The following is a 72,089-nucleotide window of genomic DNA, read 5'->3' as shown; positions in this document are numbered from 1 at the left end:
GCTCAGCTTTAGATGATGATATATTCAGGATTTCAATTTTGTCATTTTAATTTGTAAAGACAAATTGGATTAATTTCGTAGGCAAATTTGCCTTCCTCTCCAATCTCTAGGATAAAAGTGCATATCATCACTTATAGAAATATCTATATACTACTCCATGGAGCTGAAAAAACAGCCTAATAATATAATAAATATTCATCAATTTCTAACTTTGATTTATTTTTATTGGGTTAATATCTAACAAAAATTACTCTATCAGTTTTCTAGGTAATTTTTCTGTGGTCTCTTTTTTGGTGGAGATAAATAATTACAGTCATCCATAAGTTATATAGCCCAACTAAGGTGGGTGCCAGAGATAGAGAGGTGGTAGAGAAAATTTATACACTTGGACGAAGGGACTGGGTTTGATATCATAGTCTGAAAGGAACTGTTTAAAGTGGGGATTTAAATTTCCGAAATGCTATTTGTTGATGATTAATTTCAGCTTCAACAATATGCTGAGAAAAGGGACACAAGAAGTTCAGGCATCATTTAAAACAAGGGTGAGCAAACTTTGTAAAAAAGAATGATGAAGAAATCTACACACTGGATTAGATCCTTAATTGTTTTTAAATTAATTTTATTGGAGTATAGTTGATTTACAATGTTGTGTTAGTTTCAGGTCTACAGCAAAGTGAGTCAGTTATACATATACATATATTCACTCTTTTTTAGATTCTTTTCCCATATAGGTCATTATGGAGTATTGAGTAGAGTTCCCTATGCTATACAGTAGGTTCATATTAGTTATTTTTGGACTTGCCATGTCTTAAATAAGATTGGGAGAGAAGAGGAAACTGTGTGTAGTCATCCTGCCACTTAGGCTATCTCCCTTGACATAATTAATCATACAGAGAACAAACAGGTATCCTTCATTTTGACAGAATTGAATTGTACCAAGGAGCAGATGCTTCCAGGGGATAATATCTCAAAGATCTAGGCACAAACTCAAGGCTTAAGGTTGAAAAGGATTGACTGATAGTAATAATGGGTGCAAATGTCTGTGAATATGTAACTGTGCAACTCTTTTGATTAAGATATATTTCCTAATAAAAAGAGTGCATATATATATGTATTTTTATATGTGTATATATTTATCTATAAATATTTTATATGTTTGTATATGTATACATATGTGTATGTATATCTATATGATTTGATTATGAAGCTTTATCTTTTACTGAGTTTTATTAAGATTTGTTTATAATTCTTTTCTCACTAGCCCTGTTATTTTTAGTACAAGATTTTGCAGAATATTTTCTATAAATAAATACTTTTTATGGTATTATAGGAAAAATGCCTATATCTGGAAATCTTCTGGAATGTTATCTAAAGACAACAGGATAGAGCAGTGCTTATTATCATGAGTCCTATAATTCTGAATGAAAATATATGTAATTATTAAAATGCCAATGATTGATTATTTTGCTAGTAGACAGCCAATATGCCAAGAAAAATTTAGCTATATGGCTGTAAGTCTCTACAAAACAACAGTGTTTTAAATGTATCTGTAGTGCTACTTCTTTCCAAGTGGATCAGTCCATTCAAATCTAATGTCCCCATATTACTTAGTATATTATATTTTAACAATATTTAGATTCCCTTTGGATTCATTTTTATCCTCCCTTTACATAGATCATATACAGTAATTAAAATTATAGCCAAGAAATAATTTTGCATTTAGCTTATAATATTGATAGCCATAGAATACATTTGGGTTGTATTTTGCATGGGAAAGGAGCCAATGAAATATGAACTCATGCATACAAATCTGTTTCTCTCCCCAGTAGCATATTGCATCTGATGTTTCATGAAAGTGGCTTCAGGAGAGAAATATAATAGTTTGGGGTTTTTTGGCTATGAGGGCAATATACTCTTTTGAAAATGTCCTTTTTCCATTTTAAAAATAAAATTAATCTTTGTTATAAAATGCAAGCTGTGCTTAAGTCCTTAATGAGTAGTTATGATAAAAATATGTTACAAAATATTTTTTCTTTATTTGTACTTGGGAAAGTGAAAACAAACTACAGAATAGTCTAGTCTTCCTGTATGTGTCATACTATCTCCCAAGGTCAAGCTCAAGCTTCATTTAGTTTTGGTGGTTCTAAACTAGAGTTTGTAACCTTCATTGACCTTTTTAGCTATTATAATCTTGATTAGATGTCTAGATAATTTATTTGGTAATTAATTCTATTTGACCTTGCTCTGATACTTGTTTATTTGTTTGTTTTTCCATCTCTGCTTTTTCATATGTAAAATCCTTGGGATAGGCAGCATGTCAATATTTCTTTTCCATGCTTTCCAGTATCTGGTAGTGTCATACACATGGTATATTATAGTTCATAAAGACTTACCATATAAATAGATGAATGAATACAATAAAGTTATAGGGTATGGTTCTATCATATAAATTTAAAAGTCCAAATAAAATAGTTATGAAAGTAGAGATCCCAAAGGATTTTAATAATATAGATACTAACTGGCAAAAAAAAAAAAAAAAAAAGAGGGAAAAAGTTAATACACTGGAGCATCCAATTAGCTCAGAATTTAAAAGCATGCTATTACATTAAACCTGAGTGAAACACAGAAGAGTAATGATGAAACCATTACAATGTCCTTGGAACTATATTTGCTGATAGTAAAGATGCAAAGCTGAACCTGCAGCTCTTTTTGATGTTTCTGGATCATTACTCTGTTTCATTTTCTCAACTACCTGTATTATCTTTCTGAAGTCTACATTTTATACCCAATTTCTGGTGGTTCATTAACAAGGAATATGCTACTTAATTTTATCCCTTTCCCTCTTACTCTCTTCTCTGGGTTTCACTTGAAACGCTGTCCTTCTCTTAAGGAAAAAAAATGTGTTCTGGTCAAAGTTGTTACATAAAATCCCTGTGTTTCCAAATTAAGTAGCTAATTTGAAGAAATAATTTTTGTTGTAAAGTATTTTTCTTCAAGTATAAATTTAAATCAAATGATAGTTTGACTAATAACTACTGATTGTGATTATTTTATTTTCTAGGAATACCATAAGTTAATAAACTTGCTCTACATTCTTTCAATAAATCAAAAAATTTGTGGTATAATTTACATATAAAAATGCACTGTTTTCAGTGCCCACATAAATGAGTATTGGCAAGTGTATATGTTCATCTAACCACCACCCCAGTGAAAATATACATTTTCAATACTCCCCAAAGATCTGTCATATCACTTTGTAGTTACCCCAATTCTACCCAATCAGACAACCATTGCTCTACTCCTGGTGACAAACATTTTTAAAAATTGATTAGTGATGTACATCTGATTTAGTGACGGCTTTTTAAACCACTATAGTATAATGACTTCCTATTGAACATTAGTCATTTTATACATGTTTCAAAATCATTTATTACATAAAACTTTTTATAGTTTTGTAATCAGGTAACAATGTGTAAATATGTAACAATGGATAATATCACATCATCTTGAGGTCAATTTTTATTGTTTATTTTTTTTCTCTTGGGAATGAATCATGTTTTCCTATTTCTTTGTAAGACAAATAACTTTGGATTGTATCCTAGACATTGAATATTTTCAAGTATTAAGGCAATAAGTGATACCACAAAATAGCCAGCCAGCACAAATTCTTATAGAAGATCTCATTCTAACTTTTGTTCACATTCTTTCCTCACTGGAAAAGATTAAATGCTTGAAAGTTCTCATGAATGGTACCCTTTGAATTAAAATTAGAGAGTTAATTGGCAGATTTTTTTATTTCCATTGCTTCTGTATCATCCAGATAGCACTGACAGAGTCATCATGCAAACATCCTAAATTAAATGTTTATTATTTTCTTAATTATATCTTTTTATATTGGTTTTTAGTGATAGCTCAAAGGATCCTACCATACATTCTTAATTTTTCTGGACCACATCTTCTTAAACATAGAAATCTTGCAATAACATAGGTCCAATTACGATATCTAGCTCCATTTTTTTATGCTATAGTTGTTATAGTATTACACCTATATATGTTATAAATTCACAATAAGATATTATAATTTGTGCTTTAGTTAAATATATTTCATAAAATGTAACAAAAAATAGTCTTTTATGTTTATATATTTCTTGAACCTCTTAGGTTTCCTGTAAATTCCTTTCCTTTCAATCTGAATAACTTTCTGTAACATTTATTATAGTGCAACTCTGCTAATGATGGATTTTCGTGGTGTTATTTTATCAGAAAATGTCTATATTTCACCTCCATTGTTGAAGGATATTTTCACTTTGTATAGAATTACGGCTTGAATTCTCCTTCAGCACTTTATTGTTCTACTTTCTTCTGGCCTCCATGGATTTTGATGAGAAGTCAGTCAACATTCAAGTTGTTGTTTTCCTATATATGACACATGATTTCACTCTCACTTGTGAAAAATTTTTTCTTTTTCCAAACAGCTTTCAGCAGTTTGACAATAATGTCCCTAGCTGGGATTTTCTTGGCATTTACACTGCTGGGGGTTGAATGAACTTTTTGAAACTGTAAATTTATATCTTTCAATAATTATCAGAAGGTTTTTAAAATAATTTTTTTTTCAAATGCTTTTCTTGTTTCATTCTCTCTCTCTTGGAATAAAATTACATGAATTTAGAGATATGTCCATTTTGTTTCCCAAGTTACTGAGGAACTACTCTTTTTTTTTTTTTAACATCTTTATTGGAGTATAATTGCTTTACAATGGTGTGTTAGTTTCTGCTTTATAACAAAGTGAATCAGCTACACATATACATATATTCCCATATCCCCTCCCTCTTATGTCTCCCTCCTATCCTCCCTATCCCACCCCTCTATGTGGTCACAAAGCACCAAAGCTGCTCTCTCTGTGCTATGCGGCTGCTTCCAACTAGCTATCTGTTTTACATTTAATAGTGTATATATGTCCATGCCACTCTCTCCCTTCATCCCAGCTTACCCTTCCCCTCTCCCCATACCCTCAAGTCTATTCTCTAGGTCTGCGTCTTTATTCCTGTCCTGCCCCTAGGTTCTTCAGAACCATTTTTTTTCTAGATTCCATATATGTGTGTTAGCATATGATATTTGCTTTTCTCTTTCTGACTTATGTCACTCTGTATGACAGACTCTAGGTCCATTGACCTCATTACAAATAACTCAATTTCCTTTCTTTTTATGGCTGAGTAATATTCCATTGTACATATGTGCCACATCTTCTTTATCCATTCATCTGTCAATGGACACTTAGGTTGCGTCCATGTCCTGGCTATTGTAAATAGAGCTTGAATGAACATTGTGGTACATGTCTCCTTTTGAATTATGGTTTCCTCAGGGTATATGCCCAGGAGTGGGATTGCTGGGTCGTATGGTAGTTCTATTCTTAGTTTTTTAAGGAACCTCCATACTGTTCTCCATAGTGGCTGTATCAATTTACATTCCCACCATCAGTGCAAGAGGGGTCCCTTTTCTCCACACCCTCTCCAACATTTATTGTTTGTAGATTTTTTTGCTTGATAGCCACTCAGTGTGAGGTGATACCTAATTGTAGTTTTGATTTGCATTTCTCAAATGATTAGTAATGTTGCACATCCTATCGTGTTTGTTGGCAGTCTGTATATCTTCTTAGGAGAAATGTCTGTTTAGGTCTTCTGCCCATTTTTGAATTGGGTTGTTTACTTTTTAATATTGAGCTGCATGAGCTGCTTGTAAGTTTTGGAGGTTAATCCTTTGTCATTGCTTCATTTGCAAATATTTTCTCCCATTCTGAGGATTGTCTTTTCTTCTTGTTTATGGTTTTCTTTGCTGTGCAAAAGCTTTTAAGTTTCATTAGGTCCCATTTGTTTATTTTTGTTTTTATTTCCATTTCTCTAGGAGGTGGGTCAAAAAGGATCTTGCTGTGATTTATGTCATAGAATTTTCTGCCTATGTTTTCCTCTAAGAGTTTTATAGTGCCTGGCCTTACATTTAGGTCTTTAATACATTTTGAGTTTATTTTTGTGTATGGTGCTAGGGAGTGTTCTAATTTCATTCTTTTACATGTAGCTATCCAGTTTTCCCAGCACCACTTATTGAAGAGGCTGTCTTTTCTTCATTGCATATTCTTGCCTCCTTTATCAAAAATAAGGTAACCATATGTGCATGGGCTTATCTCTGGGCTTTCTATCCTGTTCCATTGATCTATATTTCTGTTTTTGTGCCAGTACCATGCTGTCTTGATTACCATAGCTTTGTAGTATAGTCTGAAGTACGGGAGCCCGATTCCTCCAGCTCCATTTTTCTTTCTCAAGATTGCTTTGGCTATTCGGGGTCTTTTGTGTTTCCATAAAAATTGTGAAATTTTCTGTTTTAGTTCCGTGAAAAATGCCATTGGTAGTTTGATAGGGATTGCATTGAACCTGTAGATTGCTTTGGGTAGTGTAGTCATTTTCATAGGGTTGATTTTTCCAGTCCAAGAACATGGTATATCTTTCCAACTGTTTGTATCATCTTTAATTTCTTTCGTCAGTGTCTTATAGTTTTCTGCATACAGGTCTTTTGTCTCCTTAGGTAGGTTTATTCCTAGGTATTTTATTATTTTTGTTGAAATGGTAAATGTGAGTGTTTCCTTAATTTCCCTTTCAGATTTTCCATCATTAGTGTATAGGAATGCAAGAGATTTCTGTGCATTAATTTTGTATCCTGCTACTTTACCGAATTCATTGATTAGCTCTAGTAGTTTTCTGGTAGCATCTTTAGTATTCTCTATGTATAGTATCATGTCATCTGCAAACAGTGACAACTTTACTTCTTCTTTTCCAATTTGGATTCCTTTTCTTCTCTGATTTCTGTGGCTAAAGCTTCCAAAAGTATGTTGAATAATACTGGTGAGACTAGGCAACCTTGTCTTGTTCCTGTTCTTAGGGGAAATGATTTCAGTTTTTCACCATTGAGAACAAAGTTGGCTGTGGGTTTCTCATATATCACCTTTATTATGTTGAGGTAAGTTCCCTCTATGCCTACTTTCTGGAGGGTTTTTATCATAAATGGGTGTTGAATTTTGTTGAAAGATTTTTCTGCCTCTATTGAGATGATCATATGGTTTTTGAGACTTGATATCAATTACAGAAAAAAATCTCTAAAAAATACAAACACATGGAGGCTATACAGTACACTACTAAATAACCAAGAGATCAGAGAAGAGATCAAAGAAGAAATCAGAAATACCTAGAAACAAATGATATTGAAAACATGACGACCCAAAACCAATTGGATGCAGCAAAAGCAGTTCTAAGAGTGAAGTTTATAGCAATACAATCCTACCTCAAGAAAGAAGAAACATCTCAAATAAACAACCTAACCTTACACCTAAATCAGTTAGAGAAAGAACAAAAAAACCCCAAAGTTAGCAGAAGGAAAGAAATCATAAAAATCAGATCAGAAGAAATAAATGAAAAAGAAATGAAGGCAACAGTAGCAAATATCAACAATAGCAAAGAACTAAAAGCTGGTTCTTTGAAAAGATAAAATTGATCAACCATTAGCCAGACTCCTCAAGAAAAAAAGGGAGAAGGCTCAAATCAATAGAATTAGAAGTGAAAAAGGAGAAGTAGCAACTGACACTGCAGAAATACAAAGGATCATGAGAGATTACTACAAGCAACTATATGCCAATAAAATGGACAACCTAGAAGAAATGGACAAATTCTTAGAAAAGCACAACCTTTTGAGACTGAACCAGGAAGAAATAGAAAATATAAACAGACCAATCACAAGCACTGAAATTGAGACTGTGATTAAAAATCTTCCAGCAAACAAAAGCCCAGGACCAGATGGCTTCACAGGCAAATTCTATCAAACATTTAGAGAAGAGCTAACACCTATCCTTCTCAGACTTTTCCAAAATACAGCAGAGGGAGGAACACTCCCCAACGCATTCTACGAGGCCACCATCACCCTGATACCCAAACCAAAGATGTCACAAAGAAAGAAAACTACAGGCCAATATCACTGATCAACATAGATGCAAAAATCCTCAACAAAATACTAGCAAACAGAATCCAACAGCACATTAAAAAGATCATACACCATGATCAAGTGAGTTTTATCCCAGGAATGCAAGGATACTTCAATATATACAAATCAATCAATGTGATAAATCATATTAACAAATTGTAGGAGAAAAACCATACTCTATTTTTTTAAAATTTTTTCTCAGTGTTTTCTGTTTTTCAGATTGGTAGAAGTGGAGGCACTTAAGCTGGAGAAGCCAATTAGATATCCAAGATATATGTCTGATGAGATCTTTTAGAATAGAAGGAGTACTGTACTCTTTAGTGAATAGGTGCTAACTAAGTATTCAACACCAGTCTCTGCTTCTGGAAGGTTAAGCATTGTGCAGTGGAAGTGGCTATAGTAGCCTAGGCAAGAGGGGACACCCACAATTGGGTACATGCATAACCACAACCCCTGCCATCACAGTCACTCCATTCAGATGTCCACAGTACAGACACTAGAGTGGTCAAAGGAAATGTCTGGTCACTTCCACATATCCTTTTTACAGATTAGCTTGTTCCTTATATTCTAGAGTCTTTCTAGACTCTAACTGTAACTAAGCCATTTACCACTGCCCATGGGTTCATGTGCATCTGTACTTTAGGCCACTTCTCCTTCTATTTCTACTATTTCTTGTAAATGTACTGGAACTCCAAATCATGTGGGAGGGTTTTTTTCAAACGAAGAGTGATTACTTCAGAAGTAAGTAAGGCCTTGGGTCTGGACCTTAGGGATCTGCACTGTGACTTTTGTTTCAGAAATTGACAAAGACAGTCCACAAGTTTTGTTATCTACTACAGATATCTTAAGCATCATTGGTTCTGTTAGATCACATATTCTGAATGACCATAGGGCATCTTACTTTGTAACCTAAACCTGCTGCATAGTTTCATCATGTTGTAGGCCAGACTTGAAACTGGGAATCTTTGAGTTGACCAATAAATGAATTAGAATATCTTTTCATATATGTTGCCTCTCATATCCAAATAGGTTTACCAGGGGCTGCAGGTCTTTCTTAGTGATAGAGGAATAAGATGCAATACTTGAAATTTTCTTTAGAGAGGATTCTGTGACATGCTGTATACCACTGGGCACCTAAAAACATTACTGACATGATTATTTCCAATATTCTTTCAGACATGTATCTTACTAGGAGACATCACCATCACACTAGCAATTGAATCCATAGAACTATTAAAGAAATGAGTGACACAGTTCCCAAATCCTATTTTTCAGGCTTTCTTTTTAGGGTCAATTTGGTAACAAACATCCTCAACATGATTCCCCAAAAAGGAGAGCCTGAGGTAAAAACTTAAATGATGCTACTTTATTTGGGACTATAAACATAGGAAACAGGAGTAAGGGAAAATGCAAGTGAGCAAGGGAATGAGAGACAAAATAACATAGTTACATTAATAATCTGGCTATCACAAAGAAACCTGAATAGCCCATGCAATCTTGAGAAAAAAGAGCAAAGCTGGAGGTATCATGCTCCCTGACTTTAGAGTATACTGCAAATCTACAGTAATCAAAACAACATGATACTGGCACAAAAAGACATAAGACTATACAATGGGGAAAAATTCTGTTCAATAAGTGGTGCTAGGAAAAGTGGACAGCTACATGGAAAAGAATGAAATTAGAACATTTTCTCACACCATATACAAAAATAAACTCAAAATGGATTCAAGACCTAAATATAAGACTAGAAACCATAAAAGTCCTGGAAGAAAACATGGGCAGAAGACTCTTTGACATAAATTGCAGCAATATTTTTTTGGATCTGTCTCCTAAGGCAAAGGAAACAAAAGCAAAAATAAACAAATTGAACCTAATTCAAATTAAAAGCTTTTTCACAGCAAAGGAAATCATCATCAAAACAAAAAGACAATCTACCGAGCAGGAGAAAATATTTGCAAATGATGACCGATGACGGGTTAATATCCAAAACATCTAAACAGCTCAATATCAAAAAACAAACAACATGATTTTAAAAATCAATATCAAAAAACAAACAACATGATTTTAAAAATGGACAGAAGACCTGGATAGACATTTTTCAAAAGAAAATATACAGATGGCTAACAGGCATGTGAAGAGATGCTCAACTTTGCTAATCATCAGGGAAAGGCAAATCAAAACCACAAAGATATCACCTCACATCTGTCAGAATGACTATCATCAAAATGTTTACAAATAACAAATGTTGGCAAGGAAGTGGAGAAAAGGTAACCCTATATGCTGTTGGTAGGAATGTAAATCGGTGGAGTCACGATGGAAAATAGTATGAAATATCCTCAGAAAACTAAAAATAGAACTATGATTTGATCCGGCAATTCCACTCCTGGGTATATATCCAAAGAAAGTGAAAACATTAATTCAAAAAGATAAGTGCACTCCAATGCTCCTAGTAGCATTATTTACAAAGTCAAAATATGGAAGCAACCTAAGTATCCACCAACAGATGAATGGATAAAGAAGATGTGGGGTGTGTGTGTGTGTGTGTGTATATATATATATACACACACACACACACACACACACACACACACACACACACACACACACATACACAATGGAGTATTACTCAGCCATAGAATGAATTTCTGCTATTTGCAACAACATGGATGGACCTAGGGGGTATTATGCTTAGTAAAATAAGTCAGACAGAGAAAGACAAATACTGTTTGTTATCACTTACATATGGAATCTAAAAAATAAAGCAAACTAGTGAATATAACAAAACAGAAGCAGACTCACAGATACAGAAACAAACTAGTCTCTTAGAGGAAAATTTAGGCAGAACACTCTATGACATAATTCACAGCAAGATCCTTTTTGACCCACCTCCTAGAGAAATGGAAATAAAAACAAAAATAAACAAATGGGACCTAATGAAACTTAAAAGCTTTTGCACAGCAAAGGGAACAATAAACAAGAAGAAAAGACAACCCTCAGAATGGGAGAAAATATTTGCAAATGAAGCAACTGACAAAGGATTAATCTCCAAAACATACAAGCAACTCTTGCAGCTCAATATCACAAAAACAAACAACCTAATCCAAAAATGGGCAGGAGACCTAAATAGACATTTCTCCAAAGAAGATATACAGATTGCCAACAGACAAATGAAAGAATGCTCAACATTATTAATCATTAGAGAAATGCAAATCGAAACTACAATGAGATGTCATCTCACATCGGTCAGAAATGCCATCATCAAAAAAATCTACAAACAGGGCTTCCCTGGTGGCGCGGTGGTTGAGAGTCCACCTGCCCATGCAGGGGACACGGGTTCGTGCCCTGGTCCGGGAAGATCCCACATGCCGCGGGGCGGCGGGGCCTGTGAGCCATGGCCGCTGAGCCTGCACGTCCGGAGCCTGTGCTCCGCAACAGGAGAGGCCACAGCAGTGAGAGGCCCACGTACCGCAAAAAAAAAAAAAAAAAAAAAAAAATCTACAAACAATAAATGCTGGAGAGGGTGTGGAGAAAAGGGAACCCTCTTGCACTGTTGGTGGGAATGTAAATTGATACAACCACTATGGAGAACAGTATGGAGGTTCCTTAAAAATCTAAAAATAGAACTACCATACGACCCAGCAATCCCACTACTGGGCATATACCCTGAGAAAACCATAATTCAAAAAGAGTCATGTACCAAAATATTCACTGCAGCTCTATTTACAACAGCCAGGACATGGAAGCAACCGAAGTTTCCAACAAGAAATGAATGGATAAAGAAGATGTGGCACATATATACAATGGAATATTACTCAGCCATAAAAAGGAATGAAACTGAGTTATTTGTAGTGAAGTGGATGGACCTATAGACTGTCATACAGAGTGAAGTAAGTCAGAAAGAGAAAAACAAGTACCGTATGCTAACACATATATATGGAATCAAAAAAAAAGAAAATGGTCAGAAGAACCTAGGGGCAAGACGGGAATAAAGATGCAGACCTACTAGAGAATGGACTTGAGGATATGGGGAGGGGGTAGGGTAAACTGGGACAAAGTGAGAGAGTGGCATGGACATATATACACTACCAAAAGTAAAATAGATAGCTAGTGGGAAGTAGCCGCATAGCACAGGGAGATCAGCTTGGTGCTTTGTGAGCACCTAGAGGGGTGGGAGAGGGAGGGTGGGAGGGAGGGAGACGCAAGAGGGAAGAGATATGGGAACATATGGATATGTATAACTGATTCACTTTGTTATAAAGCAGAAACTAACACACCATTGTAAAGCAATTATACTCTAATAAAGATGTTTAAAAAAATTAAAAAATTTAAGAAAAAAACGAATCAGTGGTTACCAGTGGGGAGAGAGAAAGGGGGAGGAGCAAGATAAGAGTAGGGGATTATGAGGCACAAACTACTATGAACAAAATAAATAAGCTACAAGGATATATTGAACAGTACAGGGAATATAGTCAGTATTTTATAATATTAAATGGAGTATAATCTATAAAAATATTGAATCATCTTATACACCCCAAAATAATATTATATTTTAAACCAACTCTACTTCAATTAAGAAATAATAATCTGGCTGCAACCTAGTGTCAAGTGTGACCAATTGGTGGTCTTGTGACTTATGAGAAATATATATATTTTTTCAGATGACTAAAATATATTTCTCATATATACTTGGTGTTTGTTCACAATTCCTGGCACACAGATCCCAAGATCCTTGGAATTTTCTGAGCAACTAGAGCTATGGGACTATCTTTTTTGTACTATTTGGTCTCTTGACTTCCGTTCTTAAGTTGCTTCAGAGCCATAAAGTTGAAATGGGTGTCTTCTTTTTCATAACAAGCCCCTTTTCACCACAACCGGGTTTGTGTTATTGAGGTGACTTTTCACCTAAGGATGGGAGCTTGTTGCCAAGGGAACCAACCATGAATAGAGGGTTGGAAATTTCAGTCACACACCCCTGACTTCCAGGTAGGGGAAAGGGGATAGAGGTTGAATTGATCACCCATGGCCAATGATTTAATCAACGATGCCTGTGTAAAGAAGCCCCTATAAAAACCCAAAAGGTGAGCATTCAGAAACCTTCCAGGTTGGTGAACACACGAAGATTTGAGGAGAGTGGCATACTGAGAGAGAGCACGGAAGCTCTGTGCCCTTTCCCCATACCTTGCCCTATGCACCCCTTCTATCTAGCTGTTGCTGAGTTATATCCTTTTATAATAAACCAGAAGTCCAGTAAGTAAAATGTTTCTGTGAGTACTGTGAGCTGCTCTAGCAAATTAAGCAAATCCAAGGAGGGCTTCTTTGGAACCGCCAATCTATTGTCAGTCTATCAGAAGCACAGGTGAAAACCTGGACTTGGAACTGGCAGCTGCAGTGAGGGAGGAGCAGTCTTGTAGGAGTGACCCCTTAACTAATGGAATCTGATGCTATCTTCTTATAGAAAGTGTCAAAATTGAGTTGAATTGTAGGACACTCAGCTGGTGTTCGAGAATAGCTTAGTGATGGGAAAACACCCTCCTCCTCCAACATTAAAATTGGATCCAGAACCATTACTGCCTAATCTTGGGACAATCTTCTGATGTCTTCTAAAAATGAAAGGCTTATAAATGCTTGCTTCTGAGGACCATTCACTGAAGGAAGGGAAAGGATAAACAAAGCAAAACAAACAAAACAATTCACTGGATTCTATATCTTACTGGTTGAAAGTTCGCCTTACAAGGTCTTAACCTCACTGAGTTTCTGGTTTGCACATGAGTGGGCACTGAGTGAGTGTACATGGCAGCTCATGTCTCAACATCGGCAGGGAAGCCCCAGGGCTGGAGGTGAGGAGTTGTGCAGTGCGGACATCAAGCAAGGCGCTCTGGGCTTGTGTCTGCGCGAAGTCTGTCAGGACCTACACACAGCTGGTCAACCCAGTAGCAGCTGCAAGAGAGATGAGGCTGAATGGACTTGAGGTGGTGCATAAAAAGTTTCTTATATACACACTAAGGAATGAATAAGCCTTCTTTTCTGCTAGCATGTTTGCAACAGTTTTTGAGCATGATTACACCAATCTTGCCACCCCCTAATATGTGGGAGACTAAAATATAAATACTCCTAACATAGCAGTCTCTCACTTACTGTGACTGCAAAATTAAAACAATGAGATCAGTTAGAACTAGCCTGGGTCATTTACATAACTGATCCTGCAGCTGATTTGTGTGCTGGGTGTGATGCTGAACCACTGTAGGGAAACTGCCCCTGTGCTGACAGATGACAGGAAGGTGTTTGTTGTGGGCAGTCATGCAAACAGCTCCCTTGGTGGGAACTTGATGTCTTTCTAAATTTCTAGCCCAGAAATTCTTTTTTTATTTTTATTTTTTTGCACAATACACCTTCTCCAGAATTTCCAGAACATGCTTCACTTACCTCTTTCCTTGACAATCTCTTCTCCAGGCAACTTTTCCCTCAACTCTTCCTGAAAACTCCATCATGATTTCCTGCCTACAAAAAAAGATATAATTATTTTCTTCCTCCCCTCAGCTTTGGACAAAATTCTGCTGTCATGTTCTTCATGTAAGTTTTACTTACACGTACTTACTTTTAATACTTTCATCATAAATCAGTCCAGACTTATCATATGACTCTTCATAATCTGACCAAATAAGGACATCCACAGACCCCAAAATGTATTTAGAAGAGGCAAATTCACTTTCCGTCTGCCATTACTCCTGCATATCTCAGTGTACGTGCTGCAGATTGCTCTCCTATCACTCACTAACCTAGAATCCCTTCACAGTTAAAAATTTTAAAACCCACTATAAAAATTTGGCTTTCTGAGCCACCTATCTTCATTTCTTCCTATTTTTATTGAAGAAGCTAGTTCTCAAAACGTAATTAATTTTTCTACTCCCATAGAATTTTTAAAAATATTCCTGACCTGCTGCAATTCTGAACTCCCTATTAATCAACACACTCACAAGTTTTAATAAACTGTGTTCTTGTACTTTCACTTATGACCGCTTTCTTAGCTACTTCTTTTATATCGCTAGCTCATATTAGACCTTCTGCCTACCACACCTCTCTCACTTTGCCAGGGCCAGCACTGTGACTTTGATCTTACCTTTTCAGAGTTTTTAACCCCTCATTCCACAATGGAATTAATTTCCTTCCAACTACCATGGGAGTGGGTGTTTGTTCTGATTAGTATAACATATTTAATATATGTCTGGGATTGTTCTAATTTCTTTCAGTGTATTAACTCATTTAATTCTCAATGTTATTCTAATGGTTGAGAACTATTTTAGTCACATTTTACCAAATGAGGAGATGGACTGTTTACACAGTGAATAAGTGACAGAGGTAGAATACCAACCTAAGTAGCTTGCCTCCAGGCTGTTCATAATCTCCGCAGAAACTAGATGACTGAGGCCAGGGTAGAAAGGGGTGGGATTAAGCACAGTAACCCTAGCAGAGGGTTTAGACAAGGAGACTGGCCACTTGGTCTTAGGGGTGAGGTCATGTAAAGTGCAAGATGTCTGGCTCTTACTGACCCACAGTCTGGTCAAAGTAAAGCTAGTTTGAGAAAGTGTTGGTATTAGCTGATGAATAAATCCTCTTTCAGAAAGAAGAAATCCATTTTATAAAGTAGCTATAACGATATGAAAAAGAAACATTTCACAATTTGTAAAGGTTAAAGGTCATGACATGTAGAATGTATGAAAGATAGAAATGATAATTTTTATACTATATTTATACTACATTTAATGGCTGTCGCTGTGACTGAGGAATTAGTGGCAGTGACTTCCCAAACAGTGGCTCTGGGAGTGGGGACCAGGGATGATCAAACAGTTTAAGGTGAGAATGGCAGCTGGCAGTAGTAGCCCTGCTAGTGAAGGATGTGCCTATCTCGAAGGGGGCCAAGATAGGGACAGCTGTAATGGTAACAAAGGCAGTAATGGAGAGGCCATCAGGATTTGTGGACAAGGCAGAAATTCTTGTTTTTTCTAAGTCAGTTTGTCGTGGGGAAAATTGTTGACAATGAAGTATGTCCTTAAAAAAATTCTCATTATAAAAAAGAAGCAGCATTCAATTTCAGTTTATATTTTGTTTACCTTTCCTGAAACCTAAATGACCTTCGGTTTTGTTACGACACTTGTTCAAGTGGTTACATATGTAGGATTCCAAATTGTACAGGACAATAATGTCTGCGTAATTTCTTCACTCCTGTCTCGGAAAAAATTCTGTTGAACTTCATTCTATCTCATTCTCCAGCATCTAGCATAAGGGCATTATTTATTATTTTCCTCTCATAAAATAAAGGCTGCCCTAGAAGGCTTTCAATATAAAACCATGGCTGTTTTCAGGAAATTGCAAGTAAAAGATTCTAAATGGGTTTCCTAACGATTAAGGCATTCCTTATGAGACTAGCTAAGAGAAAAAATACCCTTCCTTCAAGTCTGCAATACTTCCCAGAAAAACAATCTTAAATCATTCTTCCATGGCTTGACAGAAAATGCCAATACTGTTGCAAATGGTAAGTTTTCTAGGGTTATTACAAATCTCTTAATTTTAAACAAAAAGCTGTTTCTACCACACTTTTGGGAAGCACTGAAAACAGTAACACTTGCTCAGGCCTGATAAAGACGGATGATTATAATTGTGTATTCAGATGATGGCATTTGCCATGAAAGCATTGATCATTGTTCAATGCATGCACACTCTATTTTAAAGTTCAATTTTAGAGGCAAAGACTTTTCAGCACACCAAGTTTTTATGGCTTGTTTTGACTGATTACTCTATTTCTCATTTAATGCCTGTTGGTTACTAGCATGCTTTCTTTCTATCAATGTATATGACTTACTGAATTTTACTTTCATTGGCCTAATAATTTGATGTATACCTGTCTTTCCTGGCCAAAATAATAACAATGAGAATAATGCTTTGGCTCTCTTTAGGGTTATAGAGTTTAACGTGGGAACAGAATGCTTTTCAGTTTGAAATCCAATGATTCTGTGTAGGGCTTCAGCTTGGGCGAAGGTGCTGAAAGTTATTTGTTAGAATCACTTAGAGAGGCTTTGCAAACCACATATATCAGTTTACTCCTTCCTTGTTCCCCTTTAGAGAATTCCTTTTGTAGAGGACTACCATTAATATATCCTTACAGGTACTGAATTGAAAAAAAGTGTTAACAGCCAAGAATCAATATGGAAACAGAAAAATGACTTAAGCAATTTCCCAAAGAAGAAGCAAGTTTTGAACATTTTTGTTTTTAATCTAAATGATAAAAAATGGTTCTTCACTGAGAACTTGAACCCATCCTCCCTGTAGAAAAAAATAATAGACTGTTCATTGATTTCACAGAGACTACCCAATTTAATTAATGATGGGACTGAGCAAGTCTATGTTGGTATGGTGAAAAACCAGCAATGTCTGGAGAGCTGCTCTGTCCTTATATTTTTGTTCATAAAGAAGTTAGTTTACATAAAAAAAAGACTTTTATGCATGAACTACAGACTTACCCCAGGTTTCAATTATAACAGAACTAAGAGAGATGATTAAATTCTGACCCTTTACCTGTAATTATGGAGATCTCATCTTTAAAAGTTCTTTTTTTCCTTCAATGATGCTTGCCAAGCAGCTTGATAGTTTGTTTAAGGAGTTATCACAATATTCTAGGAAATGATCCATTTAAGATATAGTCCTTATCTTTAGTCACAGCTAAAAAAACTTATTGACAATATAAATTATGAAACTTCATTCCATTACTGAGTATCTATTTGTGCCAGACTCCACTTTAGCCATATGAAGACCAATATAGGAATGATGATATGGGCTGAATGTTTGTGTTCCACCCCCCTCAAATTCATATGCTAAAGCCCTAATTCCCATTATGATGGTGTTTGGGGGTGGGGCCTTTGGGAGGCAATTAGGTTTAGATTAAGTCGTGAAGGTGGTGCCCTTATGGAGGTAGTGCCCTTATAAGAAGGTGAGGAGATAGGAGAGCTATCTCTTTCTGCACATGTGCACCAAGGAAAGGCCATGTGAGTGCACAGAGAGATGCCAGCCATCTGCAAGCCAGGAGGAGGCCCCTCATCAAGAACAGAATCTGCTGGCACCTTGATCTTGGAATTTTCAGCTTCCAGAACTATGATAAGTAAATGTTTCTCTTTAAGGCACCCAGTCTATGGAATTTTGTTATAGCAGCCCGAGTTGACTAAGACAAATGGTTTCTGCTCTGAAGAAACAATCTAATGATTAACCAACCTTGTGTAAGCATATTATGCTTAAAAATCTGTAAGATTCAAGAGGGCACAGTGTCCGAAGCATTTGTGGTAATCTTGATCATGAATATTTTGTCCTTTTAAGACAGAAATGATGGAAAAAAAATCTATAAATCATGTCATGGATCATGTTGTAGAAGATTCAGTGGAATATATTAGGACCGCAAGGACATGTGACTAAAGGAGAAAAATGAAGTACCTCTTCAAGAGTTAGGAAGGCTCTCAAATGGAGCAAAGAAGAGGTTGATTTATGCTCAAGTGCTAAACTAGGATCAATAAGTGGAAATTCCTGGAAGATGATTTTACTTTCATAATCAAAAAGAATTTTCCAATAAATAGAAGTGTCCACTATTGGAAAGTACTGCCTGTACAATAATTTACTGGTTACTGAAAAAGACATTTTGAAGGTTATTCATGCCTTAATTGAGGAAATTGGGTTACAGTGCCTCTAAGTTCTCCTCAAATTCTAAATTGTAAAATTTAATTCTAGGATTTTGCAGTTTGATTTTAAAGCATGGTATCGGACACAAGTTGTATTTTTATAGAATGAGCACCTATAAATCATGGGCAATGATGTTAAAATAACAAAAGATGATAACTCGATAAACGAAGTTTAAAAATCATTTTCATGTTTTATTTTTTTAATGAAACTGTTGGATTCTGTTGAAGTCTGTGTGTGTGTTGGGGGGTGTGGATGTATGTGGGGAGGTGGTATTTAAGTACACTGTTGTTTTATGGCTACCCATTTGTGATATAGTTTGCTGATAGACTATAAAAAAGACCAAAAGAAAGTCAACCTCACCTTGAAAAAAGTGCATGCTTCTTTTTTTCTAGAGAGTTTGTTAGTATTATTTTGCTGTATCTGTTTGCCATTTAAAACATGATATTCATATAAAGTTTTATTGCTAGTGGCCTACTGTCAGCTATCACAAAACTGGATGTATTGTGCTATTGCAAGCTTTGTATAGGTGAGAACTTTACAAAAGTAATTAACAGCACATTGAGTATAATAATCAATGCTAACAACAGTCATGTAGATAAAATTAATTGCATAAACAGAATATCCTAATTAGTATGAATTCTTTCTTGATGAATCATGAGAACTATAGATGATAACCTTTTCAATATCTTTAATTCTCCGAAGCACTTCTAGTTCTGGTAATAGTTTCAGAAATCTGTCATAGCAACTACTTTGGGAGATTAACATCTCTAATGCCTTCTTTGTACTGGTAATATTAAGCTTTCAATAACCATCTTTTGGATGGTTGCCACTTAACTCTATACTGCATGTAAATTTTAGTCAATGTCTTTTAGATAACTAATTCATTCAAAAAATACATATAGCATTAGCATACTATATGTATCTACACATCAAAGATATAGCAGTTTTTAAAAATAGAATTCTTTACCTTTATTAAACTTATATGACCATATTGGTCAATTGTCAAAATACTTTATCAAGTTGTTAAGTGATAATAATTTTCTTCATTTCATTTTTTGAGTTCTGCTGGTTATCTTCATCATGAGAGGAGTGTATACGTCATGGAAAAAACTACAAACTACTTCTCCAAGTATTTAAACAAAAATGAATTTAATAACAATATTAATCTGTACAAAATTATTAACAGAATCATAGAAGAGGTTAAAAATGATTGTTGATTGCTAACTAATTACCAGTGCAGATTACAATAGCATATATAAATATATATATATATATCTCTCTCTCTCACAATTACTAAGTTACTAAATATTAGTATATTAAAGAAGCTGACAATTGCTTACCTCCTCAGACTCCTTTGTCAGAGAATGTCCTTCTCATCATTGATAGCATCATGTGACTTTGACACTTCTGGGCATAGCATTTGGACCAGAACTGGACATTTGACCAAAGGTGAACCAACTGATAGACTGGAATAAACCAATTATATTTGATTCATTCTTTTTTTCTTCCAACTTTATTGAGATATAATTTATTTATAGCCAAATAAGTTTAAGGTATACAGCATAATTATTTACATATATTGCGAAATGATTATCACAATAAGTTTAGTAAACATCCATCATCTCATATAGATAAAAAATTAAAGAAACAGAAAAATATTTTTCCTCATAACCATTGGATTGGCCAAAAAGTTTGTTTGGGTTTTCACAAGCTCTTACAGAAAGACCCAAACAAAATTTTTGGCCCAACCGTGGAATGCTTAGGGTTTACTCTCTTGACAACTTTCACCTATAACACACAGCAGGGTTCATTACGGTCATCACGTGGTACATGACATCCCTAGTGCTTCTTCATCATATAACTGGAAGTTTATACCTTTGACTGCCTTCATCCAGTTCCCCCTCCCCCCACCTGCCCCTGCCTCTGGGAACAACAAATCTGACCTCTTTTTCTATGAGTTTGTTTGTTTTTGAAGTATAACTGACCTACAACACTATGTTAGTTCCTGTTACACAACAGAGTGATTCGATATTTCTATACATTTCAAAATGATGATGTATCTGATTCATTCTTTTGGTAGTTTGAACCATGAGATACCATATCCTGAGTTATTTCATTAGGGAATATCTTTTTGGAACCACTGCTGTTGACAACTTGGTTCATACACTTACAGGATTCTGTTTGTTTGGCTTGTTTTGTTTTACCCTTGAAATTTTAAAAACTTTTTTGTGTGTTCTTAGATATTTATAATCTTACAGGACCTTCCCTCCTCCTCCCTCCTGCTTTGAACAAATTTAAATCAATTTCTCTTCCTTGAAATAACATTTGTTCTGATTAATAAAATAAGTCCTAAAATTGCATTTTTGAATTACATGTTTGACCTTCACAAGTGCTAAATCATCGAGTTCCTATGATTCAACATATACCTGTATGGATATATATAGATTTACAGACATACTTTTATATAGCTTAAGAAACTTTATTTGTTCAAACTTGTTTAAAATTTCCAAGTAATTTTGACTGTGAAATGAGTTCTTGTTTGTATGAGACTAAGGTCTTCCATTGATATATCCATCTATCTGGTAGATAGATGGATAGATATATCAGTATCTATATACTATCTGTAAAGATATTGATATCTATCTTTCTATCTACATACACTTCTGAAAACACTACATTTCTGAAAAAGTGATAACTGATACAGTACAGGTTACTGTCTGTCATGCCTTACTTAAATAATCACTGAAACATTTCAAAAAATATATATAGTTAGCCTGTCCTAAAAAACGCAGATAAGTGGATTTTGGTGGTCATTTCAGAAAGTTCAGAGGTTACGTTGGAAGAACAAAGTACAGAGCTACTTAAAAGGGATTCTCTTTTAATGTCTGAAAAAGACATCTGGGAAAGAACTTTGGAATAGGAAGCTGAATAATTCTATTTACGTATTTAAATGTTCTTTTAATGATAAAATCATAGATCTTTAAATTACGGAACTTGTTAGATATAACCCATTTCAACGTCCTCAGAAAATTAAAGTCAAGATTATGTAGTTTGTGCAAGAACACAAATAATGGTCAACATTTATTGACTTTTTATTGATATTATGTACCAGGAAACCCTTTAAATATGTTATTGCATTTGATCTTCACAACAATTCTATGAAATTGATACTTATATTATCTCTTTTTAGAGATGATGAAACTGGTGAACAGAGAGGAAAAGTACATTGCCATGTTCACAGGGCCATAAGGATTCTGAGATAGACCTTGAATCCTGCAACAGGATTCAAAGCCCTCATTCGTGACCACCAAACATGGTTTCAGTCATTCGTTAGTACAAAGAACAGTCCCAGACTTAAAGCTTGGAAATTATCATTTTAAATCTGGCTCCTTCTTCTGCTGCCCAGTGTGACCTCGCCTCATCAGGGCATTTGGAGTTCCACCTGCTTGTGCCTCTGGCCTATCTCTCCTACTTCTAACGTCACCCTCCAGGAATTCCTAGAGCTATTCTTCAACTTTTCAGGCTCCACTCTGACTGTTGACCCTTAAGGTTACCCCGAATAACTTTTCTGAAACTCTGGCTCTCTACAGCATTTCTCTCTTCTGCAAACTTTATTGCCTGTGTTAAAAACAAGACAACAGGCTCAAAACAGTGTTGCTTATGTTATGCCCCATGTCAACAAACTGAGACTTAATTTAATTAGTTCTGGCTGTCCCTAAAATAGAATCTTAAACCGGTCAATCAGCAATTGCCTAATCAGTATTAGTTAGATAATCTGCCTGATAGACCCCTGCCAGCCCCTAAAGGAAACTAACCTTGCAGTAACCAGCTCACATTTTTGCATTGTATAATTTCCTTGTGCCTGCTCCCTTTTGCTTGTAAGTCTTTCATTTTGTACAGTTCCTTCAGTTCCTTTCTATCTGCTAGACTGGACGTTGCCCGATTCAAATTGATTTTTGCTCAAAGAAACTCAAAATTTTTAATATGCTTCAGTTTATCTTTTAACACCTGTAACCTCAAAACTCCCCTTTTCTCAAACCTTTTCCTAATCCCTTACTTTCAGGCTCTCACCACTCTTCTTCCACATTCCATCCTCATCCCCTTATAGTGGTTTGTCCCCTGCCAATGTCATTGGCATCAACCCTTACTCTCTATCCTCAACTTTGTTAAGAGTCAAGCTGGTCTTGCAGGTCCTGCAGAGCAAAATGATTCTATCCCACCAGGGCCTTCAGGCTTGTTATTCCCTCTTATGAACTATTCTCCATCCCTCTCCATTCGTCAATTAAATCCAGCCTACAGCATTGGCACCACTTGGAAGTTTGCTGGAAATACAGAACCTCAGGCCTCTGTCCCAGGTAAACTGTACCAGAATCTGCATTTTAATAAGATTCCCAAATGATTCAAATGTGCATTAAAGATTAAGCAGCCCTATCCTTTCAGAGCACTCCCCATAATTATAATGACATGATTGGAATCTATTGTTTATATAGATCTTCCTCTTACGAAGGTGAGCCCCAGGAGGGCAAAGGCCTCATCTTTCATTTTCACTGCTTTATTCACACTTCCTGGTATGGTGCCTTGCACAAAATAAACTCAAAAATAATTATTGAACAGTCAACAAATTTCATATATTTTGTATTGAGCAAAAAACTCTCATATACCTAAATGATCAGAACAGCCTAGTGAAGATGACCTACAGCCATAAAATTGCTTAAATTTGTATTCTCTCCAAAGAATAAAATAGTGTATTATAGCACCTTAGATAGAGCATAATATTTTAAGCTATATTCAATTCCATATAAAAAAAATAAATCTAAACTTTGGCATGTATTAAAGTTTTAAGAGTTTGCCAAAATACCCAATAAATGTACTATCAAATGACTATAGTTAAAAAATAAATGGATTCTAGCTAGTGCTCAAAAGACAATAGAGAATACATTTTTCAATATGCTGTTTGTTAGCTATAAGATTGAAATCAAATAATCTTTTTTGGGGGGGCAGTGAGAGGAAATGCTACTTTTTTCTACCTCGCAAAATATATTTACAGGAGTGAGACTTAAACCTGTATTTGAAAGTCTGATATCCTACTAAAAACACTGTAAGAAACTCAAAGTTTATTTTTCCCACTAATTATAATGGAAACTACTAGTTCCTAATTGCTACTAATACCATAAAACATAAAATTAAGTGATAACTATTTCGGATACTGTTAAAAGCATATCTAGTGGACAAGATGAATTTCCTCTTTAAGGTTATTGTCACTATTAAATCAAAGCTTCTTGAACAGCAAGAAAGTTGGGGTTGGTATTTCTTGCATGTTCTCTCCAGCTGGGTGTGATACGGATTTTTAAAGGTTCTGTGTTAGTGATACAACTATCCAATCCACTTTGATCTAATAAGAAACTGTGGGCATGAGCCCATAGTTTGTCTTTGCTTCTGTTTTTCTGAGCAAATCTTGATGATTTTCTCTTTCACCTTATACTTACGTTTCAGATGATTGGGTGGTTCAGTCTCTGAATCACTGGACTGGAATGTTGTTTAGAATCCTGTTGTTAACTGCTTGACTGAAAAAGTCGTTCTCAATTTATAAGAGAAGCTTAGAAATGAGAAGTCCTCAGTGAAACATGTTTAGTAATTGAAGTTTCTGGCAAATTGCAGTCAAGCTCTCAGGCTTCCACAGGCCTCCTGAAGCTTACAGAGTTTCTGATGGAATAGCTTCTTTCTCAAGGGAAAATTAGGGGCCAGGAAAGGCACAGCTTATCAGGGATACAGGTACCAAGCCTCTAGGTCAACACCTGTGATTTCAAGGGAAGTAAATGTGAAGTTCTGGGCTTCCCTGCTAACTGGAAATTTTGCATTTCTTTTAAAAATGGAATCTACTATGTCAACATCTTTACATAATTGTTCTACAAAAGTTTAAGTGGAATCATTTTACACTGTGCTTTTTGTTGTCATTTGTAGCTCCTCAGAATAACATGAAATGTGCCTTATAAATACTGGAAGTCAGAGATTTCTTAGTCATTTCATATTTTGTCTTATACATCATTTTTCTCTTACAGGCAGCCACCCTAATATTGAGTTTATTATCTGCACCAGCAAAGTATTTTCTCCATCCATTATTTACTTGTCTGTTGCTTGAAATACTTAATTTACCTTGGCAATCTCTACAGAAAATTGAAATATTGATGTGAATTACTTTAGTACTCTGCAGCCTCAAGGAATTAGCTACAGAAGAAAAAAATATATATGTAATTACATCAAAGGTGTGACTCCCACATTTTATCAAGCCCACTCCTTGGTTTCTTTCATTGTGGTCCTTGATCTGGTTAGTTGTTCTGCAATGTTTCATCTTTATGACTTAGAAATTTAACAAATATGGCTACGACAGCCATCAGACAGATTAATTTTGCTAAAGCGAAATGATTGTTATCTTGTTTGACATGTGCTGCTGTGAAATAGAGATGATTTGAATGGTCTGCTGAAACCCTCAAGGAATGCAGTGGTGGAACTCCAGTTCATGTTCAACCAATATGGTGAACGGCTTCAATCAGTTCAACTCTGCTATTGAAACACTCCTTTAAAAATAATTAAAATGATATCTGTATTTTATTAGAAAAAGAAAGCATTTATTCTTATAAATAGGACACCTAAAAATGCACTGACTGGCGGCAATGCTGCCCTCAGGTGTAATAAAGTTGATGAGCCCATGTAATAAAATTTATGGAACCAGAGCGAATTCAATTTATTTAAATATGCTCAGTTATGTTTTTGTTTATTCCCATAGCAGATGTTTAATTTACAAACCAGGCAATTACGACAGCTCTTCCAAACAAATAAGAGCAGATTAGTCAAACGTTCACATCAATTTTTATGTTTATCATTAGTTTTATGAGGTGTCATGAATATTCAGTGGTAAGAAAACCTATAATTATGGTACCTGGAAAACCTCAAAATGACGTTTTGCTTCTCTAAATGCTATTTCCCCCTTTTAGATAAAGCTTTTAGTGTGTGTTGTCTCTTATTAGTTGGGTTAGTTGGGTTTACAGGCTGCAGTGAAAAAAGCACTCATGCTCTCCAGGGATCTTGTACATTCTAGTCAAAGTGCTGATGGCATTTTTGTGAAAAGCATGTGACAATGTATAGGTGATCATGTTTTGATTTTTAGTATGGAGATAAAGACATATTTGTGCATTCTGTAACATTACCATGCAGATTTTATAAAATTTTAATTTTACTTAAAAATAACTCACCATACTTTTATTTATAAGGTTAATTTGCTTCCTCTTCTTTGCAACCCCTTTTGTTATACCAAGGGAAAGTTTTACTTTTCCAGATATCAGACCTGTTGAGGCTCTTAATGTTGAATCTGTAGATAGGAAGTCTTAATGTGAAGCCATTTATAAGGGAGGTCTTCACACAGCAGTTTTAGTTTTCTTTTATGTGCTTAAACTGTCAGAAGAAAAAGGCTGCAGCTCCATTATGAATCAGTACAACTATACAGCATGATCCATGAACAAGGACGCGATATTTCCAGGCCGGCTGCCTTTGAATGGATTGTATGTACTTGGACAAGCTCTGCCCTAAAAGCAGTGATACATCCTCAATATCCTAAACCTGATTCCCACAATGCATTTTTCCCCAATCTACTGTAATGGCAGGTTACCTGTCATTAGTCAGCATTCAGTCAGAAAAGAAAATTAGGAGATCAATGTGTTAAAATAGCTCTAGAGAGAATAGCTTCATTAGAAATATTTTCAATGTAAGTTATACCAAATGTTGAAATAGAAACTGGAGGAAAACATGATTTTACTGTTAAAGCTGCTTTGAACTGAACTATAATGTCATAATTTTGTGGGCTTTTTAAAATTCTCACTAGCATACCTTTTTTGACAGCAACCAAAATATCATGTTTCTTTGTCATTAGTTATAGTATAAATCTCCCAGGAGTGTTAACTTTATCATACACTTGTGATAATTATATGTTTTGAATTTGAATGTAGGCCACATCAGAATACTGTTTAGCATATAGTCACCTCTTGGATTCTTGCTGAAACTTCTAAAAGCATTAGTCATTTTGAATTCAAAACAGTCAGAATTGATTTACATATTCCTATGATGTTTATCTGCAACGTAATTTTTTTTAACATCTTTATTGGGGTATCATTGCTTTACAATGGTGTGTTAGTTTCTGCTTTATAACAAAGTGGATCAGTTATACATATACATATGTTCCCATATGTCTTCCCTCTTGCGTCTCCCTCCCTCCCACCCTCCCTATCCCACCCCTCCAGGCAGTCACAAAGCACCGAGCTGATCTCCCTGTGCTATGCGGCTGCTTCCCACTAGCTATCTACCTTACGTTTGGTAGTGTATATATGTCCATGCCTCTCTTTCGTTTTGTCACAGCTCACCCTTCCCCCTCCCCATATCCTCAAGTCCGTTCTCTAGTAGGTCTGTGTCTTTATTCCTGTCTTAGCCCTACGTTCTTCATGACATTTTTTTTTCTTAAATTCCATATATATGTGTTAGCATACGGCATTTGTCTTTTTCTTTCTGACTTACTTCACTCTGTATGACAGACTCTAGGTCTATCCACCTCATTACAAATAGCTCAATTACGTTTCTTTTTATGGCTGAGTAATATTCCATTGTATATATGTGCCACATCTTCTTTATCCATTCATCCGATGATGGGCACTTAGGTTGTTTCCATCTCCGGGCTATTGTAAATAGAGCTGCAATGAACATTGTGGTACATGACTCTTTTTGAATTATGATTTTCTCAGGGTATATGCCCAGTAGTGGGATTGCTGGGTCATATGGTAGTTCTATTTGTAGTTTTTTAAGGAACCTCCATACTGTTCTCCATAGTGGCTGTACCAATTCACATTTCCACCAGCAGTGCAAGAGTGTTCCCTTTTCTCCACACCCTCTCCAGCATTTGTTGTTTCTAGATTTTTTGATGATGGCTATTCTGACTGGTGTGAGATGATATCTCATTGTAGTTTTGATTTGCATTTCTCTAATGATTAATGATGTTGAGCATTCTTTCATGTGTTTGTTGGCAGTCTGTATATCTTCTTTGGAGAAATGTCTATTTAGGTCTTCTGCCCATTTTTGGATTGGGTTGTTTTTTCCTTTGTTATTGAGCTGCATGAGCTGCTTGTAAATTTTGGAGGTTAATCCTTTGTCAGTCGCTTCACTTGCAAATATTTTCTCCCATTCTGACAATATGGTACTGGCACAAAAACAGAAAGATAGATCAATGGAACAGGATAGAAAGCCCAGAGATAAACCCACGCACATATGGTCACCTTATCTTTGATAAAGGAGACAGGAATGTACAGTGGAGAAAGGACAGCCTCTTCAATAAGTGGTGCTGGGAAAACTGGACAGGTACATGTAAAAGTATGAGATTAGATCACTCCCTAACACCATACACAAAAATAAGCTCAAAATGGATTAAAGACCTAAATGTAAGGCCAGACACTCTAAAACTCTTAGAGGAAAGCATAGGCAGAACACTCTATGACATAAATCACAGCAAGATCCTTTTTGACCCACCTCCTAGAGAAATGGAAATAAAAACAAAAATAAACAAATGGGACCTAATGAAACTTCAAAGCTTTTGCACAGCAAAGGAAACCATAAACAAGACCAAAAGACAACCCTCAGAATGCAACGTAATTTTTAACACACACACACGCACCTTTTGACTTGGCTTGCTTTATTCCATTTCTGTCAGGTGGAGGATAATAGACTTAAAGCTGATTTATAAGATGTTCCTTTTTAATCTTGCTTTTTAGATCCACTAATAACAATAATCTGAAGGAGATGATGGGGATGAGTGTAGGACACAAAAAGAAACATAAACCTTAAGCAAGAAAGCATGCAGAAATAGACTTCTTACAGCTCTGAGTCTACTGTTCAGCAAAGGCGATGCCATTCTATGGAAATAATGAACAACTTTTTGGGGGGAGGAAAAGCAGACACTGGGGCATGTAAACAGAAAGGGCCACTGATAAATAAATGCACACAGTATATTGCTGTGCAGTATTCTCCTGGGAATCCAGGAGATGCAGAAAATGGTATGCCACTGTCTATCTGTAGATAGGAAGTCTTGGTATGTTTAGATTATAAAGTTCTTAGAGTGTGAATTACTAGTGGGATTTGCTTTCTCTTAACAGGAATAAATCCTTTTAGATTGAAGGCTGGTAAGACTAGTAATCTTGCACACCAGTCTGTTATAAAGAACATAATGACCTCTGTAAATGATAGAATGATATTTTTTGTAAAATGCAAACCAAGCAGTTCACATTTACAGTTGCTAAACTAATAATAGTCTTCTGAATGGATTTCATAGTTTGCTTCTAACATAATTTGCTTTGGACCTTTATAGTTCATCATTGTTCTGCAGTGGCAAACATTATAAGTCTTTCTTTCCTGTGAGACAAAAACTTTTGACTTCCATGATACAAAGAAAAATTTCACAGTTTTAAGGGTCTTCATAATAACTATAGGTCAAAATTATTAAATATATTTCAAAAGCTGTCAATTTATACTAATAAACACTAAAGTTCTTATGGATGAAATGTGGGGAATTTGTTCTTGTAATGCATTTACCACAAAATCCAAGTTATTTAGATTTCCCAATTGTTAGATTTTTGGTAGTTTCAAACTATTAAAATTATATAGTATAATTTATTTCCTTTTTTTATGACAATAAATGTGCTTAAGTAAAATAATGCAAATATAGAAAGAATGGAGTATATAAAACCTTTTGCATATTGGTGAATATCAATATTTTTTTACTTTATCAAAGGTTGAATTGTTTTATGTACAACAGTTTTTTTTAATAAAATATTTTAGTCCATTATCTTACATATATGTCGTAAGAAAAAGACTTACATTACATCTTTTCATGTATATAACATTAACTTACAAAAATTTACTCATTAATATATTTTTAAGATTAAGACAGTTACTTTTTGTTTTATTAATTCCTGAAAATAGACACAGCAACAACCTGAGAGATTAAAAAATTGTATGAAAAAATGTCAATCAGGTTACATAATTTATCATTCTTTCATGCATTCACTTATGCAACATTGAATTGATGATTATTCAGTTAATCCTTTACTTCACACTTACTATTTTTTAGTTAATAGAATATAAATATAAATACTCACCCTCCCTTCACTTGATGAGATCAAAGTATAGTGTGGGAAATAGACTTACCATGTGAAAACTGGGGGAGCAAGTGTGTGAGCTTCAGTTTCCTTAGATGTGGAGTGAGAGGCGATACTGGATGTCTCTAAAACCTTTGTCTCTTTTTACATTCTTTAATTTGTCCACTTTGAATGGTTATTTTTCAAAACTTAAAATAATCAATAAACTAATATTATATTTAGTATTTATATAAACTTATTATATATATATGTTAAGCCCATTTTCAATGAAATGTATTTATAATTCTCTCCAAATGATGTCTTCAATGATCAATCCTTAATGATTCGAGGGTTCTTTCATTGACATATAATTGACGTATAAGATTATATTAGTTTCAGGTGTACATCCCTAGGATTTATTTATCTTTCAACTGAAAGTTTGTACTTTTTGACCACCTTTACTAGTGGTAACCACCAATCTGTTCTCTTTATCTATGAATTATTAGATGTTACAAATTAACATATTTACATTTTCAAATTATGAAAATTAAAAGAAAAAACACACAACATTCAAAATGAGATTTTTCTACTTACTCATATATATTAGTATTCAGTTACTGCTTTCCTCTAATGATATTTTGGACTACGTCTGCTCAGTGGTTGAAAACATTACGGTAAAATAAAAAAAAACATGTTTGCTGTCAACAATAGTTTTGAAATATGGAATTGGTCTTTTTTTTTCTTTTGTAAATAATCTTTCAGCTTTATGTCAACTTCTTTATTGACCCTCTATGAATTTGTTTCTCACGCTGCCTTTCTTTTAACGCTTGCTCCAGTTTTATGTAAATAATGTACACAGTTTTAAAGTATTATTTAAACTAGTTCATTAAAGTTGCTTTCTTCAGCTTGACTCTTTAAAGGTCAAATGGCCACATGATATTGAAGTTGTAAAGGAGCTCAGAGATCATCTGGAGTCATTCTTTTCTAAACTGGCAGACAGCAATCTTGTTTTTTCTGAAATAACTCTGGGGGGTGGGGGGAAGAGTATAGCCTTTTCACCCCTGGTCAGCTCTAATTGCTAGAAAATATTTCTTTGGCTTTACTAAAATCTGCTTTAGGAGAGAAAAAGACAATAAGTCTTGGTCCCTACTTCCAAATGTTAAAGTTAATGAGGGGCGTATTTTTGCAAACACTTATCGACAGTAGCAGACAGTGAAAAAAGCCATCTCTACCTAAGGCAGAATGCCATAAGAGCCCACGGGAGGAAGGGATGGCCCCTTCCACCTGAGGGAGAGGAGGTTCCCTGGATAGCCTGTCATGTAATAAAGACCTTGAAGAGAATGGGCAGAACTTAGAAAAGTGATGTTTAAGGAAAAATCATTCCAGTCACAGGGAATAAAAGGAATATAACTTAGCTATTGTTAGCAGCATTATTAGTAGTAGTAATAGTATTACTTAAATAAATTATCATTAAATTTATAAAACAAAATTTAAAATGTAAATTAAAAGACCATAGGTTTAAAACAAACAAAAATTAAACCCCTACAACTCTAGAAACTAGCAAAAGTCATTAAAGGTTCGGAGTAAATGAATAACATGTTTTATTACATCATTCTCTTCCTTACTTTGTCTTTGAGACAAAAGAACACCCCATCCCTAAACTTGTCATTTACAGCATAAGATTGACTTATGCTGGCAATGTTACTTACCAGCCCAACTAGCTTTTAGCAGTTTTGAAACCCAAAGGAACAGTTCTGGACGTGTTCTGTTTGATTTCCAAATAATCTGAGTCGGTTTTCCTCTAAGTCAGCTTTGAAGAGTTGACGCTACTCAAACAAAACTGGGTTACTTATGAATTGCCTTGGGTAAGGGACATGTTCAGTTTTATTATTTGCTGGGAACTGAAAAGACCAATTCATGGAAGTGGCCTACATACAGGAATTAATTTGCTTTAAGTAAAGAAAAATTCTTAATATGAAAGAAAAATATGTAAGTAAATATAAAATAAATCAAGCTGCGGTAATATAATGAAAACTATATTAGTTGCACACCTAAACTCTGTCTAATACTATATCCTAACTCCACCCCTAGAAGTGTAATTCAGAGCAAGTTAGGCTCGCTTTGCTTTTGTTCCTTCATTAGTAACAAAGGGACCATACCCTACCTACCTCATAATGTTGTGCTAGAATTTTTTTCAGGTGGTCCATAAAAAGTGCTAACAACAGCATATGTTGACCATTATTTTGTTGTTATACAGTTTACATTGATACAATACAAACACTGTTGATTTCTAAATTTACTTTAGTTGTTATGTAGCAATTTTTATAATTGAGGTTTGGATAGTATGCAGAGAAATAGAAACATTTAACAAACATAAAGCATAATCACCAGTCATAACAGCTGACGACAGGTACTTCTAAATCATCTCAGACCCTCCAACTTTTGCAGAGGCAAAAAGCTGTTGTGTTTATTCTTTTATTCAATTAGTATTTATTATGTGCCTGACGTGTGTCAGGCATCCCACTTAGGCTGGGCATTTGTGGTAAATAAGCCACAGATCCTAGTGGCAATTCCAGTCACAGGTGTCTTTATTCTTTTGGACCACATCTTAAGGGCCTGTTCTTATAAGGTCATGAAAAAAAGAGAAAAATATTATACAAAGCTGAGATTTTAAAAATTGCTTATTTTGGCTGCTGCGGTAATAAACCTATTTAAAACAAAGGATTTTCTGCTGTCATTAGCCACTACACATGCCTTTCTTGTTAACCGTGCATCCCAAGCACGTAGAACACAGCAGATATTTGCTGTGTTCAGATATTTGCAGGTACTCAGCAAATATACAATGAAAGAAAGAATTATAAAACATTAAAATAGCTAGTGATGTTCTGGTAATATTTAACAACCAGTTCTCTGGGAAAAGGGCTGATTTGTAGTATTTGCTGGCCAATTTCTGATTTTGTGGTATGAAATCCACAAAATGGCCAATATCAAGCTACCAATGTAATATCAATTGACTCAACATTTCTGAAAATTTAACAATCAGCTCTCACAAGTCTGTCTAAACCAGCTGCAGCTAAAATATATATGTGTTTACTCCTAGTCAAAACAGAGGCCATTATATATATATATATACTGTCTCCATTTATCATTATAGAATGTTTTTTCAGATTATTAGACACTATTTAAACAGAAAGTCTCAATTTAAATTATCAAAATTGTTCTAAAAATTTAAGCTGAATCCCATATCAACCCTCTGAGGTATGTTCAACAGTTCTACCTATTTTACAAATGAAGAAACTGAGGGCATAGAATACTTAACTTGCTTTAGGTCTCAGAGCTAGTAAATGAAAAACTGGAATTCCAACCCTGGCGTCAATAATTTGGTTCCAAAGCCTGAATTCATAAGCATCATGTTATATTGCCTCTTGAATGATGAAAATGATAAAATACGTGTTTATGTTTCTTCTCAAAATTTTACTCAATAGGATTTGATGATTGATCAATTCCTTGTTCCTTTAGTCCCTCTCTTTGGTTACTTATTTGCTTGTTTCTTTGTTTGGATGAAAAATCTTAATAGGCAGGAGATAGATCCAGGAGGAAAAATAGAGATTGTCGAACCTCTGAAGATTCAGCTCTGGAATTGCTATAATTGTTATTTGTCTAGTGGAGAAACCACGTAAATATTTAACAGCCTAGTAAAATAGTACATATTGCTTCTATACACCAAAAATTCAACTATATTACAGGCCCAGTAATTCCTTAACTGTGCTTCCCTAGGAACCAGAAGCATCACACTAATTGGGAAGGTCTTTATTTCTGTCTCTCAATACCTATAGTAAAAAGAGGCTATAATAAATAACCATCAATAATTACTAAGAGCTGAATTTTAAATTTCAAAATGTACTTTTTCTGATGCATTTACTGTATTTTACCTTTAGCCTAAAGTGAATACTAAATTTTCCACATATTAAACCACCCCTCATTTTCTCTTTGGTACCAAATTTATTTACTTTTTGATCTGTGAACAGTTTGAGAGAATTTATTATCCATGTATTTATAGAATGTTCATCAAACAAGAGACCTTGGTACTTTGGGAAATACAGTAACTTGTGAAAAACCATATACATTAGACTTGTTAGTTGGGTTCCCCAGGGCCATCCTCTCTAACTCTAAAGCAGAATTCCTACTGTTAGTTAAATACTATTTCACTCCCTCAAATTAATCATCATAGAACCTTTTTTGCACATGAATAGCAGCCTTGTGCCATAAAAGTGCTTTTTTTTTTTTTTTAGGGAAGGAGAAGCTGTTTTATTTTTTGTTCTTTTTAACATCTTTATTGGAGTATATTTGCTTTACAATGGTGTGTTAGTTTCTGCTTTATAAGAAAGTGAATCAGCTATACATATGCATATATCCCCATATCTCCTCCCTCTTGCATCTCCCTCCCACCCTCCCTATCCCACCCCTCTAGGTGGTCACAAAACACCTTAAAAAACTAAAAATAGAACTACCATATGACCCAGCAATTCCACTACTGGGCATATACCCTGAGAAAACCATAATTCAAAAAGTCCTTTATATAGGTTGTCAAAATTATTGAAATTTTGTAAATAAAAGATTTGTAGTATATTAGTTATTGTTATTACAGGGGCAACTAAACATTTAAAATGGAATCTTGGTGTTAGAGGCTTTCTCAAGATTTAAGTTGTAGTTAAAAACAAATCAAATTCCTTGTGCAATAGTACGACTAAATTCACCTCTTACAACCTTAGTGTCTGATTCTTCTTTGGAGAGGTGGGGTTGGGAAGGCAGCCACAGGCCAGTAATTTCCAGGTAAGGACAAAAGGCACCAAGAACTCAAATCCTGAAAGGGATGCCAAGGTTAAATAAAGTCTAGACACAAACCTTAGACAAATAAGCCAAAAGGATGAGTGAGAGAGGGGGAGCCCAAAGTGCGAGATTAGAAATACCAGAAAAGGCGGGAGAGAGAAACAAAGTAGCACAGCAGATGCCTGGGTATCTCTGACAGTCTTCTCTAAGGATGCATTAGTTTGTGGAAGAGGGTCCAAATGCAGCCGACACTATTCTCACCATGAATAGAGACTTGGAAAAGATAGAGAATGAGATGTGGCTGAATATCTCACTTGTTTGTCCCTTAGGAAATCAAGAGGAGAATACATGCTTCATTTTCGTGTTTCTCAACCCATTGCAGAAATCAAGGGATCAGAAGGAGAGAAAATTATACAGGTATGAGCTAGAGTGAAAAAGTCCATATCCCTTAGGCGGTCTTTTCAACACATTAAACCACAGTGAGTGAACATCACAGGCATGAGGGTGTGCCCCACAGGCACGTTACCCATGTATTACTTTTTCTTTGAATACCTAAATTCAGGTGCACACCATGTAATTTGACACAACTGTATTCTCTCTTGTATTTTTTATTGTTGTTTCAGATACTAACAATATGTGAAAATAACATTGTTTACTAATTGTTAGACAACTGGTAAATGCCTCCCCTTCTTCAATGTCTGATCCATCAGTTCCCTGTTCTGCTTTCCTATGGACACCCTCACAGCCAGATGCCATAGTCCTGATTCCTATCTACTGGCTGACACCCCATTGCTGCCTTCCTGGGCCCTGTCCCTATGCCATTGCTACTGATTCAGTGTCTTCTCACCCAGATCTCTCTTTGGTGTTGATTTTCCTTCGCTATATATGCATTGTGTTGTTGGCTGTCACTGAATTTATTTAAAAGTACCATGTGAGGGACAGAGATTATACTATACCCAGATGAATCACTTAATTCTCGTATTCTTGAAACTTAATTGCACATAACTACTGTACTTGGCATTTTTATTTGGATGTGATTCTTTTTGAGCATTGGCTAAGGAAAAAAGAAGAGCTTGCTTTCCTATGAGATTTACATTTCTTCTCCAAGAGAAGAGGTGCTGAAATTATTTATAATATAGATGTTCTGCAATTTCACATCAATCCCTTGAGAATTACATTTCTCACAGGTCTGCTTTCTGCCTATAATTCTAAATATAGTTGACACAGAGTTTATATTTGTGCTGAAAAGGCTGATTTCAAAAGTTCACTTTCTTTCCTGGGAATATTGTGAAGAGTATTAGCAAAGTGCTTCTTTCCTCACCAATTCAGGTCATCAAAATGAGAGTGAACACTCAGTAGACAATATAAACCAACACTCAAGTTTAGTAATTTACATTACTCTCATTATCTCATTTAATCCTAACAACAACACTTTGGTCAGGTACCCTTACTCCCATTTTATGATGATAAAATGGACTTGAAAAAATTACTTTGCTTACCCAGTGTCACTCAGCTGGTAAGTATCAAAAGTTAGACTCAAACACAGTTCTTTCTACAAGTGAATTATTTGCTCTTACACATTATGCTATAGTTGTCTAATATTGCTTTGGTGCTTTCTAAAGTTTTCTTTAATAATATGTTATTAATCAGAGGGGTTGCTGTTTAAAACCACTCCAGTTCAAGATCCAACATGGACATTGGTTTTACAATATCTCTAGAGAGAATTTATTAAAAAGCAGTAAATTAAGCATTTTTACACAGGCGGAATGGGTTTGCCAATAACTCTGGGGAAGCAGAATATTCTTAATCTTTATTTATTTTTTCAGTTACCTAAAATCAGTTGTATAAATCCTAAATGAAGTTATTGTTTTGAAATTTAATTAATTACATACTTATTCTTTTGCCTCTGATATATTTGGCAATTGTGCCTATCCCCCCCAAAAAAGGAAAGAAGAAATACAATAAAAGCATTGATTTCTGAAATATAATTTTAAATCTCTAATCCTAAAAAATAAGCTACTATAAAATGAAATGCTAGTTGTTATTTATAACATTATCCTGGTAAAAAAAAAAAAAAAAAAGCCTGGGGCTTCCCTGGTGGCGCAGTGGTTGAGAGTCCGCCTGCCAATGCAGGCGCGCGGGTTCGTGCCCCGGTCCGGGAAGATCCCACATGCCGCGGAGCGGCTGGGCCCGTGAGCCATGGCCGCTGAGCCTCCGCATCCGGAGCCTGTGCTCCGCAACGGGAGAGGCCACGACAGTGAGAGGCCCGCGTACCGAAAAAAAAAAAAAAAAAAAAAAACCCTAGCTGCTAACTGATATAACACAGTGGCATGAAAGTATATTCATAGAGAGATTAATCTAAAAATAAACAAGAGTTTCTCAGGAGCAAAATGAGCATATGCCTTTATGTTCATAAAGTCTTCAGATTCAAATGTCTGATAAAATGAAAGACAGATTAAGAAAGGTGATTTTTCATTAGATAATGCATAGAAAGTACATGATATAATATCCTGATCACAGTTTTACAAAATTACTATTTATTTTTTCTTTTTCCAAATATTAATGAGTAATGAGAATACCTTACCCCTGGCACTTTTAATCCCTCTTCTCTATTTTGGTCTGTCTGGTTTTGTCCCTTATCATTTATCACAATACAATGTACTACTTATTTTATTTATGTATCTCATTATTGTCTGTCTTGCCATTAGAATGATAGGAATTTATGATTAATTTATTACTACTAGATTCCTAGTGTCTAGAATGATGCCTGGTCCACAGTAGGTGGTCAATAAATTCTAATTGAGTAAATAAATTTGCTTAATTTATAAAGAACTTTGTTGGGAATAATAAAATCAGAGATTTAAAAAAATTTATATCTGAAGAAGTCAGAATAAAAGGGTATTGTTGTGTGGCTGTAATCTAGTAAAATATGGAGCATGAATATGTGGAGATTTATAAATAAAAACAAAGAACTTCAGTGATATAAAAGCACTTTGAGACCAATTTGTATGTAAAAACTAAGCATTTAGCTGTCAGACATTGTGAGCAGTTCACACAGATTTCCCCATGTGTCACACTCTTCCCTCAGGAACCACGGGGGCCATGCGGTATCAGCTGTTTTACTCAGCAGGTGTGATTCAACAGCTCTTTCCGGTAAGGCATGTGCATCTGAGATATTTTCTTTTTTTTTTTAATTCAAGAGATCTAAATGTAATCTGGTAAAATATAGTGGTTCTGTTTACAAAATTCTAAATGCCAGAAGCCATCTATCATTCTAATCATCATCACTGTTTTCCTCCTCATAGCTTTTTCAGAGGAAAGGAGTTTTAAACATGGTAAATGTCGCCATGTCTCAGAACGAGAAAGGAGAAAGGAAATTTAGTTCTGATTTTCTCTTCTCTTGTTTTCTCTAATTTCTTATTAGATAATAGATTTCTTATTAGATCATAAATCTTTTATAAGCCTTTAAATGTATATGGAGGTTAAAAGTGTAGCTTTTGGAGGAAGAAAAAGCTTCACTTGAATTCCAGCTCTGCTGCTGTGGAAACATCTCTGGTGATTTGTCTGTTTGCCCCCTTCCCATCCTTCTCTGTGCTTCTTGAGGCTGAGTTCCAAGGGCTGCAGCTCTTGGGCTGCCAGTTGGGATTGGCCAATGGGAAGTATGAGATGGAGCCTTGCTCCCACCCAGCCTCAGGCATTCTGGCAGTGGTTATGTTCCTCTCACTCACAACTCCTGTTGGTGTGGGTTCTCTTATTCTCAGCTTCTAGTGCTCACAGGGTTCAGATAACACCGTTCTCTCCCCTTGCTCTTTTAAGTGTGGAATATACTGGCTTCCTGCTGTTGTGCCTGCCTGATGTTTAACCACCCCATATTAGTTCCCCTAACCCTGCCCACCACTCTGGATAGAGTCCCTTCTGTAGGGACACACCAACTGAAACATCAGTTTCTTTATGTGTAAATTGGAGGCAATGTCTACCTTTTGGCTTGTTGGGGTGATAAAATGATATCACATATTTAAATTATCTAACACAATGCCTGGCATAAATTGAACTATCTTGGTGGTAACTGCGATGGCAGGGCTAGTAATAATAATGGTTTTTATTATCTAGCCAGAACAGCAATGATTTTAGCAGTTTTTGTGTTTATTGCATACATTTCTCAAGGGGCAGAACACAGATGAGCATGATAAGATTTCAAAAGAAAAAAAATATAACTTTTGTAACTGTTTTTATAATATCAGTGTCTGTGACAGAAACAACAAACAAACACATCTTGGCTCCTAAGGAAGGTAATCCTACAGTCGTATGTCCATGTTGCTGCAAAAGCAGTTATGATGAGTTCAGTGATTGCGTCGGGGTTTGTTGTGGCTAACCGCCAGCCAAATCTTTTCTTCTGAAACTCCATGCACGTATTCCTTGTATCCTAAAACTGAAGTATTGTGTAGGCCACTGACTATTTCCAGAAACTCAAATTGATGCCATCTATTTGAATGGAACAGATGGAAACATCTGTTTCAAATGTTACTCTGGTTATTGTTATAGCCCAGATCCTCAGCATAGAAGACACTGAGATCACTACCCTTTAACTCAAGAATCCTACTTTGAAGCTAGGGCAGTACACACCATGATACACACCAGCTGTATCATAGTGATATTTTCTTCTGTGCTTCAATTTTCATAATTTGAATTAGGACATTGACAGATTTCCATCAGAATCACTATTAAAATGGTGCTCTATAATTCAGAGCAGTTAGAAAACTCTTGGGTCTGTGGACTTGAGTAGTGAGATAAATTGTTGAGAAAGACAATTACTGACTTAATGGTATCATTTTACAAACCAATAAATTAAAATTTGAAAAAATTTTTTTTTTTTTTTGCGGTACCGGGCCTCTCACTGTTGTGGCCTCTCCCGTTGTGGAGCACAGGCTCCGGACGCGCAGGCTCAGCAGCCATGGCTCACGGGCCCAGCCGCTCCGCGGCATGTGGGATCTTCCCAGACCGGGGCACGAACCCGTGTCCCCTGCATCGGCAGGTGGACTCTCAACCACTGCGCCACCAGGGAAGCCCGAAAACATTTTTATGAATAGAAAATAATCTTTCAGTATTGTGTCATGAACTTGAACTAGGATGAGTTAAATGGGAGTGGTGTACTAGTAAGAATTGATGTATTGGAAAAGATACAATTACAGATACAACGTTAATCCAATAGCTAAGTGGATTATCAAGAAAACAAATGAAATGTTTAGATAAGTATATTGGCATGTAGAAATAGAGGTGATTATCATTTCAATCAGTGTCTTAACGTATAAAGATCGTGGTTCATTTTTACAGAAAAAGCTACTTGAGGGCTTCCCTGGTGGCGCAGTGATTGAGAGTCTGCCTGCCGATGCAGGGGATGCGGGTTCGTGCCCCGGTCCGGGAGGATCCCGCGTGCCGCGGAGCGGCTGGGCTCGGGAGCCATGGCCGCTGAGCCTGCGCGTCCGGAGCCTGCGCTCCGCAGCGGGAGAGGCCACAACAGTGAGAGGCCCGCGTACCGCAAAAAAAAAAAAAAAAAAAAAAAAAAAAAAAAAAAGAAAAAGCTACTTGAAAGAAGTAGATTCTAAAATTAGTTTTAAAACTCTTCCCTCAACTGATGAAGGAAAGGCAGGATATAATGTAAGAGATTTGCTTTTCCATGTAAACAATCATTTATGGCCACACGAGACAAGAATTTTGCCATAATATTTATAAATTTGTCAAAGCTTTTGCCATGAAAAGAGGAGAAGAAAAACTGGCATATTAACTCAATTTAAAAGCCACATATCGGGCTTCCCTGGTGGCGCAGTGGTTGAGAGCCCGCCTGCCGATGCAGGGGACACGGGTTCGTGCCCCGGTCCGGGAAGATCCCACATGCCGCGGAGCGGGTGCGCCCGTGAGCCATGGGTGCTGAGCCTGCGCGTCCGGAGCCATTGCTCTGCAATGGGAGAGGCCACAACAGTGAGAGGCCCGCGTACCGCAAAAAAAAAAAAAAAAAAAAAAAAAAAAAAAAAAAGCCACATATCTTCAGCAGCGATATTCATTGAGTAAATTTGCATTTTGTCATCATGTGGCTCATTTTGCTTTTGTTTGCTTGTTTTTGTTTTCCCTAAGGAAATATGCACAGAGCATAGTTTGGACTTGTTTTTCTCCCCCTCTTCCAGAAAAGCATGTTAGGTGGATAAGGACAAGATGGGAGGAGCAAGATTAAATACATGATTGTCGTGTTTATAGTCATCCATCACTTGGGGAGTAACATGCTTTTCTTTTTTCATCAAGTCAAAAAGCAAGGAAATTTAAAATAAAATTAACATAATTTTGTCGATGTGTCAAAGTGAGCTTTTCATATCTGTCTAAAATGTAAATGTCAGTCAAAAAAACAGTTGGATATCATTTTGGTGAATATTTTTCTTTAGTCTCACCAGAAACAAGTTTAACTATCCCCAACTTTTAAAAAAAATTATATATAAGACCTAATTATGCAGGAAAAGATGAAATCATATTGGGTGCCCAATATATAGTATTACTTTTTCTGCTCTGGTATTCTAAAGTAAAGTTGTGTTGAAGGAAAAGTTCTTAAAGAAATCTGATTCCAAGTCCTCTTAAAACAGTTATAATTAAATTCACAACTATCAGAACTAGCCTTGTTTGATAAGAATTGCAGCTAAAATGTTTCCCTTGCTTTCAGTTTCAACTTACTTGCTGCATCTATAAAAGAAGAACAGTGGAAATGTTCTGTTTCCAAAAATAAATAAAGTTCAACTAGTACTTTACTTATTGGTTGTTAAACGGTTGTTTGACTTGAAAAATGTTCAAAATCTATATATGTATGCATTTTATCTCTCACAGAGGTAAGTCAGAGTTAGGAAGACTGAGCATGCTAATTTCTTTTGCAGGGTGGTGCAAATTAATTTGTCCATAAAAAATGTTTTAAATGTTTTTCAATGCATTTACTTCTACAGTAAATTCGTTAAGTAGTATCAAATACATATTCACTAGTAATAATTTATTTTTTCAGAATACAAAATTTCAAAGATTTTTTTCTTGGTTCTGTAGAATTTGCAAGAGCAGGTGACACAGAAACAAGAAAATGTTAACCCTGAAGAACTATGTTATAAAGCTATGTGATTTAGCTACTTCCACAATTTTCTAAAATAAAATCTAAAAATTTTATGAGAATACTTTAGTTATTTTAATAAGTTATAAGTCATTACAAGAATCTTCTAATCTTATTGACACATATTGACACTCTAGTTGTTTCATTAATTTGAACTTGAAATTGTAAGTATGTTCATAAAAGCCTCATTTTTTTTTACAAACAAATATCATCAAAAAGCAATATTTTACAACATCCACTAGGTTGGAGCATGGTATTTTGCTCAATATGGAAAAAATATGGTTCTTACATTTTTGAAGATTAGCAAAATCTCTCTTCTTACAAATGTGGCATCTGAAAACCTCCAACAGGGGAAAATGTCAAAAAAATTCATTTTTCTAATCTATTACAATACTGTTTGCTTCTTGGATGAAGCCAGGTGGTAGGAGATGGGATTGGATAGGTGATTTTGATTAAATATTCTTATATAGGTTTTGAAATTTAAATTATGTGAGTATATTATTGACTCAAAAAGTCAAATTAAAATTTTAGAAAAATGAAAGCATTGTCTCTATTTCAGTTGTTAGTTATTTGTTTTCATAGTTTCACATAGTTTGTGAAGAAGCTACTATACTACCACTTCAAATTAATAGAAATAATAAAATGTTAGCTGGAAGGTTCTAGGAACATTTATCTGTATGTGGGCATAGAGAACTACATAATGCTTAGTGCCATGTCAGTTGGATAAAAGACGACTGTTTTTCCTTCTCCCTAAGGAGGAAAAATGTTAACACAAATCACAAATGCTTAGACCCAGTCAGTGCTTTTGGAAGGAAATACACTATCTTTAAGTTCAAATGATAGTAAAGTCTGAGTCCCTTTATTGTTAATTCCAGATTTATTTCTTTACATTAACCAAGCCCATTAACAACCCTTCTGTTTGTATGTTTTGGGTCCTCTACTGTTTGAACTCAGAACGCAACATCATTTGAATGTTAGAAAACCCTCCCCTTAACGTACAGTGATGCCAGATCAAGACAACTGACAAACATTAGCAAGGTATCTGAATTTGAGATTAACATCAGAGAATGATAGAATGATGGGTACTAATATAATGCTTTTTCCAAGAAACACAAACTACCTTACTTTTAAAATTTAGTCTTTATTCAGATACAGGTATTTGGCAGAAAGTTTCTCAAAAGTTATTGATGTAGACTATAATTTCAAGGAAAATAACTGGCAAAATTTGTTGTCAGTGATGAATTGTAAGTCAAGTGAAAATTAGGATTTTGGAAATTGTACCCACTATTGTGATCCCAATGATTTCTCAAGTCTTAAAGCCTTTCCTTATGAGATAACTATAGGTGGTGATATTAACTAACACATGTAATTAATATTGTATAATGAGATGTGCCAAAACTTGGAAGATTTGCATAAATAAGTGAACCAATATTTTTCCAAATGACCAATGGATAATGTTGCACTATCATGAATGGATAAAACATCCTTTCAGAGTACAAGCTAGATCAGTGGATGTTAGTGTAAAAAGCTTATTGACAGGGTTTCCGTTTCCACATTACTTGTCAAGTTTTGGTGTAGTATCAAGGAATAATATCCACAATTATCTGAAAAATCTATTAAAATTCTCATCCCTTTTCCAACTACATATGTGTGTGAGACTGGATTGCCTTTGCATATGACAGCAACACAATATCTGACTACAAAAGCTGATATGAGTCTCAGGTGCTCTTCCGTTAATCCAGACATTAAAGAGTACTTGAAAAAATGTAAATAATACCTTTCTCATTTCCATTTTGGAAAATATTTTTATAAAATAATATATTTATATTAACATATAATAGGCTTATTTTAAATTTTAAATGAATTAATGAAATTAATTTTTTTTGTTTTACTCTCTAATGTGCTAAATATCAATATATGTAACCTGCATAACCAAAACTCTTTGGAGTCCTCAGCACACTTTAAGCATCTAAAGAGGTCCTGAGAACAAAATTGAGAACTGCTATTCTACAAAATCCTCAACTGAATACAGTGACAAGATTAATTACACAATTTATTTGAGAATATCTATTAAATTGAGATGATCCTAATAACAAATCAATCACTGAACATAGACTGACAATGGGCAGAACATCCCTAAACATCAGTCTGCTTAAATTAAATGAAATTATATATTGCTAATCCCTTTGAAAAGCTAAATAGATAGAAGTTAAATAGATAATACAAGTTAATTAAAAATAACTACCTTTCCAGATATCCTGAATAATTTAACACCCTTTGGTGGTATTATTTACAGTGTTACATTTCTAAGCTTTGTTGTTGTTTTTTCTTGAGTGTTAGATGAAAAAGAAATAGCTAATTTTCATGTTTGCATATATTTGCATATCACCTTTAAAACTTTACTCCTCGGTATGTAAACTAAAAGAAAAAGAATGAATTAGCACAATTTACAGTGATTATATTCACGGCCCATATTCTGCATAAAACACTTAAACTTTTTAATGTTTAATGTAATACAATTTGAAATTGAGAATAGTAGACATGGATACAGATCTACAGTGTAAAACATGTATAAAGAACTCAATATAAGATGCAGATGACCTTGCCCAGGAGGAGGATGGGGTAGCAGGTAAATAAAAGGAATGTAGGAGACAAGACATTCTTTATCTGCCCTAGCTCTGCTGTTAGACAATGTATATTGTAAACATTGATAACCCTAACCTACATATAGATATATATGTCTGCATATTTTCTATATTATACATCAATATTCTATATATTTTATATTAATATTGTATAGTTAACAAACACTTCAAGAGTTCTCAGGGTGGCCTTGACATCTTTGGCAGGTTGCCATCTCTAAAATGCAGTTTAGGTCTCACAATTATTTAAAGCTAGAGTATATTTTGCACTTATCATTTTATTAAAAATCATGGAAACCTGAAAAACTGTTTTTATTAGTGGAAATACAATCGAGACAAAGGCTCAAATCATTGCTCATGCCAAAATCAATGGATAGCCTCAGTAAAGTATTCCATAGATTTAAGCTTAATGCAAGTGTGAAGAAAGAAGGAAAATGGAATGTGTTCAACATACTATGATACATAAACATAAACACACACATAATATATATAATATACAAAAGTAGTATAGGATACTGTGTTTAACAGATGACATGACAGGATGCATTAATAATCAGCCAGGGGATCTATGGAGATATTTGTAAGGACATAGCTTGGCTATAGATTCATTTTAAGGAGAAGATACTCTTGAAATATTTTTTTGGAGGGAGACAAAGTTTGTAAGAACATTTTAAACATGTCTTACTTTCTTCCCTAGTCCATTCTCAAGATATCAGCCAGCGATTCTTCAAACTGCAAAATGAATCAAAATGGACTTTTCAAATATTGCATTTGCACTCAGGATAAAATTCAAAACCTTTATTGCAGTATATGAGGTCAACAACTTGTTTCTTTCCAAGCACTCTGGGCTCGCCCAGAATCCCTCTCCCTTCCCTCACTACAGATGACCAGTGGGATTTGCCCAGTTCTTTTGAATAGGGCATGCCTTTTCCTGTCTCAAAGCATATACCCAAGCCCAGTGCGTCTGTTGGAACCTCTCTCCTTCTCTCTTTAATTTTTACTGATTGATAAATGTTTCCAATTGCCATTCTCCCCCACCAGTACAGCCCTGCTCCAACCTAAATTATTTCCTTTTACCTGATGCTTTCCTAAAAACCTGTGATTTTCTTTCATAATTATTATCACACTATATAAGTTTATACAGTATTGTGAAAGTTTAGTTTGATATCTTTCTCCACTTTGGAGAACGTTTAAATTTTATTCACTGTTGTGTCCTCAGAATATAGAATCTTTCACATAGATAACAGTAATGTGTTGAGTGAATACAAAAATGAAAGTCAATATTACAATCTATGCTTAATTTCTTGCTCAATAACCTGAAGGATGCCCAACTCAGTGCCCTGCAGTTACCATCATTCTTTCTTTTTTCATATGTTGTGTTTGTTCTAACTATATTTATTGAAATATAATCTTTTGTCTTTTAAATTTAATAATAAAAATGCTGCCTTGGGCTTCCCTGGTGGCGCAGTGGTTGAGAGTCCGCCTGCCGATGCAGGGGACACGGGTTCGTGCCCCGGTCCGGGAGGATCCCACATGCCGCGGAGCGGCTGGGCCCGTGAGCCATAGCTGCTGAGCCTGCGCGTCCAGAGCCTGTGCTCCGCAACGGGAGAGGCCACAACAGTGAGAGGCCCGCGTAACGCAAAAACAAACAAAACAAAACAAAAAATGCTGCCTTGCATTTTGAATGCCTGTCCTTTTTTTAAAAAAAAGCTTTATTTAGATGTAATTATATCATAAAATTAACCATTTTAAGTCTATAATTCCAGGTTTTTAGTATAGTTAGAGTTCAACTATCACCCTAATCTAATTTTGGAACATTTTTACCACTTCAGAAGGAAACCCAGCAATCATTAGCAGCCCCTGACAATGCTCCCTCCAATCATAGGCAAACCACAAAGCCACTTTCTGTCTCTCTGTATTTCTTCTGGAAATTTCATATGAATGGAATCATACAATATGTGATCTTTTGGGACTGGCTTCTGTTTTTCTGTTTAATTCATTTTCTTAGTCACTGATTTTTATTTACTTTTACAAAGATACCAATCTGTGATTGATTGGGAGTTTAAAAAGAGGGTCTTTATCCACAGGTAGGTTGAGAAGCACTATTTTGACAAATATGTATACATTGTGCATGTAATTGCTGGACAAATGACCAATTAGATCATTAGACGTCTTAAATATGTTCATATATATGATTAAAAGCAACCAAAACACTCTTGTACATTTGACTTTCAAAAAAGCCTTCAGAAACCCATGATAGGTGAAAGCAAGATACGACTCCTACGTGGGTACTGTCTGGGTGCGAGAGTTGTAACGCAGGCAGCCTCTCTGAGATCTCCTCGACCAAAGCTCTAAGCACTAAAATGTTTATCACAGATGCCGTCAGGTCATCCTAATTAAGCAGCATGTGTGTGTGTGTGTGTGTGTGTGTGTGGAATTTTTAAAAAAGATTTCTTCTACCTGTGATAGTTTACTTTTCTCAGATATGTACATGTACTTGCATTTGTATATAATTTTTCAAACTTTATTTTCCAAAATATTTGAAGGCAAATCTTCATGCAGCAGACGTTAGACTCAAAGGCTATGGTAGTGACTGCATAGAAGGTATGTCTGAGTAAAGCATGCATAGTGATGACATTCTCCAGAAAATCAAGAAAGATTTGCTAGCAGAGTAGAGGCTTATCTGTGATTAATGTATATCAAAAAAAAAAAAAAAACTTATCTAAACACAAAGAGAAAGGGATAGACGTGGTCATTTCATAGAATCCAAAAGTTGGTAGGTTATTTAGGATTATTCTTGTTTGAAGTGTTACTTATTTAACTGACAAAATAAAGGCAAGGGAAACGTTAGCTCAGTATTCTGTATTCTACATCTAATTAAAATTGTGCTTACTGTCTGCCACTGACTATTCTATTTTAAATATGCTAAACTTTTAGTTCTTACAACAGTCCCATTTCTGTCATTCCAATTAAAAATTGTGTCACATGTACTAAGTGGTAGAATGGGCTTCAGAACACACAGACACACAGACACACACACACACACACACACACACATGCGCGCACGCAGGGGTTTATATATTATTCACTGAATTCACTAGCAAAGAAGAAAAAATGTCACAACCCAATCTCTTATGCTTGGTTCCAGGGTAAAATATTCTCAGAATGTGAGATGATTTTTTTCTCCTCTACACAAGCAATGTAAACACAAATAGTACTTGTAGGGTATCTTCCAAAAGGTTTTGTTAAAACAATGGATTGTGAGATGAGTCCATCCGAAAAATTGTTGCAACTATAACTAAAATGCCTCTAGTGGATAAACTGTATAACCAAACTAAAATTAAACTTATCTTTTTATTTGAAGATTCTCATCACGACGAAAATTCAAATTGATTTCTTTTATTTATTTATTTATTTTTGGCTGTGTTGGGTCTTCGTTGCGGGCTTTTCCCTAGTAGCAGCCAGCGGGAGCTCTCTTCATTGCAGTGCATGGGCTTCTCATTGTGGAGGCTTCTCTTGTTGCAGAGCACGGGCTCTAGGCACGCGGGCTTCAGTAGTTGTGGCGCACAGGCTTAGTTGCTCCGCGGCACGTGGGATCTTCCCGGACCAAGACTTGAACCCATGTCCCCTGCATTGGCAGGCGGATTGTTAACCACTGCGCCACCAGGGAAGCCCTCTAATTGATCATTTCTGAAATTGAGATAAGTATGTAATTTGGAGTCTCAAAGAACAAATATTACAAGAGCCTCCCCAAAATTGTTCTTTGGATTATATTATTTCTATACGACAAGCCAGGCCTATTAAACTGATGTTGACTCTTTTTAAATTAAAAACAAAACAAAATCCTAGAAAGAATACTTGTCAAAGTAAAAATTTTTGTTTTCCTCTATGAAAATCTTCCTTCAATTGTCTCTGCATTTCAGATGTGAAATTCCATCTTCTCTGGGCCCCTAAACAACTTAAATGCCCTACTAATACTTTCATATCCTTGCTTCATAGGTATCAATCAATACTATCAAAGGAAAAAATAAGAGGAAATGTTCGAATTGATAAATGTGTTCAACTCACAAGAGAGAGGAACACTGAACTTTCCTATGAGAAAAACTGTCCTTTCCATGAGCTTTAAATGCATGAATCTCCTGGGCACATGAAGAAATTGGTAAAAACAGCAGCATCAGCTACTTCTACTGATAACTTGCTTTGATCGTGCTACGTAACTATCCCTTGTCTCAGGCTGAACTTTACATAAATAGTTAAGTATAAATTACTAGGACATGAGATTTTCTTTTCTATCAGTTGGGGATATTTTAGTTATTATCAAAGAATAGCCTGAATAAATAGTCACATTGTTGTTTAGTTTAATAATTATATATTTTAATTATTTTTCAAGATTTTGCAGTCCTTGATGATGCGTGTTTCTAAAGTTTACAAGAACATTACGGTACTTGAAATGGTAGGTTCTTTTAGAACAAGCATAATACATTAATTACATATCTCTAAAAGGGATACACAAAGATGATGAATAGATTCATAGCAATTAAGGCCAATTTATTTCCACCAAATAGATAATTTCAGGTCTATTACTAGTTTTCTAATTCTTTAAAAATCTTAAAACACTGTTAACTTTGATCAAATTATTTTTTAGCAACTACTAAGATAATCAATGTTCATGTTTCCCCCTTTTCATGATTAATGTAGCTAAATATGGCTTTGGATTTCTTACAGTGAGGTATTTTTGTATTCCTAGAATGAACGCTGTTCAGTCATGGCCACTGGTCTTTGAAAATATTTCTGAATTTTAATTGCTAACATTTTATTTGGGAATTTTTTTCCTAGTTTCCAAAATATTGGTGTTTTGTGTGTGTGTGTGTGTGTGTGCGTGTGTGCATAACCTGCATGGTAAGTTAATAAGACTTCAAAGTATCAGTTCTATTTTTAAAAAAATTTTATTGGATTATAGTTGACTTAAAATGTTGTGTTAGTTTCAGGTGTACAGGAAAGTGATTCAGTTATACATATATTCATTCTTTTTTCAGATTCTTTTCTCATATGGGTTATTATAGAATACTGAGTAGAGTTCCCTGTGCTATACAGTAGGTCCTTGTTGGTTATCTATCTTATATATAGTAGTATGTGTATGTTCATCCCAAGGTCCTGATTTATCCCCCCACCCACGTTTCCCCTTTGGTAACCATAAGTTTATTTTCTGTATCTGTAAGTCTGTTTCTGTTTTGTAAATAAGTTCATTCGTATCATTTTTTAAAATTGATTTCACATATGAGAGATATCATATGATATTTGTCTTTCTCTAACTTACTTCACTGAGCATCATAATCTCTAGGTCCATCCATGTTGCTGCAAATGGCATTACTTCTTTCTTTTTTACTGCTGAGTAATAGTCCATTGTATATATATACCACATCTTTCTCCATTCCTCTGTCAATGGACATTTAGGTTGCTTCCATGTCTTGGCTACTACAAATAGTGCTGCAATGAACACTGGACTGCATTTATCTTTTCAGATTATGGTTTTCTCTGGATATATGCCCAGGAATGGGATTGCTGGATCATGTTGTAGTTCTATTTTTAGTTTTTTAAGGAACCTCTATGCTGTTTTCCATAATGGTTGTACCAATTTACATTCCTACCAACAGTGTTGGAGGGTTCCCTTTTCTCCACACCCTCTCCATCATTTACTGTTTGTGGACTAGTTCTATTTTTTATGACATGTAATTAATTTCTGCTTTAATTTGTTCTATTTAATATTATTTTCCTAATTTTATTTATTTATATTACAGTTTCCTGAGTTAAATCTTTTATTATTTATTTTTTTGTTATTATAACAATTTTTTAAAGTTTTTAAGTTATGAATTTTTCACTGACTATAGATTTGTCCTTATTCTAAAAATTTATTGACCTATGCTCGTTGAACAACAAATTTGTCTTTTTATTCAGTTCTTTTAAATTATACTGATTAATGTTCTTGAAAAATAATTGATTAAATGGTCTTTATTAGTTTTTGTCATTCATTCTTCATTTATATGTTACACCTCTCTCATTAGAGCTATTACCAAATTTAAACCTAATTTGGGGAAGTACAGTGTCAATGTTAAACTTAAGAGTTCTAATATCAATTCTACTTTTGAAAAAAAACATAGTAATTATTACATTACTCCAAAAATTGGTTTGGGGAGCAGTAAAAGTGACTTTGTTTCCTATTTACAAAATACAACTTTAAAAGGTAATTTTTTTATTTACAAAATATAATTTTACAAAAATCACTTCAAAATGGATTAAAGACTTGAGATCTGAAAACATAATAGTCCTAGAAGTAAACATACCCTCTTTGATATCAGTCTTAGTAATGATTTTTTGGACTTGACACCAAAATCAAGGTAACCAAAGCAAAAATAAACAAGTGAAATAAAATCAAACTAAAAAGTTTCTACACAGTAAAGGAAACCAGAAACACCTATTTTTTTCTGGCAGGGGGGCTCCCTTTTGCTTGGAGTATCATCTTCCATCCCTTCACTTTAGCCTATGTTTGTCTTTAGAGCTGAGTTGAATCTCCTGGATGCAGCACATAGTTTGGTCTTATTATTATTATTATTATTTTTTGCGGTACGCGGGCCTCTCACTGTTGTGGCCTCTCCCGTTGCGGAGCACAGGCTCCAGACGCGCAGGCTCAGCGGCCATGGCTCACAGGCCCAGCCGCTCCACAGCGTGTGGGATCTTCCCGGACCGCGGGCACGAACCCCTGTCTCCTGCATCGGCAGGCGGACTCTCAACCACTGCGCCACCAGGGAAGCCTCTGGTCTTATTTTTTAACCCATCTAGCAACTCTGTGATTTTTGATTGGTAAAGTCAATCCATTTAATTTTCAGTGATTAATAATAAATGAGGACTTAGTACTGACATTTAATCTTTTGTTTTCCGGTTGCTCTTTATTTTCATTGTTTCTTTTTCCTTGTGGTTGTCTGCCATTTTAGTGTGGTGGTTTTCTATGATGTTTTTATCAGTTTCCTCTTTTTTGATGTTTTGTGTCTCTGCTCTAAATGCATGTTTTGTGGTTACCGTGAGGTTTGTATATAATATCTCATAGATAAAATAGTATTTTTTCTGCTGATAGCATCATCTTATCTTCATTTGTCTATATGGGCTCTGTCCTTTTCCTCTTCCCCTTCTATGTTTTTGTAGTCTCAAATTATTCCTTTTAATGTTGTGAGTTCATTACCAAATTGAAGTAGCTATAGTGATTTTTACTACCTTTTTCCCTTTAAGCTTTATGCCATAATTAAGTGCTTAACAACCTATTCTGATGTAGAGTTGCAATTTTCTGATTCTGCCCGGTGTATTTATTACCTTCATCAAAGCTTTGTGTACTTTTGCCTTTTTGTTTCAGGTAGAAGAGCTCCTTTCAACATTTCTTTGTAAGGAAGTTTTAGTGATAATGAACTCTCTCGCTTCTGTTTGTCTGGAAAAGCCTTTTTTTTTTTTCTCCTTCATATCTGAAAGATAACTTTTCTGATAGACTATTATGGGCTGACAGTATTTATCTTTCAGTATTTTGAGTATGTTACATTACTCTGTCCTGGCCTGTAGAGTGTCTGCTGAGAAATCTTCTGACAGCCTGATGGGGATTACTGTCTTTTTTTCCCCTGGCTGCCTTTAAAATTCTTTATTTTTCATGAACTTCTGACTGTTTTAAGCTAATGTGTCTTGGAGAAGGTCTTTTTGCACTGAGGTTATTAGGTGTTCTCTAAGCTTCATGAACTTGTATATCCAGTTTATTCCCCAGGTTTAGGAAGCCCTCAGCTATTATTTCTTTATAACTCTTTGCTCCTTTCTCCCTTTCTTCTCCTTCTGGGATACCCATTATTATTATGTTACCCTTCCTAATAGAGTCATGTAGTTCTTGCAGATTTATTTTTTTCACATCTTAATTTTCTATTCCCTTCTACCTGTATCACTTCTAGATTTCTGTCTTCAAGCTCATAATTCTCTCTTGCATATATTCTGCTATTTCTACTGCTTTCTTATGCATTCATCTCATTTATTGCGTTTTTCAGCTCGAGAATTCTATCTGGTTCTTTTTTAGAGTTTTGATTTCTTTTGTAAAATATTCCTTATGTTCCTTAATTTTATTCCTGAGCTCATTGAACTGCCTTTCTGAGTTTTCTTGTAGCTTATTGACTTTCTTCATGACAGATATTTTGAATTCTCTATCAGATCGCAATATTCTGTGACTTTGTAAGTTTGGTTTCCTGAGAATTGTCATTTCCTTTTTGTAGTACTGTGTTACCGTGGTTTTTCATGGTGCTTGATGTGTTGTTCTTCTCCTCGTGCATTTAATGTAAGGAACACCTTCCTTATTTAGATAAAGCTTTTTTTTTTTTTAATTTTTTAACTTCGACTCTAACCATTCAACAGGTTGGTAATTAGAAACCTTTCTTTTGCTTTTCAGTAGGTGGCGCTACAGCACAAATTTTTGGTTCCACTTACCTGCGCTGCCTCTGGCTATATTTGAGAATCTACACTTTTCACCTTCCACTGCCACTGCCAGATGTGTCGCTAGTTCTCTCCTTGTCTTTGAATGTGCCTCTGGGGTTGCTGGTGCCTTGCTGCTGCTGGTGCTGCTATAGCTGGCATCACCACTGGGAGTGCAGGGATGGCAGGTGCCTCCGCCACGTCCAGGGTTGTGGGCATCTATTCCTTTCTGGGGTCGTAAGGTTTCCGAAGGCCACCAAAGCAGGCAGGCGCCAGAGTCATATGTGCAGCTGCAGCTGGAGAGACAAGGTTGTGGCCCCACCAGTGGTGTTGCCCAATTCCCTATAGGCACCGCTGTGGCCAGGAGGCCAGAGCAGTGTGCCGTTACTGGGTTTTCTGGGGCTGTAGGCTTACCACCTGGGCTGGGGCACTGGGATCACTGGCATTGCCTCCACCGTTTCACATCCTCTGTGTGTTCCAGTCTACAACCTCAATGTACAGATGTGCAGAACTCTCTGGTGTCCTGGTGTGTTGAGAAAGAGAAACCGTTCCTGACTGCAGAAATTAACTTGGTTTGTAAATAGTTTTTTTTTTTTTTAACATCTTTATTGGGGTATAATTGCTTTACAATGGTGTGTTAGTTTCTTCTCCACAACAAAGTGAATTAGTCATACATAAACATATGTTCCCATATGTCTTCCCTCTTGTATCTCCCTCCCTCCCACCCTCCCTATCCCACTCCTCCAGGCTGCCACAAAGCACCGAGCCAATATCCCTGTGCCATGCGGCTGCTTCCCACTAGCTATCTACCTTACTACGTTTGTTAGTGTGTATATGCCCATGACTCTCTCTCGCCCTGTCACAGCTCACCCTTCCCCCTCCCCATAACCTCAAGTCCATTCTCTAGGAGGTCTGCGTCTTTATTCCTGCCTTACCCCTAGGTTCTTCATGACATTTTTTTCCCTTAAATTCCATATATATGTGTTAGCATATGGTATTTGTCTTTTTCTTTCTGACTTACTTCACTCTGTATGACAGACTCTAGGTCTATCCACCTCATTACAAATAGCTCAATTTCGTTTCTTTTTATGGCTGAGTAATATTCCATTGTATATATGTGCCACATCTTCTTTATCCATTCATCCGATGATGGGCACTTAGGTTGTTTCCATCTCCGGGCTATTGTAAATAGAGCTGCAATGAACATTTTGGTACATAATTCTTTTTGAATTTTGGTTTTCTCAGGGTATATGCCCAGTAGTGGGATTGCTGGGTCATATGGTAGTTCTATTTGTAGTTTTTTAAGGAACCTCCATACTGTTCTCCATAGTGGCTGAACCAATTCACATTCCCACCAGCAGTGCAAGAGTGTTCCCTTTTCTCCACACCCTCTCCAGCATTTATTGTTTCTAGATTTTTTGATGATGGCCATTCTGACTGGTGTGAGATGATATCTCATTGTAGTTTTGATTTGCATTTCTCTAATGATTAATGATGTTGAGCATCCTTTCATGTGTTTGTTGGCAGTCTGTATATCTTCTTTGGAGAAATGTCTATTTAGGTCTTCTGCCCATTTTTGGATTGGGTTGTTTGTTTTTTTTGTTATTGAGCTGCATGAGCTGCTTATAAATTTTGGAGATTAATCCTTTGTCAGTTGCTTCATTTGCAAATATTTTCTCCCTTTCTGAGGGTTGTCTTTTGGTCTTGTTTATGGTTTCCTTTGCTGTGCAAAAGCTTTGAAGTTTCATTAGGTCCCATTTGTTTATTTTTGTTTTTATTACCATTACTTTAGGAGGTGGGTCAGAAAGGATCTTGCTGTGATTTATGTCATAGAGTGTTCTGCCTATGTTTTCCTCTAAGAGTTTGATAGTTTCTGGCCTTACATTTAGGTCTTTAATCCATTTTGAGCTTATTTTTGTGTATGGTGTTAGGGAGTGATCTAATCTCATACTTCTACATGTACCTGTCCAGTTTTCCCAGCACCACTTATTGAAGAGGCTGTCCTTTCTCCACTGTACATTCCTGCCTCCTTTATCAAAGATAAGGTGTCCATATGTGCATGGGTTTATCTCTGGGCTTTCTATCCTGTTCCATTGATCTATCTTTCTGTTTTTGTGCCAGTACCATACCGTCTTGATAACTGTAGCTTTGTAGTATAGTCTGAAGTCAGGGAGCCTGATTCCTCCTGTTCCTTCTTTCGTTCTCAAGATTGCTTTGGCTATTCGGGGTCTTTTGTGTTTCCATACAAATTGCAAAATTTTTTGTTCTAGTTCTGTGAAAAATGCCAGTGGTAGTTTGATAGGGATTGCATTGAATCTATAGATTGCTTTGGGTAGTAGAGTCATTTTCACAATGTTGATTCTTCCAATCCAAGAACATGGTATATCTCTCCATCTATTTGTATCATCTTTAATTTCTTTCTTCAGTGTCTTATAATTTTCTGCATACAGGTCTTTTGTCTCCTTAGGTAGGTTTATTCCTAGATATTTTATTCTTTTTGTTGCAATGGTAAATGGGAGTGTTTTGATTTCACTTTCAGATTTTTCATCCTTAGTATATAGGAATGCCAGAGATTTCTGTGCATTAATTTTGTATCCTACCACTCTACCAAATTCATTGATTAGCTCTAGTAGTTTTCTGGTAGCATCTTTAGGTTTCTCTATGTATAGGATCATGTCATCTGCAAAGAGTGACAGCTTTACTTCTTCTTCTCCGATTTGGATTCCTTTTATTTCCTTCTTCTCTGATTGCTGTGGCTAAAACTTCCAAAACTATGTTGAATAAGAGTGGTGAGAGTGGGCAACCTTGTCTTGTTCCTGATCTTAGTGGAAATACTTTCAGTTTTTCACCATTGAGGATGATGTTTGCTGTGGGCTTGTCATATATGGCCTTTATTATGTTGAGGAAAGTTCCCTCTATGCCTACTTTCTGCAGGGTTTTTATCATAAATGGGTGTTGAATTTTGTCAAAAGCTTTCTCTGCATCTATTGAGATGATCATATGGTTTTTCTCCTTCAATTTGTTAATATGGTGTATCACATTGATAGATTTGCATATATTGAAGAATCCTTGCATTCCTGGAATAAACCCCACTTGATCATGGTGTATGATCCTTTTAATGTGCTGTTGGATTCTGTTTGCTAGTATTTTGTTGAGGATTTTTGCATCTATGTTCATGAGTGATATTGGCCTGTAGTTTTCTTTCTTTGTGACATCCTTGTCTGGTTTTGGTATCAAGGTGATGGTGTCCTCGTAGAAGGGAGTTTCGGAGTGTTCCTCCCTCTGCTATATTTTGGAAGAGTTTGAGAAGGATAGGTGTTAGCTCTTCTCTAAATGTTTGATAGAATTCGCCTGTGAAGCCATCTGGTCCTGGGCTTTTCTTTGTTGGGAGATTTTTAATTACAGTTTCAATTTCAATGCTTGTGATTGGTCTGTTCATATTTTCTATTTCTTCCTGATTCAGTCTTGGCAGGTTGTGCATTTCTAAGAATTTGTCCATTTCTTCCAGATTGTCCATTTTATTGGCATAGAGTTGCTTGTAGTAATCTCTCATGATCTCTTTTATTTCTGCAGTGTCAGTTGTTACCTCTCCTTTTTCATTTCTAATTCTATTGATTTGAGTCTTCTCCCTTTTTTTCTTGATAAGTCTGGCTAGTGGTTTATCTATTTTGTTTATCTTCTCAAAGAACCAGCTTTTAGTTTTATTGATCTTTGCTATTGTTTCCTTCATTTCTTTTTCATTTATTTCTGATCTGATTTTTATGATTTCTTTCCTTCTGCTAGCCTTGGGGTTTTTTTGTTCTTCTTTCTCTAATTGCTTGAGGTGCAAGGTTAGGTTGTTTATTCGAGATGTTTCCTGCTTCTTAAGGTGGGCTTGTATTGCTATAAACTTCCCCCTTAGAACTGCTTTTGCTGCATCCCACAGGTTTTGGGTCGTTGTGTCTCCATTGTCATTTGTTTCTAGGTATTTTTTGATTTCTTCAGTGATCACTTCATTATTAAGTAGTGTATTGTTTAGCCTCCATGTGTTTGTATTTTTTACAGATCTTTTCCTGTAATTGATATCTAGTCTCATGGCTTTGTGGTCAGAAAAGATACTTGATACAATTTCAATTTTCTTAAATTTACCAAGGCTTGATTTGTGACCTAAGATATGATCTATCCTGGAGAATGTTCCATGAGCACTTGAGAAAAATGTGTATTCTGCTGTTTTTGGATGGAGTGTCCTATAAATATCAATTAAGTCCATCTTATTCAATGTATCATTTAAAGCTTGTGTTTCCTTATTTATTTTCATTTTGGATGATCTGTCCATGGGTGAAAGTGGGGTGTTTAAGTCCCCTACTATGAATGTGTTACCGTCGATTTCCCCTTTTATGGCTGTTAGTATTTGCTTTATGTATTGAGGTGCTCCTATGTTGGGTGTATAAATATTTACAACTGTTATATCTTCTTCTTGGATCGATCCCTTGATCATTATGTAGTGTCCTTCTTTGTCTCTTTTAATAGTCCTTATTTTAAAGTCTATTTTGTCTGATTTGAGAATTGCTACTCCAGCTTTCTTTTGGTTTCCATTTGCATGGAATATCTTTTTCCATCCCCTTAGTTTCAGTCTGTATGTGTCTCTAGGTCTGAAGTGGGTCTCTTGTAGACAGCATATATAAGGGTCTTGTTTTTGTATCCATTCAGCTAATCTGTGTCTTTTGGTGGGAGCATTTAGTCCATTTACATTTAAGGTAATTATCAATATGTATGTTCCTATTCCCTTTTTCTAAATTGTTTTGGGTTCTTTATTATAGGTCTTTTCCTTCTCTTGTGTTTCTTGCCTAGAGAAGATCCTTTAGCATTTGTTGTAAAGCTGGTTTGGTGGTGCTGAACTTTCTCAGCTTTTGCTTGTCTGTAAAGGTTTTAATTTCTCCATCAAATCTGAATGAGATCCTTGCTGGGTAGAGTAGTCTTGGCTGCAGGTTTTTCTCCTTCATCACTTTCAGTATGTCCTGCCACTCCCTTCTGGCTTGTAGGGTTTCTGCTGAGAGATCAGCTGTTAACCTTATGGGGATTCCCTTATGTGTTATTTGTTGTTTTTCCCTTGCTGCTTTTAATATGCTTTCTTTGTATTTAATTTTTGACAGTTTGATTAATATGTGTCTTGGCGTATTTCTCCTTGGATTTATCCTGTATGGGACTCTCTGTGCTTCCTGGACTTGATTAACTATTTCCTTTCCCATATTAGGGAAGTTTTCAACTATAATCTCTTCAAATATTTTCTCAGTCCCTTTCTTTTTCTCTTCTTCTTCTGGAACCCCTATAATTCAAATGTTGGTGCGTTTAATATTGTCCCAGAGGTCTCTGAGACTGTCCTCAGTTCTTTTCATTCTTTTTTCTTTATTCTGCTCTGCAGTAGTTATTTCCACTATTTTATCTTCCAGGTCACTTATCCGTTCTTCTGCCTCAGTTATTCTGCTATTGATCCCATCTAGAGTACTTTTAATTTCATTTATTGTGTTGTTCATCGTTGCTTGTTTCATCTTTATTTCTTCTAGGTCCTTGTTAACTGTTTCTTGCATTTTGTCCATTCTATTTCCAAGATTTCGGATCATCTACTATCATTATTCTGAATTCTTTTTCAGGTAGACTGGCTATTTCCTCTTCATTTGTTAGGTCTGGTGTATCTTGCTCCTTCATCTGCTGTGTGTTTTTCTGTCTTCTCATTTTGCTTATCTTACTGTGTTTGGGGTCTCCTTTTTGCGGACTGCAGGTTCGTAATTCCTGCTGTTTTTGATGTCTGTTTCCAGTGGCTAAGGTTGGTTCAGTGGGTTGTGTAGGCTTCCTGGTGGAGGGGACTAGTGCCTGTGTTCTGGTGGATGAGGCTGGATCTTGTCTCTCTAGTGGGCAGGTTCACATCTGGTGGTGTGTTTTGGGGTGTCTGTGGCCTTATTATGATTTTAGGCAGCCTCTCTGCTAATGGGTGGGGTGGTGTTCCTGTTTTGCTAGTTGTTTGGCATAGGTTGTCCAGCACTGTGGCTTGCTGGTCGTTGAGTTAAGCTGGGTGCTGGTGTTAAGATGGAGGTCTCTGGGAGATTTTCGCCGTTTGATATTATGTGGAGCTGGGAGGTCTCTTGTGGACCAGTGTCCTGAAGTTGGTTCTCCTACCTCAGAGGCAGAGCCCTGACTCCTGGCTGGAGCACCAAGAACCTTTCATCCACACGGCTCAGAATAAAAGGGAGAAAAAGTAGAGGGAATTAGTAGAAGTATGAGGAAAGAAAGAAGGAAAGGAGGGAAGGAAGGAAGGAAGAAAGAAAGAAGCAAAGAAGGAAAGAAGGCAAGAAGGAAAGAAAGAAGGGACGGAGGGAGGGAGGAAGGAAGGAGGGAAAGAAGGAAAAAGACAAAGAAAGAAGATACAGTAAAAATAAAATAAAGTATAATAAAGTTATTGAATTAAAAAATTCTTATTTAGAAAAAAAAAAGGGACGGATAGAACCTTAGGACAAATGTTGGAAGCAAAGCTATACAGACAAAATCTTACACAGAGGCATACACATACACCCTCACTAAAAGAGGTAAAGGGGGAAAAATCATAAATCTTGCTGTCAGAGACCACCTCCTCAATTTGGGATGATTCGTTGTCTAAAGGAGGGAAGAAAGGAAGGAAAGAAAGAAAGAAGGTAAAGTATAATAATGTTATTAAAATTAAAATTGATTATTAAGAAAAAAATTTTAAGAAAAAACCATGGATAGAACCCTAGGACAAATGGTGGAAGCAAGACTATACAGACAAGATCTCACACAGAAGCATACACATACACACTCACAAAAAGAGGAAAAGGGGAAAAAATCATAGATCTTGCTCTTAAAGTCCACTTCCTTAATTTGGGATGATTGGTTGTCTATTCAGGTATTCCACAGATGCAAGGTATATCAAGTTGATTGTGGAGCTTTAATCCGCTGCTTCTGAGGCTGCTGGGAGAGGGTTCCCTTTCTCTTCTTTGTTCTTACAGCTCCCAGGGGCTCAGCTGTGGATTTGGCCCTGCCTCTGCGTGTAGGTCGCTGGAGGGCGTCTGTTTTTTGCTCAGACAGGACGGGGTTAAAGGAGCCGCTGATTCGGGGGCTCTGGCGCACTCAGGCCGGCGGGGAGGGAGGGGCACGGCGTGCAAGGTGGGCCTGCGGCGGCAAAGTCCAGCGTGACTTTGCACCAGCCTGAGGCCCGCCGTGCGTTCTCCCGGGGAAGTTGTCCCTGGATCCCGGGAACCTGGCAGTGGCGGGCTGCACAGGCTCCGTGGAAGAGGGGTGTGGAGAGTGACCTGGGCTCGCACACAGGCCCCTTGGTGGCGGCAGCAGCAGCCTTAACATCTCCCGCCCGCCTCTGGGGCCCGCGCTTTCAGCCGCGGCTCGCGCCCGTCTCTGGGGTTCGCGCTTTTAGCCGCGGCTCGCGCCCGTCTCTGGAGTTCCTTTAAGCAGCGCTCTTAAACCCCTCTCCTCACGCACCAGGAAACAAAGAGGGAAGAAAAAGTCTCTTGCCTCCTCGGCAGCTCGAGACTTTTCCTGGACTCCCTCCTGGCCAGCCGTGGTGCACTAACCCCCTTCAGGCTGTGTTCACGCCGCCAGCCCCAGTCCTCTCCTGGCGCTCCTACCGAAGCCCGAGCCTCAACTCCCAGCCCCGCCCGCCCCGGCAGGTGAGCAGACAAGCCTCTCGGGCTGGTGAGTGCCGGTCAGCACCGATCCTCCGTGCGGGAATCTCTCTGCTTTGCCCTCCGCACCCCTGTTGGTGCGCTCTCCTCCGCGGCTCTGAAGCTCCCCACCTCTGCCACCCGCAGTCTCCGCCAGTGAAGGGGCTTCCTAGTGTGTGGAAACCCTTCCTCCTTCACAGCTCCCTCCCACTGGTGCAGGTCCCATCCCTAGTCTTTTGTCTCTGTTTTTTCTTTTTTCTTTTGCCCTACCCAGGTACGTGGGGAGTTTCTTGCCTTTTGGGAGGTCTGAGGTCTTCTGCCAGCGTTCAGTAGGTGTTCTGTAGGAGTTGTTCCACGTGTAGATGTATTTCTGGTGTATCTGTGGAGAGGAAGGTGATCTCCGCGTCTTACTCTTCCGCCATCTTCAAGGTCCCCCCTGTAAATAGTTTTTTAAAGCCCTTTCTCCAGCACAAAAGTATGTAAAGACATTATGTCATCTTTAAGTAAAATTTATTTTGTGTTAGCTTTTTCACTAAAAAAAATGCCATATCTAAATTTATATGTAAAAAGTTTTAAATAATCAACTTTAAGGATATTTGCTTTTAGAAAATATCAATTGTGTAAAATATTATTCATCTACATTGTGAAAGACTTAATAGGTTTCTTTTCTTTCGGGTCAAGAGCTTTTGCCATTTGAAGTAGTGCCCATTAGCCTAAGAGTATTGATCTTTTCAACAACTACAGTAGACAAAAGGCAAAATCCTTTCTCTTCAACTTGAGTAAACATTCTAGGCAAAAAAATTCAGAAACATATGAACAAAAATTATATGTATAAACTTCTAAAAATATATAAACTTTTAAAAGCTACTGAGATAACTTTTAGTGTTTTTGTTTTCTTTTATTGGGGGAAAAAAGCTACAAGGCATGCTCTATCTTCAAAAAAATCTGTCTACTGAAATCACATTGAAATATATTAGCAGCTCTGCACCCATATTTTATAAGTTTACAAGACTATAATTCCAACTTTGCTTCAAAAACATAGCATCAGCAAAATACCCTCTTGTTTACATCAGTTTATGTATTCAATTAAACCACCTGGTTTTACAACAGCAAAACATTTCTACACAGTTCACAAGCCCCATCAAAGAGGAATAGTTTTGTGAAACCCAGGTGTAAGAGTCCCACTGTTTTTAAATGTATGATTTAACTGGAATTATTGAAAGGAAAGGATTGCAGCAGCAGCATCACAGATAAATCTGGGCCCCCAAAGATGATTTGCTATTTGTTTTGTAAAGGCTAAAGATCTAATACAATGCCTTCTGAATTAAAATATTTAGCCCCTTTGATATCTTTATTCAGTATCTCCACTTCCAGTCATATAGTTCATCTCCTTGGAATATGGCATGCCTCCAAGTAAAAAATATTTCAATAATTCACTGGCTGTTTGCATATTTTGCAAGTATGATTCCAGATTTTTTAATTGGATTTTTAGATCAGGTTACTTAAGATATTTGTTATTGCCAAAAAATTATTTTGCTCATTTTTTGTGCTATTTATGCTAGAATGATTGAAATAAAATTGCCTGCAACATGTCATTGTCCTAGTACAGGTTTCTGGTAACTGACTATACTGCTGAACTGAATGAATAAGCATTTTCAGAACTCTAACAGAAAACTGATGAATTCATAAAAGTGCTAACAAAAGATCAAGATAAAAAGAAATTAATTACATGGGACTGAGTGAACTGATGAGGATGATTATAATTTTTGTGACTTTCTGTTTGAATTAAAAAAAATGTGATGGTAAAAAAAAAGATAACCAACAAGGACCTATTGTATAGCACACGGAACTCTGCTCAATACTCTGTAATAAACTAAATGGGAAAAAATTTGAAAAAAAACAAAACAAATAACTCATTTTATTTATTCTGTACAGAAAAAAAAGACTGGTTGATGGTCATTATCTGAAAATAAAAGTATGAGTGTGCTTAAAAAAAGAAAAACAAGGTCATTGTCCTATGCTGAAATGCTATCTCAACATAGGCTATTAAAGTCATGTCCTAATATGTATTCATATATAAAACATGCCAAATAGAAATATTAATCCTTTACATGTCTTTTGCCAACTTTTAATTTTTAAAAGTATGTAATGTTATTTTCACTTATCCCCCAAAAGATGAAAATAAGCCAGTTATTTGTAACTATTTTTTCAATATTGCTCTTTTCGATGCTCTATTTTTTATTTTTATTTTTATTTTTTTTTTTTTTTTTTTTTTTTTTTTGCGTTATGTGGGCCTCTCACTGTCGTGGCCTCTCTCGTTGCAGAGCACAGGCTCCGGACGCGCTGGCTCAGCGGCCATGGCTCACGGGCCCAGCCGCCCCGCGGCATGTGGGATCCTCCCGGACCGGGGCACGAACCCGTGTCCCCTGCATCGGCAGGCGGACTCTCAACCACTGCGCCACCAGGGAAGCCCGATGCTCTATTTTTTAAAATGCAGTACCATATTTTTAAAAACTTTTCCCAATTTCCCTTTTTTCTCAAAACGTGTATCATTTTCTTTAGAAGGAAATAAGAAACGTTAAATTCCAACTTAAAATAAAATCAGGGCTGAAGATGAGATTCTAATGACACCTCAAACTTACCCATCTTGATTTCTAGGATGAAATGGATGGAGTGATTTCTGCTTTAAAACTATAGCTAGAACAGAACAAAGCTGGGATACATTTTCTTGGGGAAAGAACACAGGTAGATCTTCCAGCGTTCTCTTGGTGCAACATGACTTTTTGTTTTTTTGTTTTTTTAATGCGTTGGGTCTTTGCTGCTGTGCGCGGGCTTTCTCTAGTTGTGGCGAATGGGGACTACTCTTTGTTGTGGTGTGCAGGCTTCTCGTTGCAGTGGCTTCTCTTGTTGCACAGCATGGGCTGTAGGCACATGGGCTTCAGTAGCTTGGCACATGGGCTCAGCAGTTGTGGCTTGTGGGCTCTAGAGCACAGGCTCAGTAGTTGGGGCACACGGGCTTAGTTGCTCCGCGGCATGTGTGATCTTCCTGGACCAGGGCTCGAAACTGTGTCCCCTGCATTGGCAGGCAGATTCTTAACCACTGCGCCACCAGGGAAGTCCTTTTGTAAGAAGAAAAAAAGATTATAATCTATCTAGAGAAAGGTGCATTAAAATTATATGTGTGTGCTATTTACTACAAGTTTCATGTGTCTTGTAATAATTCCAAATCTGTAACATATTTCCTGCTTCTCACAATTACAGCTCAGACTCCTTCCTTGGGACCACACATTGCCCAATTCCCAGTGGTGAGTTTGTTTCTATGCAATTTCTATCCAATTACGCTAATTCCTTCCCAATCAGGATGTTTTCTCAGCATTTACTGGAGGCTGAGCTTGTAAGAAAATATCTGTCCAATTCCCTCAAAAGTTTGGTCAGTCTTTGTGGCAACGAGTAGGAAAAACGCTCATAAAGTCTACTGGCATTTTGGACTGAACTGACTAGATTTGTTTTGCCATTATGCTGGTCATACCTAATCAGGAGTTTCAGTGTGACAGGTGTGGCTACAGACCCTGGGCTCTTAGACAGGATCATTTTCCCCTTGAAAGAGCCATCATGAGCAGCATCCGTCAAGACCTCAATCCATTTATAGTAAGTCCCCTACATACAGACCTTCAAGCTGCGAACTTTCAAAGGTGCTAACATGCGTTTGCATGTCCAATCACGTAAGTTAGTTCACGTGTCTGGCATACATTGCCACGTGTGTGCATCCTCTACAAGTGGTTGTGCTTTTGTGTACTTTACTGTACAGTACTGTTGCTGTGCAACATGAGGGGCTTACTAATGAAGACCTGATAGAATTGGAGGCCCAGAGAAAGGGTGAAGAGAGACAAGAAGAAGAAGTAACTGAAGAACGGAAGAGATTCACGACGTGGGAAATGGCAAGAGGATTTTCTTTATTTGAGGAGGCGCTGTTAGTTTTTGAAGCACAGGACCCAAACCTAGAATGGTACATGAAGGTTGCAGCAGCTATTCAGAATGCAATCTGGTGCTACTGTGTCATCCATGACAAGAAAAAAAGCCACTCCCCAGACATCTCTGGATCGTTTTTTCAAGAGGGTAGGTAGAATTGAATCCAGCAAGGAACCAGAACCTGTGCCATCACCGTCAGGCGTGAGTGAAATTGCAGCTTGCCCTCCGTCTCCTATTGCTGACGATCCTTCAGCTCTTACCATCTCCCACCTCCTCTCCCTCCTCCAGTCAGAAACTCTTGTGCCTGTTCACTCGATGCCAGCCCCTGTATGCCAGCTGTTGTACTGTACTGTTGTACTTTTCAAGGTACTGTACTGTAAGATTAAAAATATTTTCTTTATTTTCTGTGTTTGTTTTTTATGTATTATTTATGTGAAAAGTATTATAAACATTACAGTACAGTACTATATAGCCGATTGTGTTAGTTGGATACCTAAGCTAACCTTGTTGGACTTACTAACAAATTGGACCTACTAATGCACTCTTGGATGGAACTCATTCGTATGTAGGGGACTTACTGTATGCAAATGGAAGCCTGAGTCGCCTTATTACCTGTACCTGTTGCCACCTCTATAGTCTTCATAGCCAAAACCAGAAGATGCAAAAATAAAGACTATAGCTTCTCAGAAACTTGAGGGGTACCTACTAGTTTATTGATGTAATTGGCATGAAAATCTTATATTCTTCTTTGAAACAACTATCTGTGCTTATGTAACATGGGAATTTGCAGGAAAAGAACTATGTGCTTCTTGCTGGCTTGAAACAAGAAAATATCTCATTCTCTTCCATTCAATGCATTAGACTTTTACAACACCACAATGACACTTTTAACAACAAACAAGGGTATTAAAAATATTTCACTATTTCATTAAATCATCACATCAAGACTTAATTGATTATTAAGATAACTACCCTCAGGGCTTGTCTAATTTATGCCATTTTTTTCGCTGCTTTTCTAATGCTCTATCAAAATGTATAGTTTTTCTTTGGTTGAAGTAAATGTTTCACTTGTGTTCCCATAACATGTATTGATATACTTTCTAAAATTGTTCTTCCTCATTCCTCTTCTCATTTTTTTTTTTTTTCTGGGAAAATTTCTCAAACATGAGTAAATGGAAATTGAATTAACCTGTGACCTGCCAAGGTCAGTTTTAAGCATCGTTATGCCCTAAGCTGCACACATCAAAAAAGGATTAAGAAAAAAAAATGATTGTGTTTCATAAAAAGGACAGGGGCATAAAATAGAATAAATAATCAAGTTAGAATTTATTAATTTCTCCTCTAGCTCTAAATTGAACCAATTTCTAGACAAATACTGGCTGTAGCGTAAACTTTAGAAGCATATGTATACAACAAATCAGCTAAGAGTCTAAACCTTTCCCATTTACCCAAACCAGAAACATCAGTAATCTCCTAGTTCTTCCCATTTTTGTGAGAAATAAAGAATGTAGGTCACTGGATGAGGGGGAGGGAATCTGAGTTATTTTATGGTTGTCATCTACTCTTTCCATTCAAGAAAGCATAATTTCCTCCTGGAAGGAAGCAGGTTTCATGCCTCAGGCTGGGCATAAATCATACAGAAATGCTATAGCATAGAGTATAATTTTATAAATTATGTTGTGGAAAATAGAGTTAAGCTATAATCTACGATGAGCTACCATCCCTCTAAGGAATATTTGAGTAATGGGCAAGAACTTTGGATGCTGTGATCTTTTGGCACCTCTAGAGAATGGCTGGGCTCCTTCAGGTAAATGATTTGGGGTAAGTTTTCATAGTGCCTTTTATACCTTAAATGTTGCTTAGGGTTTCAGTAAAGCCATGAATATATCTTTTACAATATGAACAGATTTCTAGCTATTTAAAAAATAGCATTTCTCCCAAATAATATTTAAATTAATAGCTTTGAAAAATTGTGAGGCGTTTCTTACAAGAGGTTCCATTAAAAAGGAGAGAGAGAAAAAGGAGAAAACTTTCATTACAAACTTCTAGAACAAAGTTAATTGTAATGAAGTAGGAAATGTGTGTTATATTTGGTAAAGTTTCTAAATATCATGGTTTAGAATTATATAGATCTAATAGGTCACTGTGAATCAGCTCCAGCAAAACTGATCAGCTGGGACAAACAGATATTAAATAGTGATTTTTAGTATTTATTTTGCATTTTCAGTATTCAAAGAATTATCACCTTTCAACTGTCCAGTGTGCTAACAGCTTATAGCTTTTCCATTCTCTGCTGCCTTCCTTCTGGGTATCTCACCAGTCATCAGGCATCTCTATCACAAGCTAGCCAGAGGAAAAGGGATGAGGGACTTTCAAATCAGTCAATTTCATTGTTCATTTCCAGTACTTTTTTTTTTTAACAGATCAATGGAGGATAGTTTGAAATCACTGCGTAAACTCAAATATTACATTAACTTCATCTGTCTCTTATCCATATCGTGTCGCTTGAAATTACAAATATTACTCATTCTTGACAACTTGAGCACAAGTTAGGTTTTTAAGTTTTGTGCAACCTACAATATAATTTAGAGAAGGCTTGGCAAATTCTTGCCTATTTACTCTGTTAGATATTTTAATTGTAAAATTATATGTTTATTATAAGGAACTAAATCATAATAAGGGTTATTAATTTTCCCAAGTTCTGTTCTTCCAAATCACCAAACTTCATTCCCTGGAAGAAATCATAGTGAACTCACGTTAATGTATATCCTTCCAGATGTTTTCCTTTCTTTCTTTTTTTTTTTAGAATATGTGATATTCTGTATCAGCTTCAGCAATTGGCTACGCTCATTACATCTACCACTCAAGACATTTTCTTTCCCTCCACTGTAGAATTTTGAAGTCAGTCATTGATTCTATATCATTTTATCTGTAAATATTTCAGTCTGTGTAGTCTATTAATAAAATGAAAGGATTGTTTCCTTTTCTAAATCTAAACACAATATAAACTTTAAACGTTAAGACATAAAATGACTTGTAATAATATTTAATATAATCAGTTATCAAGATGAGCTCCAAATTCCCCAGTTGTCTCATAACTGTATATTTAAAGTTGGTTTGTTTCAATAATATTGTTTGAACAATATCCAAACTAGGTCAATTTTATTTTGCATTTTATTGATATGTATTTTAGATCTCTTTTAATCTATAAGTTCCTCTACCATCTTTTTTTCTTCTCCTTTAATTCACTTGTTGAAGAAACCTGGTGTCCCACAGAGTGGATTTTCCTGCTTGCCTCTGTGGGGTATTGTTTAATGTGTTTCTCTCTCATCTTGTATTTCTTTTAAACTGGAGGTTAGATCTAGAGGACTGATTTGATTCAGCCTTGACTTCTTTAGCCAAAAACATACATCACAGTTTGCACTGTGTACTTTTATGTGTGGGTGATATTAACTTCCTTTTTTTGTAATGTTAACTATTACCTAGATCCATTATTTCATTATACAGAATGGCAATATCTTAATTCTACTATTATTTCTTCATTTATTAACTAAAATAACTCCATGAAAAGAAACCTACTAAAATTCGTTTATCCTAAGGTACTATTAATTACAGAAAAACAAAATAGATCAATTATTATTTCTCTTAATTTAACATTTTGAAAAATATGAGTTTGTTGTCTAGCATCTTCTGAAGGTGGTAAATAAAGCTATTATTAGGGATTCATGGATATTAATATATTTAATATGTATTGATTCATTGTAATTATCATTCATATTAATGCTCAATTGTCCCATTTTGTTACTACTGCCTTTTCTAAGTTGTCCCCTGATCCCTTTTGACATTATCTCATACTTTTAATAGTTTTTTTTTTTTCTTTCTGGCTTGATAATATAGTCCAGGTTCATCTATATTACCTCTCACAGAACTGGAATCTGTCATTTTTCCAAGCTATCTTAGTTCCCTTAACTGTAAATTGTGTTTAGAGGCTGTAAGCTGGGCTGCATTGATTACATGTTGCCACTGAGTTGGTCATTTTTTCTAGGTATTTAAGTTTACAGAGCTAGGAAACATGCTTATTTTTAAGAAATAAGACCAATATGTTAAATTCAGGTTTAGAATTACAGAGTTTTTACTTAACTTCTTTAATTTTATATTTGCATCTCTTTTCTAACACTGAAAATCTTGGATTTTTAACTCCATTGCTGTTCACTTTATCCTACCATATATGTAAATTTGTGTAAGCATATATAAATTATATAATTAATAACATATTATTACGATGATAAGATAACTGGGACTTGTTTTACCCACCCCACTTAAACAATTTTTAAAAACGGAATTTTTAAAAATTGAGATAATTTGAAAAAATAGATAAAATATGTGACTAACAAGTAGTGTAAGACAGTAATTCTTAAGAGAAGGACAAAACAAAAACTGAGTCTAATTATTTTCCTAGTTTACTACTTGGACTGCAGAGCAGAGAGAGTGAACCCGAAGAGCCTGGCAGTGTTGCTGAGAGGAAGAAGCAGCATTCAGAATTTGATGAGTAAAGATGGCTAGAATTCATAGGACAGGATGCCAGAGAGAGTTGCCAGTGATCTGAAGAGAAAACCACAGGTCTGAAGAGGGTCCTTCTCAAGTCTAGGTAAGAACTGACCAGCATACGTGTGTAAGCAATCTATCAAAGCCAGGGAAAGAACCATTGGAAAGAAGCAGATGGAACAATTCTTGAGCTTGCAAAAGGCTGTTATTAGCCAGAGTGGAAAGAACTCCTGACACATAAGCAGAGTCTTCAGAGGGTATTGTCTTGAGAGGGAAAATTTCTTAGTTCTACAATAAAGGCTGCTTTTTGACCTGATAAAATAGCTTAAAAGAAAGCCTTAGGAGGACTAAACATTTTTTTCCAAATTATTTAATTACCTCTCAGGAATAATCTAAAAAATTTAAGGAAATAATATTAATAATAATAAATAACAAGCCTAATAATCTAAAAGTCACATGTCTGTCATCCAATGAAAATTTACTAGGATACAATGAAGCAGGCCTATATGATACATAACAAAGAGAAAAATCAATCAATAGAAACAGATGAAATTTCACAGATAATATAATTAATAGAATATTAAAACTGTATATATATTATATATATATATATACACATATATATTCTTTTTTCCTATGTATTTCAGAAGGTAGAGGAAATAGGATCATGAAAAGAGAATGGCAAGATATAAAAAAATACTGAAATGGAACTTCTAGAGATAAAACTGTCTTTCTTCCCCCTTATGCTAGGAGAGCCTTTTAAACATGGTATCATGCTTGATACAAACACAGCCACCTTCAGACTTCTCTTCATCTTTTTAGGCAGGGATGCTGATGGGCAGATAGGGGAAAATTGGAAAATATAATGACATGTATCACTGCCTACAATTATTTTCCCAGAATGAGAAGAAAATGCAACAAGTCAGGAGGAACCAGCTCAAGTGAATCTTTCTACATGTTTCTAAAATTTTGCTCTTCTAGCAGTTATTTCTTGTCTGAGGCAAAGCCTCTCCCAGATTACTACCAAGCTTTTTTCCTACTGGGCTCTCCCTCTAGTTATTATTAAGTTGTATGTGTTTTCTTTCTCATCAAAAAAATAATGCCATGACTACAAGGTGGCACTCTTTACCAAGGAAATTCAGGGTGGAGTGTTCCCAGTTTCGCCTTGATTCTGATTTTTTTATCTAGTGTGTTAGGTCTGATATGTTCTTGGCTTCCTTGACTTTGTGGTTAAACGTATGACAACTATTTCACAGTTCTATGTGTATTTGCTAAAGTTTGGCTGATCTGGAATAGTTTGTTCTGAATTCACTGTATTCATTCCATTTACATGTACATCTAAACTTAATCCACATTTCTCTTCCTGAGTAGTAGAGTCCCATCTTTGAATTTTTCCTCTAATTTTATAAAATCTATTCAAAAATTTAACAAGAAAGACTATATGTTTTGAAAATAATATATTAATTAAAATAGAAGATAACCAAGTGATATGGACCCTACAATTCCAACTTTATAAACTGATTTACACTAAAAGGCTAGGAGATATCCGTAAAATTAAAATTATTTTTGTAATTAAAATATGGGATTTTGTGAGTTTTATAACATATGCCTTAATATTATTTATAATTATTGTTTCAATTTTTAAAGACCCTTAAATATACAACTAAAATAATAATGAGTTTTTGTGTGATATAAATTTGCTTTTTAAAATTATAAGTACATGATGGATGAAAAAATCATAGAATTTTTGAAATTAGTAAATTGGATTTGAATAGACTGTTTTATAAAAGGCAATTAAAAAAAATAATCTATTGTTCTAGAGTCTGACAATCCACAAACCTGATTTTTCAAAGACAGCAGCAATTAAAACATATGAAGAATTTTAGCTCGAAGATAACTGCAGGGAAGAAGATTCCACATTCTCTCTTCATCTCTTTATGTTTCCCCCTTGGACACCCAAATGGAAACTCACTACAACATGCCTGCTGTCTCACTGGAGTGCTGGGAATGGAACATATGCCCCTGTTTTCACCACTCAATTCCTTCTTCCTTTCCCTCCCAAGGAGAGAAATGACTTGTATGTATGTTGGGATCAGTATTAGTCTGACATTTATTAAAATGTTCTTTCCCTTAAAAAAGATATTAACATTTGCTTCCTGTTTAGTGTTACATGTTAAGTCTCTTCAGACTGTTTTTTCTTGCCTTTCGGCAAGCTTTGTAATATTTGTTGAAAGTCAAGAGGCATGTTGTACTGGGGAATAGGAACTGAGGAAAATAGGCCTTTAGCATCACAATTTACGTTACTAGGAGTGGGTTTATTTAACGTTTATTGTCGTTATGGGCTGAGGCTTACAATTCCACTAGTGATCTTGTTTTTTTTCCTCTCTGGGCTTTAGGGCTTCCTTCCTTTGGTACTGCTTTTAGGATAATCTCTCGTACCTTGCAGCTCTTACAGTCTTGCAGCTGTTGTATACTGTGATTACCTTGGAGCCTCCTTAGAAGAGTGGTGGTGGGTGGGGGCATTCTGTGATTTTTCAATTAAGTCTTTAGGGTGGCCTGCATATTGGGGCTGTGGTCTTCACAAGTGTTTCAGACTCTCCTCCATTGGTGAAATACTTTTCTCCCTGCCACCTACTCTGGCTGCAGCATTCCCAATCTACTTCCTTGAAGCCTGGTCCGCCACTGATGATTTTTCCCCTCTTAGGTGACAAAGGAGGGCTGGAGGAGCTGGAGGAAAGGAATTATAGTCCTCCTGCTGGAGTTTCTGAATAGTTCTCTGGCAAAGAGGCTCTTTGTGAAGAAGACTGTGGGACTGGTTCACAAAGGATGCAAGAAAAACCATTGATTTATAATTTGTCCATTTGTTTCTTACTGCAAAGATGGAATCAATGACGTCCAAGGTATTTAC

The 72,089-nt window shown here is 36.0% G+C and overlaps 1 long non-coding RNA gene across 1 annotated transcript; it reads left to right on the top strand.

Moving 5' to 3' along the window:
- Nucleotides 1–35,128: 35,128 nt before the first annotated feature.
- LOC141275967 (uncharacterized) lies at nucleotides 35,129–63,972 on the top strand. Its single transcript, XR_012324656.1, has 3 exons — nucleotides 35,129–35,156; nucleotides 37,828–37,892; nucleotides 63,929–63,972. It is a non-coding gene; the product is annotated as an uncharacterized lncRNA (long non-coding RNA).
- The last annotated feature ends 8,117 nt before the right edge of the window (nucleotides 63,973–72,089 follow it).

Source organism: Tursiops truncatus, chromosome 12 (genome assembly GCF_011762595.2).
Source record: "Tursiops truncatus isolate mTurTru1 chromosome 12, mTurTru1.mat.Y, whole genome shotgun sequence".
Classification (NCBI taxonomy): domain Eukaryota; kingdom Metazoa; phylum Chordata; class Mammalia; order Artiodactyla; family Delphinidae; genus Tursiops; species Tursiops truncatus.
This window is presented reverse-complemented; position numbering and strand designations above follow the sequence as displayed.